Here is a 72089-nt window from a genome sequence, read left to right as displayed (position 1 = left end):
GATTTGTTTGGTTTGTTCAAGGTAGGTGGCCAGCCATACCTCAGAGTATGAGCCTTTTTTAAGGCTAGAAGCTTTTATTCTTGGTGAGGAAGTTAAGCTGCCCTATGTGATCTATTGTTTCCTATCTTTGAGGTAAATCGATCCGTCAGCGGGTCTTAATACTCTCCTTTTGAGAAGAATACTTGAGGGTGTAAAGATCTCACGTCTGAGAAATTTTTAACCCGTCCTTGATGGCGATCAATCTTTTCCTATCTTTGAGGTAGATCGATCCGCCGCTGAGATTATTTTTCTCCTATCTTTGAGGAGAAAGTTTAGAGTGTAATTTTCTCATGTTTGAGATAATTTTAACCCACTTTTGATGGTGACCAATATTTTTCCTGTCTTTGATGAGAGAGTTGAGCTCATTTGAAAGCTCTTGAGGGTCTGTGTTTCTTATCTTTGTGGAAAGGGGACCCTCCCTTGGTGGGGATCAATTGTCCTATCTTTGAGGTAATTGATCCGCCTGTGGAACTTTTCATTCGCCAGCCATTGGGCGTATATCACCTCTTTGATTACATCCGTCTGTTCAGCTTTGCTATTTCTTCTTCTATAGAATTTGGAAAGATATAGAACAAAACTAGGCAAATGAATATAAGAAATATGGCGAGAAAGAATAAATTATAAAATATAGGATACTATAACAGTTTAATGCACATATAAGAATACGTAAAAATACTGATTTTTAGGCCCATGGTTCCGTCTTTTCTGAGCAACTGGAATCGCATCCTCAATGATGTTTAACTTATGAGTTATCACATCTGGGCTTACTCCTGTGAGGATCTCATTCTCCCTTGCAAACACGCTTTCAGACTCAATGAGAACTTTCGTAACATCCTCCTTGATCTTAGGTTTTAATCCTTTGGCGATCCGCACCCACTTTCCATCAGCAATAAGGAACATTTCCATGTCGCCCAAAGCTATAGTGACAAGTTCATCTTCCTCACCTTCGTCATCTTTGAATTGTGGGCAGATCGATAGTGACGCCGAGTAGGTCTCTTGAGCCACCTTTTGGTTTCCGCTAATCATTACTCCTCCTTTGCTGGTGGGAATGTACATTGCCAGACGATGGATGGAAATTAGGGCTGCAACCTCTGAGATGAACGACCGCCCAAGAATGATGTTCAATAGAGAACTCCAGATCACCAATCCATGCTTGATCATCATCCACCAGCTTGCATTCCAAAGTTACCTGGCCCTTGGTCTGGATAGTGTGACCTGTCACTCCCATGATGTCAACAATGGTTGTTTCTATTTGGATCGGATCAACCTTTAGTTTGGCGAATGCACCTCTAGTGATGACATTGCAAGAACTGTTTCTACAAAAGGGACAATTAAGGGATGTTTTATCCAGGGCGGATATTTTTGCTTTTTTCACGAGTGGCTGATACACTGGTCCATCTGTTATGACATTAATGACACTTTTGAATTTCTTTCTGGGCTCTGTCTTCTGCTTGTCGTCTTGTTATTTGTTATTCTGGACGAATCTATCTAGTTTGCTAGCTCCCAGCAAGCTTCAGTGTGGTGGCCATTTCTTCTATGGAACCTGTAGTACGCTTTGGCGTTTCTTCCAACGGTTATATGCTCCCCTCCTTTGGGTTCGGGATATGTAATGTCCCATTTATATTGACTCTTCTCCTTTATATTGTGGCAATTTGGAAGCTTTAAACATTCTGTCCACCTCGTACCTCAAGATCCGTGCTGTGAATGGTGAATTCCTGTTAACTGGATGGCGTATCTTTCTGCATTGTTCTCTTGTTTATCTAGAGCGGCATGCACTCTCCTTTCAATCTCATCATTTGTGTGTTCAATGTTGAATCGTGGTGGTGAAGCTGGCTCTTGATCTTGATCTTGATCATGTTGAAGTTATGCTTGGAACTATGGTTTAACGCGGATGGATGTTGTCACAACCGCCAAAGCCATTTTATCTAGCTTCGAATATCTTGTCTCCGCATCCTTCAACATTTTGCTAACATAATAGATGGAGAACTGTTGACCTTCTTCTTCTTGAATAACCACGGTGCACATAGCTTTATCCATGATAGATTGATACAAATGCAGGTCTCCCCTTCAGATTGGTCTGCTCATCGAGGGCGGTTCTGCTAGGAATTGTTTTATACCTTGAAATGCTTGTTGACAATCTTCCTAGTACGATGATCTGCCCGTTCAACCTCTGGATCTTTCTCACCCTTTGTGGGGCTTTCATTTAGGCGTTCTTTTCACCTTTTTCCTCGCAGGGCTTTTATTTAGGCGCTCTTTTCGCCATTTGCCTCGTAGGGCTTTTAATTTATCTGGATTTGCTCTAACTCCTTTTTGGCTAATGACGTAGTCAAGGAATTTTTCTGAAGTGACTCTGAATATACACTTCTCTGGATTGAGCTTTATTTTTCATGCTAGTGTTTGGCACTGGCTGCAGTATTAGCAACTCCCTTGTACCTGTGGGTTAGTACTGAAAGAACTCCAGAAGTGGGGCATACCCTGTCCATTATTAAAAGAATGTGGTAAGGCATAAAAGCTATATTCACTTACCTTGGGGATCAATGGCTTGATCCATGGAACATACTTTATAGCAAAAGACTGTTTGCATTGGCCTTGTTGGCAAATATCATGTATGATGCAATTCTCTTTATGGAATTTTTAGTTCATCTTGGAATCAACTTAATAATTCCTTCACGTTGGTCCCTGACTCTAGAATGAACTTAGTCAAAGGATAAAAACGAGTAAATATTATATGTCAAACAAATTCATAATAGAATTTTATTCATGCTTGTGTTAATTAATAATACCACATATAACGGTCATAACCATAAAGATTACTACTACACATAAATATCATAATGAATTCTTAATTAATAACCATAATGAGAATGGTTTAAGAACAATGTCCTTTTGTATTTCAATGCGCATTAATATCCAAGATAGCATATTTATTTTAAACATCATAAAAGTTATGACATTCTATATTGGGTAAGATATCTTACATAGTTGCTATTTACTTGCAATCAATATTGTGCGTCCATGCATTAACGACATTCAGAGATCATTAAGGCCTCGTTTGGATGAAATATAATTAAAGTAAGGTAAGTGATGGTTTAATAATGTATAGTTATATATAAAATTACTCTTATAGAATTTCATTTGTATAAATAAAATAAAAGAGAAAGGGTAATTTTGGAAGAAAAAGACATGTACCATGATTCTCCTCCAATTTGGGGTGTATGGAAAATTACTCAAAATTCATCCTCACATACCTTCATCCAAACAATCTCTAAGGAACACTCATGTATAGCCTAAGAACTTTGCATAAAATAATGTTCTCATTTGAAACTGACATTTGTACTCTTTTGTAGTTAGCTCAGGACATGAAAATTTTGTTTATCCAATTTGGTAATTCATCAGCCCATAATGGCCTTAATAGTTAAGGACAATTACAGGATAATCACAAATAGACTCAATATTTTCAAGTCTCTTATGTTGGTAACATAAATTCTAACAATGTCAGATAAACAGTTTTTATATGAATAAACACATCCTTGTAAAAAAAGGGGATGAAATAACTGTTTGACAAAACAATATTAAAAAAATATGAATTTCTGATATTAAAAGTACTATGTAGGAGAAAAGCCATATATAGATGGTGAATTGTACAAGAAAAACCAAATATGATTTTTTGTAATTTCTTCTAATAATTATATGCATGTTCATCTAAGAGACTGATCAGACCTAAATGATCTGTAATTACACGAGCCTTTTTTATGACATTTTAATATTAAATGACAAAATCACCTTGAATGGATAGATTTTTTTTTTGTAAATCCCAAGAGTACGGGTCTTATACATGCATTTTGTACTAATTCAATGATAATATCATATTACACTTGTCATGCATAAAGATATGAGGGCATAGTAAGCATGCAAGATTTAATGAAAGATTTGTGTCTATGACTTCATCTTTCACCGTTAGATTTATCATAATAACATGTAACAATATTCATAGCACTTCATAAGGGTGAGAAATCTCAAATTTCTTTAATTAAAAATGGAGCAAGAAATGGGAGAAAACTTATCTTGTTTATCATAAAATTCCAGATTTAATGTAGAAAACTCTTTCTCACCAATCTATAGAGAACCCTATCTTTGGATTGATTTGTTTGTACTGATTGAGCCAAGGTTTGAGATTGAGATTTCTGTTTTGTTGACTCCATTGTTTTGTTCTTTGTGAAACTCTATACAATCAAGATTTTGTGATCTTCTGTTTGCTAGAGATCCACCTTCATCGCACCAATTGATAACTTGGGAAAAATCCTTGATCGGAGCACTTCCCTATGAGGCGCCGTTGGGATCGACCGGAGACACTCCGATGCCAAAGTCAGTAATATTTCTGAGAATAAACTGTAAGCACAAAAGTAGAGAATCAGTAAGTGTACCTTTGATCCTAGGAAGGTGGGGTATTTATATAGGTTTCTGTAACCTTCAGCATTAATGTGGAAGCAGGTGAAGAGTCGTGCCATTACTCATCTTTGATTGCTATCAATTCTCCATTAATTCCAGCATTTAACATTGAAACCCTCAGAGTTGAGGTATTCGAACAGTCAAGCATTTATTCCCCTTTAATGGCTATTAAAGGCCATTTGATTGTATTTATTTCCATTCATGGATGATAATAAAGGCGCCTTTTGGTATTCTTAGATCCGTCAAGGCGTATGTACGCTCTCCTTGAGAGCTATGGCGGGTCTCCACTACTCGTTCTCATCGGGCGTATCTCGTTATGGTGTATCTCGCCATGGTCCACGTGGTATGGCATAATGCTAGAAACTCCTTCATTTTCTCCATTATTTGCATATTCACCCCTGCATTAATCCTGCAATAATTGTCATTAATTCCATATTAATCATGCATAAATATCTCTTTTAGAAGGAATAATGGTTTGCCATTATTTCTATTAATTTTCCCTTATTCCTTATTCAAGAATAATTTGGGTTGTTATCATCTCTATTTATAGATGTTGAAAAGTCGTGTTTGAAGGGTCATGTCCGCTGCGAAGAGTCGTTTCTATCCACCCGAACAAACGCGCTTCTTGGAATTTCGACATGTGAAATCAGTGCTAGATTGCTGCTGGTCGTACCGAGATTCTGGAATCTCAGTCGCGACCTGGGGAGTAAAAATTTCCTCAGAATGAACTTGTCTCCGACGTCTGAAAGTAGCGTGTCGCGACCGAGATATGGGAATCTCGGCCGTGACACGGGATGCTCCTCCCGATCTTGCTCCGTTCCCGTCTCCTCGTATCCGTGTGCTGATTTTCTCGTACTTTCGGCTCGTAACTTAGGGTTTTTCCTTCGTTTTTGATCCGTTTTCACTCCTATTTGGATTTTACCAAATATTTAGGTACCTTGCATCAAAGAAACATATTCGGACGTAAAAGTACTCTAAATAGATATAAATAGCACGATTTCATGACAAAACTGGTGTGAATATTAATGATATTTTAGGTATATTTTGGGCTTAACGTGACCCTCCAACAGATTCTGTCTGAGTTTTTTTAACTTTGATGCACCCATCAACTGATCCCGTATGTGGAGATTCTACAACAATTGGGATTGAACCGGAATAAGAGCATCTCCAATGGTTTATACTCACAACCACTCAATATACTTGCCACATCATCAATTTAATAAACATCATTTTATTAAACTATCTAACTCCAATGGTTAAACTCTATAACCACTAAATCATAATGGATCCACCAATCACAAAGGATCCACCAATTAATTAAACCAATCATAATGAATCCACCGATTAATTAAACCAATCATATTATTTAATATATATATATATATATATATATAATCAAAAACTCAATAAACATTGAGTGGTTGATAAAAGCTTAATATATTAAACTCACTCCAATGGGAGAGAGTTTATTAAAGGAGTATAATGGGTGGTTCATTATACTCCATTGGAGATGCTCTAAGGGCCACTGGGGTAGTACTACGGCATCAGTTGATTATTTTCGAGTGTATTCATAAAAGGGTACGATATTCGGGGTTGAATACATTTTGGTGGTTTGGTATATATTGTTGTATAAAAGGGTGGCCCGGTCGCACTACGCGTCCCCGCTGAGCGAGGGTTCGGGGAGGGGTCCCACCACAAGGGTGTACTGGGGGCAAGCCTTCCCCTGCCAATTTATTTGGTAAGAGGCCGCTTCTAAGACTCGAACTCGTGACCTCTTGGTCACACGACAACAACGTTTACCGTAAGTTGGCCTCAACGGAGATCTTTGGGGAATTGGTGTAATTGGGGTGCGAAATTGGGAATTTTGTACCGGTAATTTAGAATTTTGCATTTCGGGACACTGAGTATTTAGAACCTGAAAAATTTATTGGGTAAAATGGTCTTGATTTTTATGCATTGAAACAAAAAAAAATGATGAATAATTAGAGAGATGGTTGTCATGAAAATTGTGAAATCATAATGATTTTATAGTAAATTTTAAAACATTACCGTTTGAAAGAGTAATTTTAAAAAAAAGAAAACTTTACTGTTTGTTACTGTTTTTTATATATTATAAAACTGTTTAAAAAACTTTACTGTTTGACACACAAAAAAAAAATTCTTTCTTTTAAAATTTCAAAATAAAAGAAAACATTTTTTTATTAAAAATAAATAACACAAAAGGCCAATACACTATATTCCAAAACATATTCATCTATACAATATTCATTTAGTGACGGACATAATACAGTCTTCTAGCAGGGGAAGGTGTTGATGCGCTGCAGAGGGTACATGTGCCCTTTACAACCTTCCGTGTAGTGCAATTCCTGTTCCATTTTGACAGTATTCTTTTTCAATCTTTGTTAGCAAATATTGTAATTCACCTAATCTGTAACAACAAAAACACTTGCACTGTAGTTGTTGAGTGTTACAATAGTGAAACCCTTGTAACACCCACTATAAATTGCTTTTATCTTGATTCATTTGTAAATTTCAAGAATATTCTTTCCACACATCGCACATAATCAAGTAGTTGATGCATTAGCAACTATGGAGTCAGATCGGAAAAACCTTAGGAATATCGTTTCAAAGTAGTTGGTCCTTCAAAAAAATTCATCGAGGATCCAAGAGGAAAGTTCAGACCATTTTGGGAGGGAGGGGTCTTTCCTTATGAAGATAAGAGTGGTGATACGGACATGGAAACAATAAACCTCAATATCGGTCATTTTTTAAATAAGTAGTTTGAAATTTATTCTGTTAGAAACAAACAATTAAAATTGTTTGACATTGGTACGTGGTAAGTTATGGTAAAAAGAAACGAAAAGATAAATTGATCTTTCTTTTCTAACCAATATTTCTTCATCCCACTCTCTCTAAACAGCGTTTGCAAAAAGTAGGAAAGGAATTGAAAATGAAAAATATAATGAAATACTAGAGTGACGGTGCATGTCTATAGCAGCTATGCATAATGCATGCATGTTTGAAAAGATAAGTTAGGAAATCGAACCACTTTCATTTGTCTTTGTTTGTGAGTAACTATCACTCACTCCATTATATATACCCTTCATTACTATTATTACATTACAATATCATTCATTATGTTCTCCAGTATGCTGCTTTGTTCCATGCATCCCAACAATGCAAGGTATCTTCATTCTTTTTTATATACTCATGCTTTCTTTCATCTATTTAACATTACAATCTCATGCATTTCTTTTACCGGTTTTTATTACAATTACCCCGTCCTTGTAAGGACAATTGATGAGATTATTAGGATTCGAATCCCTCACCGATTGATCCAAGAGGTTCTGATACCATGTCATGGAACCCATTGAACTAAAAATTCAATCTGAAATTCAATCATATATTTTATATTAATCTCTCTGATAATGACCGGATGCTTACAATAAATTTTTGTGTTCTTTATATAGTAACTAGCACTAAAATAGCAACTAATAAATGTGAAATACCTGAAGTCGTTATTGCAAAACCTAGCTCAAAAGATTTTTGGTTTGAATTTGGCAGAGTTTGAAAATGATCAAGTAATGTTTTATTTAATTCTGAAGAACAGATATTAGTAGAATATTATTTAACTAGGTCTGACAGATGAAAAGTTTTGAAGAAATAATGATAGTATCATGGTCTGGGACACTTCTGAGCCGACAATATATATAACATGGTGGAAAATATATTTACATGATTTAATTACAATTAGCAAAAATATCTTATCATTCCAATTTTTGGTTTTATTTTAACATATTGGTTTTATACGTTTTACCTTAAAAATAAGGTTTTACAACAACAACTTGTGGTTTTTACAATTAGCAAAAATATCTTATCATTCCAATTTTTGGTTTTATTTTAACATATTGGTTTTATACGTTTTACCTTAAAAATAAGGTTTTACAACAACAACTTGTGGTTTTTCCACAAAAGATTATTAAGTTCATCCTTTAAACATAAGTTATGCTTACTTTATTTTTAACAAAGTAAAAATTACTTATGTCTCTTATGTTTCTTTATATTTATTATTTTTGTTGTTTTCACTAGATTTAATGAGCAATTAATTAGATGAAATTTAGGATAAAATTAAATGTTTAAACTAAATTACCTTTAGTCCGTCAAGGTTGGACAAAAAAAAATTAATCTCTTGTATGATAAAATTTATTTGTTTTGATATATTGACTATAAAATTAAAAGTGTCCAACGTTAAAAGCATAGACATTTAATTTTTTATAAGTTCAACGTTAATTTCCTAAATTAAAATCTCAAATCAAAACCCCAAAACTTAGATAATAACATTAACACTTTGGGTTAGAGGAAAATTTTGACTTTTTGATTAGGAGGGAAAAATTTTAAATTGGATAATGACTTTTTAATTGAATGAGGGAAAAATAAAATTGGAGTAAAAATAAGAAAGTGCAAGTTTGGATAATGACTTTTTTGAAGGGAAAAAAATAAGGTAGTTGAGTTCAAAACAAGGACCAAGGACCTCTTGACATAGGATAGGTTTCCAATTCCTCTGTTAACCCATTCTACTAAATTATTTTTTGTTTTGCTTTTCACGTTTACATTTATAAAAGTATAAATATTTTTTTCTTGGGGTGCTGCCCAGGGCAGCAGTACCCCTATTCAAGGTGGTGCCGGAGAGCGGGGTCTCTAGCCCCTAAAAGCTTGGGTTGTCTCCGCCCCTGAAGATAAGGATAAACTTGATAAAAGAAGAGTAAAATACATTGAAAGTTCAAAAGATATATAAATTCGATGTTCAATAATTCTTTCATACATAGTGTTTTGATCTAAGAATTCAATTCATTCATATTTCAGCAGTAACATATTGTTTCCGTATATATTCGTTCATGAGTTTTTTGAAATAAATAACATAAACGGAGTCGTTAGACCAACAATTGGTATCTTTACTACATTAGTTAAAACTTATTTGTTCTTGTTCATTCCTATCACAATAAGATGGACTTTACCGAGACTAATACCAACTTGAATTTTACTTATCACGAATAAAAAAAAAAGGATGATTGAGTAACTTTTATGTTGAAAAGTTAAATTTTATTTAAATAATAAACTAATTAATGGCTTTTTTTTTTGGCAAATATGTATTTGTATTATTTGGCAATTAGCTTTTAGTTGATTATCTTTTTGGTCAGCTGATTGTGTAAACTTGTTTGGTAATATTTAGTTGATTGTTAATAACTATTTGTGTAAAATGACAAATAATGATATGGTAAAGCATAATATATGTAGAAAAATTTAATTAAGAAAAGATCCACCCAAAAAGTGTTTGACGAACCTTAAACTAAAAAATCGGATAAACTATTAAAAAAAAATGGAGAATAACTTCAGAATTTGAGAATGTGATTGTTTTCTTTACCAAAATTTCATAAGATGTTAATTAGTTCAATTTCTTTTCCTTTTTTCAGATTATATAGTGGAGGATGGAGAATTATTATTTTTATGAGGATTGAATTTATAATTGTTAATTTTACTAGTTGAAATAGTAACATTAGACCAATTGATGTTCAGTTGATAGTCAAATTTTGGATTAAAATTCCCTTAATTTAAACTTTAATTTGGAAGGACATGTGGTAATCTCAATATTAACAGTTATCTAGAATTTTCTCTCAAAAAAAAATAGGTATCTAGAATTTAATAATTTATTTATTGAATAAGTAAATTTCAAAATTAATTTCAAAAAAAAAAGTAAATTTCAAAATTAATAAAAAAATTTATTGAAAATAATTCTCATAAACTTAATCCATCCAAATCCTAAAATTATAATCTTTCCTTTTGAAAATAAAAAAACTTTAATGAACATTCATTTCTTAATAAATTTCGGTACCAAGACGAGAAAGCTAGTATTTTATTTTCTTGTTGATGCGATAAAGTGTTGACATTGACCATATACCCCGTCTCCACGTGACCATGCATTAGCGAGAGAGACTACAGAGAGGACATTTAATGTTATATTATTATCCCAAACGAATTATAATTGGATGATGGCATTTTCGTAAAATGAATAAAACTTCATATCCTACACGTGTACGATCAATATGGCATTAGGATGTAAAGGCACTCACCAGAATGAATCCAATTAGAAATTCCTCTGCTCTCACTCTCTTCCCCCTCCCCCCGACAGCTAAAACCGGTTCGCCGGAGAACGCAATATCACCCTTGAACCACTAAACACTGATTTTTCAGGAAGAAGAAGAAGAAGCAGGAGGAGGACCTCAGAACTGAATCTAAGACAGAAGGAAACGACCTTGGCTTGTTCTACTCCTTTCCTATAGCCAACGATCCGGTAATTGTGAGGCCATCAAGATTCACTCTCCGATCTGATCACATTCCCAGGTAGCTCAGTTTCTTCAATTATTCAAGCCGATGCATTATTTCCTCATCCTATACGGCGGCGCGTGGCGCTAACTATTTGTTACAACTTGACAGAGAAGGCGTGGTAAAGGCTAAGAAGAAAGGGGAAATGACGAATAAGGTATCGAGTTTTTCAGACCTAATCCAACGAGTAGCGGCTTCATGCTTGCTCCACCCGCTCGCCGCCGGCAGGCAGGATTCCAGGAATGTAGACGAGGACGAAAGTGGAGTGTACGAGTACGAGACTGATGAGCAGGAGCTGGAGGAAGACGAGGAGTATGAGGTGGAGGAAATGAGCATGGGACATAAGAAAGGTTGGGATCAGGAGAAGAAAATCAAAGGCGGAATGGTGGCAATGGAGAGAGTGATGGAGATGGAGATATTAATGAACGATGTGTTCGATTCAGTTTCTCAAATGAAGAGAGCGTATGTAAATTTACAAGAAGCGCATTGCCCGTGGGATCCAGATAGGATGAGGACGGCTGATGTAGCGGTGGTAGGGGAACTGAGGAGGTTAGGGGTTTTGAGAGAGAGATATAGGAGATGTATTAGTCTCGGAGGGTATGGAGGGAAAAAGAGAGTTGTTGGTGGCGGTGGAGTGGCGATGTTAAGGGAGGTGGTGGCGCCGTATGAGGCAGCGGTAGATGAACTGAAGAGAGAAGTGAAGGCGAGGGAAGTGGAAGTGGAAAATCTAAAGGAGAAGATCAAGAGTCTCAGTTCAAGTCTGAGCAACGGAAATGGAAAGAAAGGAAGGTCTCAGTCAAAGAGGAAAGTCAGCTGTAGTCAAGCCGCTCAAGGTATTTCCTTTGATCTATCCAATGATCAGAAAGGTATCTTTTAGAAAATATACAATGTCATATAGTATGTAAATTCATTGGGAATTCATCTAATTTCAAACATTTGAAATTGTTTTGTTTTGTTACAGTTTCAGTATCTCCAGCACCAGACCTTTTTGAAGCAACAATGAACCAGGTGAAGGAGACCTCCAAATCCTTCACAATGCTTCTGCTGTCCTTCATGCGCTCCGCCCATTGGGACATTGGAGCTGCAGTCCGCTCAATTGAAGCGGCGGCAGCAACCACTGAAAGTATCACCACCACCAACATTACTGCTATTGCTTCCACCATTGTGAACCAACATGCCAAGTATGCTCTAGAGTCATATATTCTGCGTAAACTATTCCACGGTTTCGATCACGAGACCTTTTACATGGATGGCAGCCTCTCATCCCTTTTGAACCCTGACCAATTCCGCCACGACTGTTTTGCTCAGTACAAAGACATGAAGTCCATGGACCCAGTTGAGCTTCTTGGAATCCTGCCTAGTTGTCACTTTGGGAAATTTTGCTTCAAGAAATATGTTGGGATTGTTCATCCGAAAATGGAGGAGTCTTTGTTCGGCAACTTGGAGCAACGCCAGCAAGTGTTGGCTGGCAGCCATCCACGGAGTCAGTTTTATGGCGAGTTCTTGAGGCTGGCTAAAGCTATATGGTTGCTTCACTTGCTTGCATTCTCGCTCGAGCCAGCACCGAGTCAGTTCGAGGCAAGCAGGGGAGCGGAGTATCATCCACAATACATGGAGAGTATAGTGAAATTTTCTGGTGGTCGCATTCCGGCTGGTCAGATTGTAGGGTTCCCCGTTAGCCCTGGGTTCAAGCTTGGAAATGGAAACCTTATCAAAGCTAGAGTGTACCTAGTGCCTAGAACTTGAATTGTTCAAGTTTAGCTTCGGTTAATGAATGTAATTTATGTTGTTTAGGAAGTACTTTCTTGTCTCAAGAAAAGTTTTAAGCATCCAAATGTCACTATTCACTAGTTTCTTAGGCTCTGTTCTTTATTACTGAAAAAAACTGAACTGAACTGAATGCTACTGAACTGAATGATACTGAATACTGAACTGAATTTAACTGAATGCTACTGAACTTAACTGAATGATACCGAACTTAACCGAATTTAATCGAACGTAACAATAATGATGATATTAGACTTTAAAATAATTAATGATAATATTGGACATTAATAAACTTATAATAATAATAATAATAATAATAATAATATTTCTACCAAAAAAAATAATATCAATAATAAATAAACATATTATTAAAGATTAAACTAAATTAAATATCAAATAAAATCTAGGCTCGATAAAATCCTATGACATTAAATAAAAATGAGTCTAATTTAAATTAAAAATATAAATTACATACAAACACAAATTTATATATAATTTAAAGCCTATGAAATTAAATACAAATTTTTATATGAATACACACTCTTAACTTTTTATTACAATTAAGTATTAAGGTACAAAAATACCTTTAACGTTTTGGGTCCGGGGTTATTTTACTCCTAACGTCTAAATATGAATTTTCATATGAATACAAAATCTTGACTCAATTTATCAATGTTAAGGGTAAAATTGCTATTGGCTTCTAATATTAGGGATAAAATTGCACTATTTGAGATATTAAGGTAGTTGAGCCAGTTAATTTTTTAGAGCATTGTAATGTAAACGTATTAATATAATATTTATTTACTTTTCGCAAAATTTGCAAATAAGCTGCACCAAATAATTATAATTATAATAAATAATGATAATATATATAATGACAAAGCATAAATTATATATAAATATAATTATAATGAAAATAGATAAATTAATATATAATAAATTATAATAATTATAATAAATTGCTGAAATTATAAATAAATAATGATAATAATAATAAATTATATATAAATAATAATAATATATAATAATTATAATAAATAATGATAAATTATTGAATACTGAAACTGAATACTGAACTGATTACTACTGAACTGATTGTTACTGAAATTAAGTAATAAAGAACATGGCCTTAGTATTATTGGGGAGTGTAGGATACTGATGCCATGTTACGGATACGAATACTGGCTAATTACAGTGTGATTGGAGTTATGATTTTAAATTAAAATAGTTAATATATCAGCGTGTTGTTTTTGTATAGGAAGTCTTTTCTACCCTTTACAGTAATCATTTTTGGATGAGAGAACCTTTTTATTCAAATAAGGCTTAACACATCATTTGCCCTCTGAACTTGTCCAAAAAGATTGATTGGCCCCCTAAACTTTCAAAGTGTTCTGATACCCCCTGAACTTACATAAAATGTTCAGTTAGCCCCCTGAACTTGCGTAAATTGTAATCAATTGATCACTTGGTCATAAAAAAAAAGTAAGTTAAATGCGGAAGATGGATTCCACGAGTCTTAAAAAAAATTAAAACGACCAAAGTCGGAGTATACGATTCTAATATTAGAGAAGACAAGTTGTATAGTTGAGCAAGCAATAACTTCCTTTTTAATCTATTTTTTAATTATGTAATAACATTCTAAGATGCGTGAAATACATCTTCCGCATTTAACTTACTTTTTTACGACCAAGTGATCAATTGATTACATTTTACGCAAGTTCAGGGGGCTATCGGAACACTTTGAAAGTTCAGGGGGCCAATCAAGCTTTTTGGACAAGTTTAGAGGGCAAATGATGTATTAAGCCGTCAAATAATAAAAATATATAATAACACCATGATATGAAGCGTCAAGTGAGTATGAAAATAGAATGAGCGGTACTTGCTTTAATCAATAAAGGCCTCACAAAAGGCTCAACTAATACCGAGTAACATACAAGGATATAGTGTCAGTTTCAGATTAAACAGAGCATCTGAAATACAATTTGCAATGAAGTAGAGTCACTTTCAGATTGATAGAGAAAGGAAACTTGTGAACCCGCTGAAGGATACTTGCCAATAAATCTAGCTTTTGTGTCTATTATATGCAGACAATTCTCATTCTAACCCAAGTGGACAAGAATAGGAACAGGTGAACCTTATTTCCAGCGCAAAAAAACGAACTCTAATAGTGGAAGGTATGGACAAAATACCGATTAAGACCCATCTGCTTGCTTCGTTAAAACTGACTAGTCGTTGTATATTTCCCGAGTGAATATTTTTTTCACCTGCAACAACCAAATAAACAAGAATGTGCCTTGTCATGGCCAGGGGTAAAATGCATAACTTATAGATACTATAGTACTTTCTCCAACACCAGGCATTAAACTCTGTGGAATTGAATGAATACCTAGTACATATGCGAATTTAGACCAACATAATACTATGGTTACTTAAATTAATTGTCAAGTCCTTGATTAACTTTGGATTTGCAGTTAATTGGTCAAAGAAAAGGGTATGGAAACAGTACTTCCTCCAAGACAAGCTAAAACAATCTGGAGAACAATTTTGTGCCTGAAACAGAAGAGAATCTAAGCTGATTATCATGGTGTTATAGCCACTTAAATAATTATACTCAACTAATCACCGGCCCTGGCTCATACAGTATAATTACACTTCAGCCTATCCTTTTCTAAGGTCCAATTACATAAGAAATTAGTTATTTTCAACTGGAAATTAGGTTTTTGGCAATCAGGATGCTTTTCCACCAAGGATTATGCAATAAAACTACATATTCTAAACTTGTCAACAGAAATAAGCAGGACTAGAAGGCTTTCCAGAATTTATATCTAATAGAGAGTAATACCACAAGCAAAATGAAAATATAGCACATCTTACCTGCTCAAGAGTCAGAAACATTATAACGTTCCAAGATCCCAGCCGACCAAAATTTGGAAGGAAGCCCTTATAAAAAGCAAAAAAACCCTGCAATATATAGTAGCAACACCTCACAGTATGTCAAGTTAATATCTTCTGTGGAATATTGTTCTCATATAATAGTAGATACAAGTTCAAGTTTATTGCACTATGCGTAGAAGAAATAACAGTTAACCACACAAACATTAACTTGTCATCAAACAGCATGATATGAACAGCTTGAAATCCAATTCGCAGCATTGTACAGGATCACAAAACAACCCAAGTGAAATATATGGAAGAGCTTAACTACAAACATACCTCACTCTTAAGCGTCTTGATGAAACAATCAAGAGTATTTTTGTATGATGAGTCTCCCATCATTCTAGATTTCACCTGAAACATTACAACATACGATTTAGTATGGACTGGAAGCTCATCATTATTCACCAAAATAGTTGAGTTCAAGCATATGATAAGCATGAGAGAAAGTAATTTTATAGATCATCTCGTATGAGGGAAAACCGACTAAGGTGGTTTGGCCATGTAAGACGAAGAGCGCTTGATGCGCCGGTTAGGAGGACTGAAGAGTGGCAAAGGGATGTAGTGGTGAGGGGTAGGGGAAGACCTAAGCAAACTTGGAGGAGGGTGATCGAGAGTGATATGAGTTTAATGGGGATTGAGGAAAATATGGTAGTGGAAAGGACACAGTGCAAGGAGAGAATTTGTGTCGCTGACACGACTTGATTTCACGGTTTTATATGATGGTTCATGTTAGCCGACCCCAAATCATTTCGGGACTAAGGCTTTGTTGTTGTTGTTGTTGTATTCCAGATGTCAGATAAATGTTAATGGTGATTCATGTGTATTGAATAGAGTTTACTGCTACGATAGTGAAATACCCATCAGGTTCATTATCATTCCAATATTATGAAGTATTATTATTTTCAATAAATTTACAGCAAAGCATATTTAAATAGACTTATAACTAATAATGCTCTCGCAAAAAAGATCATACCATGCTCAAAATGTAGAACTTACAGCTATCTGCATCTATGATATGGCGATGGACAGACAGAATAATTTTTTTAAACTACCAAAAATGTACTATATATATAATTGCAAGTGAACGAAGTATACTTACAACATCAATGGGAGAACCAATACAGACAGCAAAAAGACCTGCACCAAGACCAGCTAGGAGATGAGTAAGAATATTGTCCACAAAGCCAGGAATTTGCAAAATTGTCTGCACAAAAATAAAGATATTAGGGCATCATTGAGCAATGACATTGCCACTAGCTATTTCAACAATATGAGATTAGTAAACTCAACTTAAACTTAAAACTAGAAATTTACCTGTTTCACTTGATCATAGCTAGCTAGTTCAGCAGCATTTATAATAGCATTCCGTGCTATGTTGGGCCCAAGTCCTGTCCACAAGGCCCCTAGTCCTTCCTAAATTAGAAAGAATAGATGACAAATTTGTTAAATTACTAAGAACAGAAAGATATTGCATCCCAGGAAGCTAACCTGTCTCGCTATTGTAAAATAAGCATCCAAAGCTCCAGCATATCGCCCAGGCACTCCAATTGGCAATTTTCCTTCTGCTTGCAGCCGAACTTTAACGAGATCAGTTGGATTAGCAACAGTAATTGCTATAGCTCCTGTTCAGTGTCAAGGTTTTTCGAATGAGCATGACAAAATAAGCATCCACACTCCACTTGATGACACAAGAGATGCAGAAGTAACCATTGTTTAAGCACAAGCTGCAGTGGTCATGTTTTTGTTATATGCTCTCACCTGTTATAAAAGCTGCAAGTATCTTTTGGTATAAAGGAATGTCACCAAAATCACCACCAACCAAAAATACTTTGACCTATCCAACAAGAAATATGTACAAAGATGTCAGAGTCTACCAACAATTAATCACATCCGTGAGTGCACCTTATTGATGACATACAGGTCCATATAACCCAATCCTTAAACCTCCATAAATGAATTGGCGATGCAATCCTGCTGTGATCCCTTTCCAGAGTGCTGCCAAACCTTCTTCCCTAGCAATAGTGCTCACAGTACCCAATAAACCCCTATATTTAGGTATACCATTTCCATCCCCACTAGAAGCTTTTCGTTGAAGCTGAAGCCTAACCTTTGCAGTGTCCAGAGGAATAGTACAGAACTGTAAACCCCAGAAGCACCATGATAAGTAATATTAGTGATCTTTCACTACATTCATCAATATTCCAATCTCTCTAAAATGTGATAAAGTTTAAGATGAGATGGAGAAATATCGAATGAAATCAGAACACATTGAGCACAAGATAATCAATTGCAACTATCCTAGTTATAAAACAAAGTAGTTAATCTCGCTACTCAGAAGCTCAGGGCCATAATGCATCTCATTAAGCACAACCTCGTTCTCAAATTATTCAAATCTACAACTCCACAAATCCACAATTGGAAAAACAAAGGTAATTACAGCCGAAACCCTCAATAACATAAGGTACTGTGTACAAACTTGAAGTGACAAAAACAAGCCTTATCCTCCAATTATTTAACGAAATTAGCCACAATTAACTTCAGATGTACACTAAAATTACTCAATCTGGCAGAGCCACAAGTCAAGCTGAAGCGAATCAACTTCAATGAAGGTCAATGAGTTTGAAAAATATTATGTTCAGGTATCATTCGAGATATCAATATGTGCATTGAACAATTTCAGAGAGCATAGTATGAAATCGTCAAAAATGTAAATGCTGAAAGGAAGCTGCTAACATCACAAAGTAAAGTAGTAAACACAAATCTAGAAGAAAAAAAAGTAATAGAAAGTAAAAACGAGAGAGTGAATACCTCGGCAAAGCAAGCAGCGAAGGCGCTGCAGAGGAAGATTTCAGCAAAGGAAATCTCAGTTTTAGGGTTAAGATCTGCCATAAGGAAATGAAGAAAACAAAAATGCGAAATGTGATAAGTGGAAAGGCAGTAATGAGGTGGTAGAAGAAAAAAGAGAGATTAGATTAGGGTTTTATGGAAGAAAGAAGGATGATACTGTTGGGCATGGAAGCTGAGATTATATGAAATCGTTTGATTGTGGTGATACAGAAGAGTGTTAGGAAGTAGTTGGTTTGGTGGAATTTGTATTCGCGCTTGTTCATTACATGTCTATCTATCTATCGTATTAGAAAACTGTTGATTATAATCATAACCAGAGTGATTTTTCTTTTCTGTTTAAGATTGAATTGAGATATGCAAATCTTCTGTTTAACAGTATATTAAGATTTCATTGTTTAACCTTCCAATTTGTCATTTCATAGTTTATAACAAGTGAGATTATTTGCAAATTTGACTAACACTTTTTTAGTATTTATGCTCTTGTATCAGTTGCCAGACATATCTGTATTTGTATTTTGAGAAATTATATTTGGATGATGAACTAGATTTATCTATATTATATAAGTTTTTTCTGAAAGGAAAATGAAAACTTTCAGAATTTCCAAGCAAAATATTACAAATAAAATTGGGCAATCTAACCCCACGCGTCATGAACAAATTGAGAATCGACAGCTCTTGTTAGAATAGATTGGAAACTATATTTAGGTAAATGAAATTAGTTTAAATTTGGCAAAAAGCATCGTGAGGCTCTTGATCTTTTATCGTTTGGTGCATTAAGCCTTCGATCTTTCGTTTAGACACATTGAGCTTCTGATCTTTCATTGTTTGGTGCATTAAACTCTCGATCTTTCATTTAGACACATCGAGTTCTTGATCTTTCATATATAGGTGTATTAGACCCTTCCGTAAATCAATTCATATATGGATGTATTAAGGGCGTGTTTGGTTCAACGGTTAGCTAATAGATGTTGTTGTTAGCTATTAGTAACTGATTGTTGTTGCTGTTGGTTGGTTGTATTAGTTGTTTAATTATTAGTGTTTGGTAAAATTATACTGAGTTGTTAGTATTTATTTCTAATATAGACATGTTTTAAATTAATCGACGAATAAATTATAAAATAAAAAATGTATTATATAAAATAATAAAAATAATTTATATAAAAAAAATAAAAAAATTATTGAACGCAACAAAATATTGTTTTTCAACAATTTTGTTCTGGAAATAAAAATAATGTTAAAAAGGAAATACATTTTGTGGAAATAAAAATGATAATTTTGTCAATAACAAGTAAGTACAAACAGATGTCCATGAAAAGCTCTAAAAAGAGTTTTTCGTGAAAAGCTCCAAAATGATGCAGTTTCCAGAGAAAATACTAAACGCTGCGGTTATATAAACCTAACCAAACGTTATATTTCTTGTGGTTTGGAGTGAAACGCTAATAATTAAACAACTAATAACAAACAGTCAACAGGAACAACAAACTGCTTACTACAACCGCAAACAACTAACAGTAACAGCAACATCTATTAGCTAACAGTTGAACCAAATAAGCCATTAATATACTCATATATGAATTGATTTACGGAATTGCCTAATGCATCCATATATGAAAGATCAAGGGTTCAATGTGTCTAAATGAAAGATCGAGGGCTTAGGCCCTATTCTTTTTAACTTAATTTCAGCATAAGTAAGTTCAGTTCAGTTCAGTTCAATTAAGTTCAGTTCAACAGTATACAGTTCAGTTCAGTTAAGTTCAGTTAATTTAATTTCAGTAATTATCATTATTTATTATAATTATAATTATAATTATTTATATATAATTTATTATTATTTATATATAATTTATAATTTAGTATTATTTATATATAATTCATCATTATTTATTATAACTATAACTATTTATATATAATTTATTATTATTTATTATAATTTATAATTTAATATTATTTCTATTCATCATTATTTGTTATAATTATAAGTATTTATATATAATTTATAATTTAGTATTATTTATATATAGTTCATCATTATTTATAAATAATGTATTATCTGGGACTTCCTCTAGGCTCTCAGGAGCCCCGAATAAATACCTGATCTAGGGTTTGGGCTTGTGTTAGTAGTCTTCCTTTCTGATGGATTTCTTTGTTTGGAATGTTAGAGGTGCGGCGAGCAAGGCAACCCGCATTCATGTTAATGATCTTATTAAACAGTTTAACCCCTCCTGTTTTGTTCTTCTAGAGACCAAGGTCAGTGGAGCCAAAGCAGACGAGGTGGTTAGAAAGTTTAAGAATTGGAATTGTGTCAGATCGGAGGCTACTGGCCGGGCTGGGGGGATTTGGCTCTTTTGGAAGCCAGGTCTTGTTAATATTGATATTGTTAGTATGGACTGTCAGTTCATTCATAGTAAGGTGTGCTACCCTGGTAATAAACATTTCTTTGTTACCTTTGTTTATGCCGATCCTGTTCTTTCTAATCGTACAAGGTTGTGGGAGATCCTTCATTCTATTAGCTCTAACATGGTGGAGGCTTGGTTGGTGGCCGGGGATTTTAATGATATTGCCCTTTTAAGTGATCAGAGAGGAGGGGGTAATCATTATGTGAACCGGTGCCTTAACCACAAGCGTAGTATGGATCTGTGTGGGCTTTCAGACCTGGGTGCTGCTGGCCACAAATTTACCTGGAAAAGAAATAGCTTGTTTGTGAGGTTGGATAAGGTGTATGCTAATGTTGCGGCTATCTGTAGGTTTCCTGAGGTCAAGGTGCTGAATCTCCCCTTCCGTCACTCTGACCATTGCCCTATCCTCATTAATTTGGTCAAAGGTAACCGGCTGAAAGGTAACAGACCCTTTAGATATCTTGTGGCTTGGGATTCTCATCCCGACTTTAGGAATTTCGTGAAAACCAATTGGCATCCCCACTCTGATGTTCTCCTCGCTGCTGAGGAATTCAGAAGGAAGGTGGTTGTTTGGAATAAAGACATCTTTGGCCATATTATCAGGAGGAAGAATAAACTCTTGAGGAGGATGGAAGGCGTTCAGCGTTGCTTGGAGGCTCGTTTCGACCATAGCTTAAATGGTCACCTTAGAGCTCTCCAGAACGAGTTGGAAGCTGTGCTTAGACAGGAAGAGCTTCTTTGGTTCCAGAAGTCTAGGAAGGCCTGGATTCAAGACGGGGATCGGAATACCAGGTTTTTTCATCTCTCTACGATCATTAGGAGACAGAGGAATAGGATTGATGCTATCAAGGACGCTAGTGGCGAGTGGATTTTTGAGGAGGAAGACATTCGTCGCTCAGCCCTTGATTTCTACAAGGACCTGTTTAGAGAGGAAGCTGTGGACTTGGAGAGTGCCCACTCTGGTATTTCCTTTCCTCGTTTGGGGGAGGAGGCTATTAAAGATGCTTTCCATCCTATTGACCTTAAAGAGATTGATCTGGCCTTCTCTAGCATAGGGTCCACTAAGGCTCCTGGGATTGATGGTATCCCCGCTAGTTTCTATCATAAACACTGGGATACTGTTAAGGAGGGCATATACAGTTTTGTGTTAGGTGTTTTTGGTGGCTCTAACGATATCAGGTCGGTTAATAAAACCCTCATTGTCTTGATTCCTAAGGTTGTTAAGCCTTCCTCCTTCCTCCAGATGAGACCCATTAGTCTTTGTAATGTTTTGTATAAAGCTATTACTAAGATTGTGGCTAATAGAATCCGGAAGATCCTTCCGGATATAATTAGCCAGAACCAAGGGAGCTTTGTTCCTGGTAGACAATTGATGGATAACGTTGTTATTGCCCAGGAGGTTGTCCATTCTATGAAGATTAAGAAAGGTAAGAAAGGGATTGTGGCCCTCAAACTGGATCTGGAGAAAGCCTATGATAGATTGAACTGGAGCTTTCTTCTGGATAGTTTAGCCAAAGCTGGCATCCCGGAGAACTGGAGGATTTTGATTGAGAAGTGTATCTCCTCTCCTGTTTTCCAGGTCATGATCAATGGGGACATGTCGGATGAGTTTTCTCCCTCCAGAGGAATTCGTCAAGGAGATCCTATGAGTCCCTTCCTCTTTGTTATTGCCATGGAAACACTGTCTCACCTGATCCAAGAGGCGGTGTGCAAAGGGACTCTCCACCATGTTTCTATCAACAGACATTGCCCCCCTATTACCCATTTACTCTTTGCTGATGACGTCATGCTTTTCGTTGAGGGTAATGAGGAGCAAATTAAAACAGTTATGGATATCCTTGATTGTTTTTGCGAGGCTTCTGGCCAGAAGGTTAACATCCAAAAGTCCCGTATGCTTTGTTCCAAAAATATGGACAATAGCTTGTGCAGAAGACTGAGTGAGCTCTCTGGCATACCTCTGACGAACTCTTTGGGGAAGTATCTTGGGGTTCCTCTTCACAGTGACAGGGTTTCCAAAGCCTCTTTCAAGGATATTTTGGACAAAACTAATGGTTTGTGTGCTAGCTGGAAAGCTAATTCTCTTTCCCTTGCTGGTCGCCTTACCTTGATCCAGTCAGTTAACTGCGCTGCTCCGAACCACATCATGCAGGCCTGTAAGCTTCCTGAGCCTGTCCTTAGTGACCTAGATAAGATAAATCGGCGTTTCCTATGGGGTGAGTCTGGAGATGGGAGAAAGGTTCACCTGGTCCCATGGAAGGAAGCTTGCCAGCCTAAAAACAGGGGGTCTTGGTATTAGGCAGGCAAAGGACAATAATAAAGTCCTGTTAATGAAACTTCTTTGGAGAATGTGGCAATGCCCCTCCTCTCTTTGGGTCCGTCTCTTGTGCGGGAAGTATCGGAAAGATAGAATCTTTGGTGGCCCGAAGGAGAGGGTTGTTAGCTGTTCCTTCCTCTGGAAAGGGCTCAGTGCCGTGTTTGCTGAATTCTGTACGGGGATTGGCCTGGAGGTGGGTAATGGTAGATCTATTAGCTTCTGGTATGACACCTGGATTGGTGATAAACCGCTGATTGATGTGTGTAATGCCCCTCCGTCGGCTGATCTCCTTTCCTGGAAAATTGCTGATGTGGTGGACTCGGAGGGAGACTGGATCTGGTCAAAGTTCGACTCTTTCTTTAGTCTAGAGACCCTTCTTAACATTAGAGGAATGAAGATTAGCAATCAAGAGGAGGATAAGGATAGACATTGTTGGGCCTTGACGAATAATGGTACTTATTCTTGTAAATCGGCCTATGAAGCTTTTACCTCTAATAGGGCTGATCCTCCCTTGGAGATTTGGAAGTCCATATGGTCCCTCAAGATCCCTTACCGTATCAGGAGCTTCCTTTGGCTGGGTATCAAAGACAGGCTCCTTACGAATGCGGATAGGCACAGAAGGCACTTGACTGAGTCTAGTGCCTGTAGTAGATGCAGAGGCAATGTGGAAACCTTGTGCCATGCCTTGAGGGATTGCCCAAATAGTAAGAAGATCTGGGAAGGGATCCTCCCTCATCACATCCTCCCTTCCTTCATGGCCTTTTCTGAAGGGGACTGGTTCTCTCAATGAGCCAAGGGGAACTTGCTGGCCAACATGGAGCACGGTGCCATCCTCTTTGCTATTACTTGTCACCAAATCTGGAAGTGGAGGAATGAAGAATTATTTGCGGGTAAGGCTGTCCTTATTCCTGATTTACTGTTTTTCTTCTCGAAGAAGCTCTTTGTTATTACTAAAAGCTTTGAAAGAGATTCCCTTGTTCGCCCCTCCCCGGATAAAGAGATCCTGCTAGTTGGCTGGAGTAAGCCTAGAGAAGGGTTTGCTAAGTTGAATACTGATGGCTCCTGCCTTAGCAACGGCAGAATTGCTGCTGGAGGAGTTCTTCGGGATGCTGGTGGCAATTGGATGGCGGGGTTTACCCATAACTTGGGGACAGGCTCCTCCTTTTCTGCGGAGCTCTGGGGTATCTTGTCAGGTATTAAACTCGCCATTCGCATGGGTGTTAAAAAGCTCTCGGTGGAATCTGATAATCTGGAGGCTATTAACAGGATTTCAGATAGCCAGGTTGTTTGTCTGAAGAGCCAGAATCTCATCAAAGCTATTTTGAGGCTTCGTCCTGCCTTTGAGTATCTTAATTTCTCCCATATTTTTAGGGAGCAAAACCGCGTGGCGGATCGCTTAGCAGCTGCTGGGCATGGGAGAATGTTAGGTGTTTCTACCCTATCTGTTCCTCCTTCTTTTCTTTTGCCTTCTCTCCTAGATGATAGGATTGGAGTCAGCCTTCCTAGACTGATCCCGGTGTAGGTTTTTTGTTGGTTTTGTTTTTTCCTTTCCTTTCTTACCAAAAAAAATAAATAAATAATGTATTATTATTTATTATAATTAATATATAATTTATAATTTAATATTATTTATATATAATTCATCATTATTTATTATAATTATAATTATTTATATATAATATATTATTATTTATTATAATTTTTATATAATTCATCATTATTTATTATAATTATAATTACTTATATATCCCTTGATTTCTACAAGGACCTGTTCAGAGAGGAAGCTGTGGACCTAGAGAGTGCCCACTCTGGCATTTCCTTTCCTCGTTTGGGGGAGGATGCTATTAATAATGCTTTCCATCCCATTGAGCTTAAAGAGATTGATTTGGCCTTCTCCAGCATCGGTTCCACTAAGGCTCCTAGTATTGATGGTATCCCCACTAGTTTCTATCATAAACACTGGGACACTGTTAAAGAGGGTATATACAGCTTTGTGTTAGGTGTCTTTGGTGGTTCGAACGATATCAGTTTGGTTAATAAAACCCTCATTGTCTTGATTCCTAAGGTTGCCAAGCCTTCTTCCTTTCTCCAGATGAGACCCATCAGTCTTTGTAATGTCTTGTATAAAGCTATTACTAAGATTGTGGCTAATAGAATCCGGAAGATCCTTCCGGATATTATCAGCCAAAATCAAGGGAGCTTTGTTCCTGGAAGACAATTGATGGATAACGTTGTTATTGTCCAGGAGGTTGTCCATTCTATGAAGATTAAGAAAGGCAAGAAAGGGATCGTGGCTCTCAAGCTGGATCTGGAGAAAGCCTATGATAGGTTGAACTGGAGCTTTCTTCTGGATAGTTTAGCCAAAGCTGGTATCCCGGAGAACTGGAGGAATTTGATTGGAAAGTGTATCTCCTCTCCTATTTTCCAGGTTATGATCAATGGGGATATGTCGGATGAGTTCTCTCCATCCAGGGGTATTCGTCAAGGGGATCCTATGAGCCCCTTCCTTTTTGTTATTGCCATATAAATATTGTCTCACCTGATCCAAGAGGCGGTGAGCAAAGGGACTCTCCACCCTGTTTCCATCAACAGACATTGCCCCCCTGTTACCCATTTACTCTTTGCTGATGATGTCATGCTTTTTGTGGAGGGTAATGAGGAACAAATTAAGGCTGTGATGGATATCCTCGATTGCTTTTGTGAGGCTTCTGGCCAGAAGATTAACATCCATAAATCCCGTATGCTTTGTTCCAAGAATATGGATAATAGCTTGTGTAGAAGACTGAGTGAGATGTCTGGCATTCCCCTGACTCAATCGTTTGGGAAATACCTTGGGGTCCCTCTTCATAGTGACAGGGTGTCCAAAGCCTCTTTTAAAGACATTTTGGACAAATCTAACGGTTTGTGTGCTAGCTGGAAAGCTAATTCTCTTTCCCTTGCAGGTCGTCTTACTTTAATCCAGTCTATCAACTGCGCTGCTCCAAATCACATCATGCAAGCCTGTAAGCTCCCTGAGCCGGTCCTCAACGACCTTGATAAAATTAATCGGCGTTTTCTGTGGGGAGAGTCTGGGGATGGGAGGAAGATTCACCTGGTCCCTTGGAAGGAAGCCTGCCAGCCTAAGAGCAGGGGGGGTCTTGGTATAAGGCAAGCTAAGGACAATAATAAAGTCCTATTAATGAAGCTTCTTTGGAGAATGTGGCAATCCCCCTCCTCCCTTTGGGTTCGTCTTCTGTGCGGCAAGTATAGGAAAGATAGAATCTTTGGTGGCCCGAAGGAGAGGGTTGTCAGCTGTTCCTTCCTCTGGAAAGGGCTTAGTGCTGTTTTTGCTGAGTTCTATACGAGGATTGGCTTGGAGGTGGGTAATGGGAGATCCATTAGTTTCTGGTATGACACCTGGATTGGTGACAAACCGTTGATTGAGGTGTGCATCACCCCTCCGCCGAATGATCTCCTCTCCTGGAGAATTGCTGATGTGGTGGACTCGGAGGGAGACTGGATCTGGTCTAAGTTCGACTCCTTTCTTAGCCTGGAGACCCTCCTTAATATTAGTAATCAGGAGGAGGATAAGGACAGACACTGCTGGGCCTTGACTAATAATGGTTCTTATTCTTGCAAATCGGCCTATGAAGCTTTTACCCCTAATAGGGCTGATCCTCCCTTGGAAATTTGGAAGTCCATTTGGGCCCTCAAAGTCCCCTACCACATTAGGAGTTTCCTATGGCTGGGAGTCAAAGACAGGCTCCTCACGAATGCAGATAGACACAGAAGGCACTTGGCTGTATCTGGTGCCTGTAGCAGATGCAGCGGCCATGTGGAAACCTTGTGCCATGCTTTGAGGGATTGTCCGAATAGTAGAAAGGTTTGGAAAGGGGTCCTTCCTCACCACATCCTTCCTTCCTTTATGGGGTTCTCTGATATTGACTGGTTCTCTGAAGGCGTTAATGGGAATTTGTTGGCCAGTATGGAGCACGGGGCTATTCTCTTCGCTATTATTTGTCACCAAATGTGGACATGGAGGAATGAAGAGTTATTTGCTGAGAAGGCCGTCTTTATTCCTGACCTCCGGTTTTACTTCTCGAAAAAACTCTCTGTTATTACAAAGAGTTTTGAAGGAGAGCCCCTGGTTCACCCCTCCCCGGTTAAAGAGGTCTAGTTAGTTGGTTGGAGGAAGCCCAGGGAAGGGGTTGTCAAGTTGAATACGGATGGCTCCTGCCTTAGTAATGGCAGAATTGCTGCTGGTGGAGTTCTTCGGGATGTTGGTGGCGCCTGGCTGGCTGGGTTTACCCATAACTTAGGTACGGGCTCCTCCTTTACTGCGGAGCTCTGGGGGATCTTGTCTGGCATTAAACTCGCCATTCGCATGGGTGTTAAAAGACTTTCGGTGGAGTCTGACAATTTGGAGGCTATCAACAGGATTTCGGATAGATAGGCTGTTTGTCTTAAGAGTTAGAATCTCATTAAAGCCATCTTGAGGCTTCGTCCTGCCTTCGATTCTCTTACCTTCTCCCATATTTATAGGGAGCAAAACCGCGTGGCGGATCGCTTGGCAGCTATTGGGCATGGGGGGATGTTAGGTGTTTCTACCCTTTCCGTTCCTCCTTCTTTTCTGTTACCTTCTCTTCTTGAGGATAGGATTGGGGTCAGTCTTCCTAGACTGATCCCGGGTTAGGTTTTTGTTTGTTTGTTTTTTTCTTCCCTTCTTACCAAAAAAATAAAATAATTACTTATATATAATTTATAATTTATTGTATATATAATTTATTATTTTTTATTATAATTATAATGTTTTATATATAATATATCATTTATCATTATCAGTGTTCTAAAAGTCGGCCAAGTCGCCGATTAGTCGGCGAAATTCAGAACACTGGCCGATTTTTTATAACTGGGCGGGTTAAGTCGGGGGTCCGATATATTTCCGCCTAGGCGATTCAAGTCGGGGTAAATCAGGGCAAGGCGGGCAAGTCGGGTTAAGCGGGTAGGTCGGGTTAAACGGGTTAGTCGGCTACAAATCGGGTCAAATCATAAAATTATAAAAAGTTTGCTACAAAATAAATAATACAAATAATTAAAGATCACAACAACAACTAAAAAAATAAAACTAATTTACACAGCACTAAATAAAACTAATTTCAATATATTGGAAATTAAAAATCTCAAACTAAACTACCCATAACCCATCTAATGTTGTGCCCTAAATTCATTTTCAGAAATCGCAGCAGCCACCACTCCTCTCTGCTCCTTCTTCTTCATCATCGCACACTACTCTGCTTCTTGTTCTTCATTCATCGATCGCACTCTACTTTTATGGATGTTAGTATTATTTTATTTTGTGCGCTTTTATGGATATCAAGGTTATTTTATTTTTTGGACACTTTATTTTTTATTTTTATAACGATATTAAGTTACGAATATTAAATATTTTGAGGAAGAAAATAAAGAATTATTTGATGAATATGGAGAAGGTAGTAGACACATTTTTTTATGAATATTTATGGATATTTTATTATTTATTTAAAGCAAATATTTATAATATTTATATAATATTTATTAATATTATTTTTAGATGTGATAATTTATATATTAAATGTATTTATATAATATTTATTTAATTATAAATATAAAAAATAGAAAAATACATATCCGATTAATCTCCGATTAATCTTTTGAGGTCTTGTCCGTCCGACTAGCACCTTACGACTTTTACAACACTGATCATTTTATATATATATATAATTTATAATTTATCATTATTTATTATAATTATAATTATTTATATATAAAATATATCATTATATATATAATTTATTATAATTATAATTATTTGGTTAAGTTAAGTTAAATTAAGTTAAGTTAAGTTCAGTAGCATTCAGTTCAGTTCAGTTAATTTAATTTAATTTCAGTTAAAAAGAACAGGGCCTTAATGCACCAAACAATGAAAGGTCAAGGGTTCAATGTGTCTAAATGAAAGATCGATGGCTTAATGCACCAAACAAAGAAAGATCAGGGTCCTCAGGATGCTTTTTGTCTTTAAATTTCATTAGATACATCCTTTAATGAATAGTCATCTATGTTCATGAACAGTTGTGCTCGTTCGTGAACATTCATGTTTGCTCATAACACAAACATATCCATTCGAGTTCTATTTACATAGGATAGAGCTGTCAAAATTGGCAGACTTGAATTCAAAATATTCTCTGAAATTTTTCTACTCTATGTAAGTTTACATTGTTCTTGCTTTCCTGCTCCGATGATAACGAATTTACACACGGTAAAAATTCGCTTACGTAATCTGTTGTATCCTGTGAGACGATTGCCAATAGCGATGAAATATGTCTTAAGAAGACTGTTAATACAAACCTTAAGTTTGTCTAACTCTTTTCTTTAGATTCCAGTTTTATTATTCATACATTTTTCTATATTTATTTTGGTTTTTTGCTTTAATCAACTATAAGCTGCCGTTTGTTTCGTGGAATGGAATAAAATAGAATGACTTTCCAAAGGAATAGAATAGCAAAGAATAAAATATGTATTCTTGAAGAATAACCATTCCTATATTTCGTTGGTGGAATAAGATAAAACTGAATAGATATTTTTTTCCTTCAAAAGACAATATAGCCCTCACATGTAATTTTTTATTTCTTTTAAATTTTAATTATTACCTTCAATTATTCAAATATTTAATATATATTATTTTAAAAATAGAAAAATGTGAAACGTGAAAGATGAAAAAAAAAATACGAAAAATAAAAAAAAACAAAAAACAAAAACATGGTAAAAACACAAAAAATGGAAAAATTATAAAAACACAGAAAAAGGAAAAAGATGTGGAAAACAGTAAAAATACAAAAAAAAACGTGAAATAATTAGGGTTAATTACAAAAAACTACCATGTGGTTTCGCCGATTTGCGATGTGGTACCTGTGGTATTTTTTGTTACAAACAGGTACTCGTGGTTGACACCGTTACCAAAATCGCGGAAACGGCAGAATTTCTGTCAGGGCGATGACGTGGCCGAGGGTATTTGCGCCATTAAGTAAAATTGACGATATAAAAGACCAAAAATCGAAATTAAAATCCCCAAATTCATTAAATCCCTAAATTCATTCGAAACCTAATTCCCGATTCCAGCAAATCCCTAAAATCCTTAAACCTAAATCGTTAATCGCAGCTATAATTCTTCAATTTCGTTCGCAGGAAGAAAAATCGACCCTCGGAAGTTGCAGGAAAACAAGGTAATTTGCCTTCGCCATCGCCATGAGCTCATCGTCTTCTTCGTCTAGCTTAAACACACGAAACACGTACTGGAATGGAGTTCACTGTTTTTGCGGGCATAGAGCTCGGAGAAGAACGGCTTGGTCTTTGATTAACATGTGTCGGAGGTACATAAGTTATTCTAGATACCCCAATGAAGATGCGTGTCATTTTTTCGACTGGATTGATCCACCTGTATGTGCTAGAGGAAGAGACGTTATGAAAGAGATGAAACTGACAATCAACAAGTTCGAGGATGAAATCGAGCAATACCATGGTCGTGAGGTTGAACTGCAAAATGAAATTAGTAAATTAGCAGAGAAGAATAGGGAGTTGGAGGAGCTTAATGCTTGCAAAAATGCAGAAATCGTCTACTTGCAAGGCATGTTAGACCAGTACAAGAACACAAAATACCATTTCTCAAAGGCTTGGGTAGTAGTTGTGATCTTGTGTTTCGTTGCTTTCTTGTGGTTTAGTTTCACAAATGTTAGGGAAAAAGATGAGCTAGCCAAGATTGGCATCATGCCTTGATGTAACTGTTGATTGAATGAATGAAAATGGGTTTTTTTGTGTTCATTGTGTGCTAATTGTCACTTGCTTTTTCGATCATTTTTGGTTTAAATTGCTAATTCAATTGTTGTTTCAATACGATAAACCAGAGATGTAATTGTTGTTTCAATATCGTTTTGAGTTAATTGTCACTCATAAGTTTGTGGTAATTGTGAAGTAGTTTATGTATTAGTTTGTGCCCTGTAATTGACACAGATGTAATGGTAAAACTGAAGAAGATCTGTAAACCACAGATGTAATACAAAAAGTCAATAATATGTGTAAACCATTTTGTCATTCATGGACCTGATAAATACACAAAGATCTTGTCCAAAATACACAAAAATATGTCCAACTCTGCAGGACACAAAAACCTATTACCCATATACATGACACAAAAACATGTCAAAATTTGACAATCACAAAAACATGTCCAAATTTGACATTCACAAAAACATGTCCTAGCCTTCACAATCACAAAAACATGTTCACCATTTACATCAACCTAATACTTGTGAAACATTTACATGACACAAAATACATGTCACTTCTCATTAACTGGTGCCCCCGCACCCAATCTTGTTGCCATTCCTTCTAGGCATGATGTCCTCCTAGAATGTATAAGCCTGCTTGTACCTGCTTGTTCAGAATCATTACTTCTTGGTGGTCTAAAATGATATGTAGGCACTAATGTGGTACCATCTTGAAAATGGTTTGTCCGTCCTCTACCACGACCCCTACTTGTACCACGTCCCCTACCACTGCCTATGTTTGATGTCGGTTGACTTTGAGCAATCCTTGCTCCTGCATCTGAATTCACATGTTGATGTGGGGTTGGTTGACTAGCACTTGCACCCTGTGCCATCCTCTTTCTGCCACTCCTATCTGGACTCAACTGTAACAACCAATGCAGATAAGTCAATACACAATTTGAATTGGGAAGCATAAGAAACCATAATACAACAATTACCTGTGCTCCAGTTCTTCTAGCATTTTCTCTTCGCATCCTTCTCTGCCATGGACTCTCACCAGTTACCCCTGCTTTACAACCTCTAGCATTGTGGCCAATTTGGTTGCATTTACCACACTTAACAACACCTCCAGCCCTAGACACCTTAAATGGATTTCTTGGCTCATTAACCCCTCTAATTCTTCTCTTTCTTGGCCTGTCATGTGGTTTTTGAACTATCCATGGATGGATATCAGGGTAATTGGTCCTATCCCATTCTTCATGTGATGGGACTGGCCTGAATGGATGATTGTACACTGCTATATATGTTGACTTCAAAAAATATTTGTCAACATATTTTTCTGGTTGCTCCCTGTGCATGTAAATGGCAGCAATAGCATGCTGACACGGAATACCAGATAATTCCCATCTTCTACAAGTACACGTACGAAGATTCAGATCAACAGCAACTGTCCTATCAAAAGTGGTCACCTCATACAGTTTATCCCCAGCAGCAGTGCAGAAGCAATTCCTACTTGCAACTTTCAGTTTCTCCAAATGCTCTTGATATTTTGGACAAATGTCCCCTTTATATTTCAGCATTCCACACAATTTGATGTAATGTCTCTTCATATATGCTTTCCTAATAGTTTCCAAACATGAGACTATTGGCAAACACCTAGCTCCTTTGATAAATGAATTGAATGATTCAGCCATGTTGTTTTGAAGGATATCAGACTTGGTCCTTGTGCTGAAATGGCATCTAGCCCACGTTTTTTGGATCATGTCCCATTACCCAGTTATACGCATTCTCATCATAGTCTTTCAGCTTCTTCATGTGATATTCCCACAGCTTAACTGTGCCAGCCCCTGCAACCACCCATAGCATATCTTTGTATTCAAGCCCTTTGAAGCGCAATTTCATGTTTTCATACATATGTTTAAGGCAGAACCTATGCTCCACATTTGGCATAAGCTCTTTGAATGCTTCAAAAAGTCCCTACAAGTATATAGCAGTAATCACAAATCACAAAACCAACTATCACAAACAACAAAAACCAACTATCACAAACAAAAACCAACTATCACAAACAAAAACCAACTATCACAAACAATAACAGTAATAAAAAACCAACTCCTCACACAAACAATGACAGTAATCAAGTGAACTAACCTTTTGCTGATTAGACATAAACACCCACCCAGTTTTTGCCACATTCCCAAAATCATCTTGTAAAGCTTGTAAAAACCATGACCATGATTCCTTGCACTCTCAGTCAACCACATCAATTGCAAGAGGGAACATGTTTTCATTTCCATCCATTGCAATTGCAGATAGTATGTGGCCTCCCATACAACTCTTTAAGTGGCAACCGTCCAAGCAAATCAATGGTCTAAGGCCTGCGAAGTACCCTTGCTTTTGTGCAGTCAGCCTATAGTATATGTACTTGAACACCACAATCTCCCTAGGCATGCTCCTGATACCATTTGAAACTGTATTCTCATTTTAATACCAAGTCCCTGTAATACCCTAAAAGCTGAAAAAAGGACAACAAATCTTTATCCACATCAACCTCTGCCACATCCCCTCCAACATACTCCATGGAATCATCATACGATGACCATTTCCCCCCATAATGAAGTACCAGGGTTATAAATTCAGCCATAACCTAAAACCAATAATACGTACACACATTCAGTAATCGTACTAAGCATACAAAAACATAAATCACAACTTGCATCAACGACATGCAATCAACTAAAAAGGAATGGAAAGAACAAAAAAAGCTGCTCAACAACTAAAAAAATATGATAATTTTATCATCCAACACAGACGAAAACCCTAAATCGAACAATAAAAGCAAGAACGATAAGTTATAGAAGGAAGAATTTACCTTGTCTAGCACGTCAACTCAATCAAGACCCCTCAACTTCCCTACTTGCGATGCAGGAACGAGGTAAGAACCATGCCCTTTAACACGAAATTACGGTGTAAATCCTCTCACTTGATGCTCTACTACTCGCGTATAGTAATTTACTTCAATAATTTGTTGTCATTCATGTTTGTACTAGGGCTGGAGTTCGTAATGTTAGCTGGTTTTGTAGAGAAGATGAAGAGGAGTTAGAATATCAAAGGACAGGTGTTTAATGGGGTTTTTAATTTCGATTTATGCCCTTTTATATTTTCAATTTTTCTTAATGACACAAATACCCTCGGCCACGTCATCGCCCCTGACGGAAATTCTGCTGTTTCCGCGATTTTGGTAACGGTGTCAACCACGAGTACCTGTTTGTAACAAAAAAATACCACAGGTACCACATCGCAAATCGGCGAAACCACATGGTAGTTTTTTGTAATTAACCCAAATAATTATCCATGTTCATATAAGTAAAAACCCGAAAAATAACAAAAACAAAAAATATTTCTCTAATTGCACCACTTTATATAAGTAGAAGTACCACAATCATTATTTCAAAGTAATTCAAAGAGCATGTAATCTAACAAATATAACAAAAACTGTTCCACAGTTGTAATACATCATTGTAGCAATAGTAATAAAAGTCTGTCACATCAAGATGATCTCGCCTAGAAGACAAACTCAGTAAAAAGAGACAGCATGCCATATTTCTATAGCTGCATCAATATTGTAGACTAATTACTAATGATTTCAATAAAATAAATACATAAAAAAATTAACTCTAAAGTCTCAACTAAAAAATTCAAAAACAAAAGAATTGATAATGCACAAAACATGAAATTTCTACTTATAACCAAACATAAAACCATTTAATAACATTTGGCTGACCAAAGCATATTTTTATATGATCCAAAGATGCACATATACTAATTACAACAAGTGTCATGGACAAATAAGAGATTATAAGGCATAAACAGAGTACCTGACATTCAAGTAGTGTTAGCGACAAAATCTTTCACCCATTCAGATCTGAAGTCTATTGGAAGACTAAAGAAAACAAACATTTATGCAGGGTGATTTGGAATCTTCCTCAAAGCATAAGACTTATCTTTCATAGTTAACCCTTCAACCTCATTTAGCACCCCGAACAACTCTTCTGCTTTTTGTTGAATTGTCAACTCAACTCCAATACTTCTACTAATTTCCTTGCCAATTTCTTTCATATCGTTGCCCAACATTTTAGCAACATTCAACATCGATTCAAATGTTGATGACTCTATTGAAGTACTATTTACCTTCATTTTCTTTGATGAAACATCATCAACCATAATACTGCCTCCATTAGTTCGTATAGCATGTTCATGTGTACTTTCAACTTCATACTCATGTGTACTTCCAGCTTCACATTCATATTTGGGGTAAATTTCATTAATGATGTATAACTTTTATTTCATTTCACACTTTGGTGTACAACCTTCATTTTGTCTCACTAATATGTACGACCTTAAAGGTGACCTCCTAATATGGTGTATGTTTACCCATCTTCTTCCTGCTTAGATCTTGTCTCTTCATTAGACCAAAAATAGACTCATGTTTAATAATGACCTGTCAAATCGGTCATACCTGCCATGTCATCTTTTTTCAACTCATTCTTTACAAATTGTGGAACCCACCTTATATTCAATTACCATTATATCATCATCTTCTTCATTTCTTTCTCTCTCTCCCATTTCTTAATTTTTTCTCTCTTTCTAACCTTCTCTATTTCTGGCATTACAAACTGTGCAATCAAATTGAAGAACAAATCTGAATAAGTGTTTTCTTTCATCTGAAATTAATTGAAGCAACAATCACATTGAGTTTTAACACCAGAGAAATCAAGCAGATGATGATTGAAGCCAAGCAAATAAAACTCGAATATAACTGTGAAATAAGAAATTTGAGAAAAGATTAACGTATTGCCTGAAACACAAAAAAAAAAGAAAAAAAAACAAGAACTTAAACTCTTTGCGCGTGAAAGATGAAGAACAGAAGAAATGGAATGTTAATTTGAATATGATTTTTAATTTCTCAATGGAAGAGAAATTTGTGCGTGCTTTCTAATTTATCTATTCAATTCCACGTTGAGAACTGTAAAGCGCAGGCCACCGTCTTCCACATGCGGACTACCTTCGTCACTTATGGCTCTATCCCTGCCATCTCCCCTTCTTAGGCACCCTCCAATCTAGTGGGTGGTTTTTATCTCTACATTAAATATATTTATTTCAGTTTTTGCCTTCTGTATTTTTCTGCAAATGCAATACTGTTACAGGTTACACCATTTCTCGTAATCTTTCTGTGATTTGTTGTCACTTTGTTTGTTTACTGTTGAATTACTGATTTTTTTTGTTTTACAATCTTTGTTTTAATTTTTATTTTTTTAAAATTTCCCCAAAATTTGCTTTGAATTACAGATGTATTATCACGCAATGGATGTATTGATGGTGAAATCTAGCATTGTAAGAAGAAACTTAGAGGTTCAAGCACTACTGGAAAGAGGAATCATTTGATTAGGTGTCAGCGAAGATCTTTACAGTGCTCAACAAAGGTAGTCCACATGTGGAAGACGGTGGCCTGCGCAAAATCATTCGTGAAGAAAAGAAGACAATGGAAGAGGAGAGATAATAGGATAAAAAGGAGAGAGAATAAGATATGGGGTAATCATTTAGGTTATTTTAGTAATTATATATGTGAAGCATTAATTTTTTACTTTTTGACCAGTCAAACGGCTGATGTGGTGTGTTGACTTTCCGTTGACCCATCATTTTTACATATTATACACCATAGTGGGAGGTCACCTATAAGTTCATACATATTAGTTAGACAAATTGAAGGTTGTACACCAAAGTGTGAAATTAGGTAAAGGTTGTACACCATTAATGAAATGTACCCTTCATCTTTGTTACCATCCCCATGGATCTCCTCAAGCACATCTTCAATTCCTTGAGCATCTTTTCCTGTTACTCGATCTTTGCCATAAATCATAATGAATTCTTCGAAGTACCATAAACTTCTTTTTCTAAAAGGTGCAACTTTTTGGTGACTCTGTTAATAAAAAGAGTATTAAACCATCAAATAAAAAACCATCAAGTAGAAAGATGAAAAATCTATAACTAAAGGGAAGCAAGATGAAAAATCTATAACTAAAGGGAAGCCTTGCCACACTTACTTGTATAAAAATCTATAACTAAATAGAAGCTTTTTGATGACTTTGTTAATAAAAAGAGTATTAGACCATTTGTTTGTTGATGAGCAATCGAAGTGAAATGAAGCTTGATATGCAGGTTTTTATAATATGATCGAAATGATTTGCGATCAATTTGCTTACCGTTATCAGTAGGGTCAGTCATACTGTTATAGTCTAAGAGCCCTGAGAAAAAAAATTACATGAAAAGTAGGGCCAGTCATACCGTTATAATCTTTGAGAAGTGGATATTTGAATCCTCTTGGCATATGTTGACTTATAATTTATGGGCTAAGAGGAGTATCCACATCAGTAGCCTCTGGCATTCTTGATTCTAACCCTTCATCCTTCATGGCGTGCTGAAGCTCCTTTATGATGAGATTATAAACTTCTTCCTTTAAGGAACTTCCCACTTCCACCTTCAGATTTGGCTTTTACCTTTGGTTTCTTCGACCCGAAGATCTGGAAACCTCTAGTCTTTTTCTATGTGCTTTGTAATGACAAATCAATCATTCAGTAGAATCATGATGAATGCCTATACGTCGCTTTGGAGATCTTGAACCTTCAGGTTTTGGAATCTGCTTGATAGGGGAAGGTAACCGATATCGCCTCAGTATGAAAGACTGGCATATATTTCCTTTGATCTTCCACGGATCACTTCATGTTGAGATTCCTTCGAGAATCCTCTTTTCCTCGGACAAGTCCATACACTGTGATGTCCCGTAGAAAAAGTTGTTGATCCATGTTCATCTCTATACCTACTAGCCTCCATTGCCTCATCCGACTCATTTTGCATGACTTCCATCTGAGTTTGATGCTCCACTCTGAGAATGTTCATGGATTCCTGGACAGATCTGATGTTATATATCAAATACTTTGCAAGGCCATTTATAAATCAATGTTGTTCATGGTCTAAGGATCCCAAACAAGCATCAATCCTTTGATTTAGAGCTGGAGAAATGTGTAACGGTTCCAATGGATTATTGCTATAATCCACCAGGCCACGATTAGGTGCAATCGATGTACTTGGAATATCTGCAGTTTGTTCGGAAACTGGTTGAACTACAAAACTGTGTAAATGAGCCATTTTCACGAATGCTTTCTGCACCAATTGATGTCTTAAATACTACATACACTTTCTGATATGTCTTCCGATGACCTGAATCAACAACAAACAATCAGGGGGCGTTAGAGTCCGACGTCCCCTAGCTAATGCTTAAGCCAGTAAGATACTTAGAAGTAAGTAATAACTTGAAAGCACTTAATGAGAGATTATGAATAGTGAACGTACATGGAGCTCAGTTTCCAAGGCTATTTATAGATTATCGCATACCTAAAGTGCAATGTACTTTACATGTGTCAGTTTCTGATTGGGTTCGGCCAAGTGCCTTTCCACGTGTAGACCGCTGATTGGCTTCAGACTCCTTTCCTCTTATGTCACTCCGTAATATCTAGCGTGGTCTAGGGAATAGGAGCGTACCTTTGAGGTCTGAAGCTCCCATTGGTCCATATGTGAAACAAGATGACTTCCTATTGAAGTTTTCTAGTTAACCGCCTAAATCAGCTCCTTTAACTAGCATTGATATATGCCTTTGGTTCAGACCCATGGGATTGATTCAATGGGGCCTATGTTCAGGCCTCAATCCATTTATCCTATATCAATTGGTTTTAACCAGAAGCTGAAATCTTTTTTTATTGACCAATTCTTGACAACAGTTTTGAATTCCTTACAATTACTAAACAACCTACCCAATTTAAATGACAGATCATAATAGTCTCGTTGTATGTTCAACTCCCTGAACTTAGGCCTCCGTTCTTCATCTGAATATGATCTAGCGTGCAACTCATCAGATGGTGCATGATTCGTAACTCCATCAGAAACGTCATAAAAAACTACATGTCTCTTCCCTTTGATTTATCTAATTAGCATGGTCTTCCGGTTGATGTGGTTGCAATTCACGTCCATCTCTATCATTCTTCTTCTTTGCTATTTATTGTACCATTTCGTTATAGTTGTCATCCCCGTATGGAATATCATAGTCATCATTCACAAGTCCACCATCATCTTTTTTGACACCAACAGTAATACCCTCACTTTCAGGTCTTCTTGCATTCCCCATTTCGGTCATATACTTGGACTTGGATAGGAACTTGAACTTTAATTAGATTGGAAAAAAAAAAAATGAGGCAGAACATGTCAGAAACAACATAATTATGGATTTTAAAAGCTTAAATTCCTTATACATAAACTTCATAATTATATATTTTAACAAACAAATCATATTCTTTTCCCAAAAGAAAAACAAACAAATCATATTTAAACAATTTATATAATAGTTTAATGCTATATAATAAAGAAACATATTTAAAGAATTTCATTGATTCAAAAGCATGAGTTGACACATTCTATTAATAAACAAAACATATTTAAACAATCACATACCAGTTAAAAGAATTCCACTGTTTTCCATCGTTTCTCTTAAATTAATAAAGGACTTTATTTTCTTTAAATTTGGAAACCGAACTTAATTGGTGGAATGAGATTGTTCAGAGAAGTAATAAAATTACAAATCAGAAGAGGTGCGCGTTTGGAAATGGAATAAGATGCAAAAACTTGAATGATGGAAATCCCGACTGACGGAAAGCAGTTGTTGAAGGCGAGGAATGGAAGAAGATGAAGGGTTTGATTTTTTTGAGAATGTTAGGGCTAGAAAATTTAAGTTACATTAATTGATGAATTTTATTTTAATTGTGGTTAGACAATTGGATAAAGTTAAAGTTAAAACAAATTTAGTTCTTTTTAATAAAAATCACATGACACGTGACAATCACATGGCACATGATGCCGTGTTAGTCATTCATCATTCCGATGTCTGAAATCGTCGAAATGACCTAATTGAAAATAAAATTTAAAGTTGGATAATTTTATTAGGGAAAATTATAAAACTATGTCAAATGGGAGGCCCATTTACATATTTAACCCATTTACTCAACCTATTACATATCTAGACTCATTTTGTGTGACTTTCCCGTAATACCCCTACCCTTCCCACTTCCCCTCACTCTATCGGTTTCTCTCCCCAAGATTGACACATTCACTCTTGAAATGATTCGTTAGGAGAGATTGTGTCAATCTCGGGGTGCACCATGGGACATGTCCATCCTATGGTGCCAATCTTCAAAGTGGACCTAACTTAATCCGGTGCCAATTTTAAAGCGGATGAGTAATTTTCGTTTCAAAATTGGTACCGGATTAGTTATTGTGGCAATCTTGTTGTAAATTTTGATAATATTATGATTTGAATGTTGTTATTGTGGCAATCTTTTTGTAAATTTTGATAATGTTATGATTTGAATGTTAGAATCCGTTGTTGTTTGCCCTTTTTTGTTATATACTACTTCGCGAATTAGCTTCAAAACACATCCAGGCTTCGCATATGCGAACTAAATTCATCAAGCAAACCCAAACATTTACTTCGCAGACTTCGCATAGTATGGAATATGCGAAGTCAGACGGGATGGGGCGAGCCGCGCGTAAATATTGGGGGTATTTTTGGAAAGTCACACAAAATGAGTCTAGATATGTAATAGGTTGAGTAAATGGGTTAAATATGTAAATGGGCCTCCCATTTGACCTAGTTTTGTAATTTTCCCATTTTATTATGATATTAAAATTGAGTGATTATTTTAAGATAATTATGAAAGTTGATTAACCATTTAACCCCCTTTCATACGTATCAAGCAAGCCAATGATTTAAAATTCTCAACGTTATGAAGGACCTTAATTACATGTGTAGGATAATATCATAAAAACGGATGTATACAAGTTTTCCCTCCTAAACTTATCTATCCTGGCGGGAACAAAACCTAATTCTTCCTATATCCCGCCAATCCCAGCTTCCCCCCTTTTTAAACCCATTTCTCACCCCCAAAACCCCCACCATTTCCCTCGCATTTTCAGAACAAATACGAAAACCTAGCCCTAACCCGAGACGAAGAAGAAGAAGAAGAAGAGAAAAGAAGAAAGCAAGATGCTGGAACTACGATTGGTTCAAGGTTCAGTCCTCAAGAAGGTGCTAGAGTCTATTAAGGACCTGGTTACTGATGCCAATTTCGACTGCTCATCCACTGGATTCTCTCTCCAGGCCATGGATTCCAGCCATGTTGCTCTAGTGGCTCTCCTTCTCAGATCCGAGGGTTTTGAACACTATCGCTGCGACCGTAACATCTCAATGGGCATGAATCTCAATAACGTCTCCAAGATGTTGAAGTGCTCCGGTAATGATGACATTATCACCATCAAAGCGGACGATGGAAGCGACACCGTCACTTTCATGTTTGAAAGTCCAAGTATGTTTTTTCTTTAAACATTTCCTCTTTTGCTGGAATATTGTGGGGCGTGTAGGGCGTGCTAGAAATATTATTGCCAATTTGTGGTGTTTTGAATATAATGGAGTATTGGTCAAACAGTTATACCTAGTTAGTCACACTGAGTTGTAAATTGGTACTTAGCCTAGTATAAATAGCTTCTACAGAACCACACTTTTGAGTTGAGATAATTGAATCTTGTTGATTCTTCCATTCCCATTTCAGTTACTTCTTTCAGTTAATTGCAAATTGTTTAAGGGGAATTTTTTTAGTTGAAGCTTTTCTTCTTTAATTCAATGATTATGTATAAATGGCTTAAGAAACTGTTTCTTGCTGAAAATATGGCAGTAAGAGCGCATAATTGTTTGATTGTGTTATTGATTTCTAGGGAATTCAATTTGATAAAAATTGATTTGGATAATATGTATTAAATTGAGTTGATTTCTATAGTTATTTCAATTAGTAATATCAACGATAGCTATTAGTGTAAATAGCTTCTACAGAACCACACTTTTGAGTTGAGATAATTGAATCTTGTTGATTTTTCCTTCCCATTTCTGTTATTTCTTTCTGTTAATTGCAAATTGTTCAAGGGGTATTATGTATTCACTGTTTTTTAGTTGAAGCATTTCTTCTTTAATTCAATGATTATTCATAAATGACTGATTAAACTGTTTCTTGCTGAAATATGGGAGTAAGAGCGTATAATTGTTCAATCCTGGTATAACTGATATTGGTTTTGTTTTCTTGCTATCAATCTTTATCACAGCACAAGATAAAATATCTGATTTTGAGATGAAGCTAATGGACATTGATAGTGAGCATCTGGGAATTCCTGAGGCAGAGTATCATGCTATTGTGCGGATGCCATCAGCCGAGTTTGCAAAAATTTGCAGGGATCTTGCAACTATTGGCGATACAGGTATTTCAAGATTCATTTATTATCAAGAACCATGGTTCTGTACATTTGGGCATATCTGTTTCACATTCTGATACGTGGTTGTTATGTATATTTGTAGTTGTGATCTCTGTGACAAAGGAAGGAGTCAAATTCTCCACAAGAGGTGATATTGGGGCTGCAAATATTGTGGTCAGGCAGAATACCACAGTAGACAAGGTATTCTCATGTGATATATTATTTTTTAACATATACCTCTAGAGCTAGCCAAACTGAGAAATAGTGTTATTGATAGTGCATCTTTTGGGAATGTATGTTCTATTTTAAGTCTTTGGCTGATATGCACTATTTAAATTTACAGCCAGAAGAAGCAACAGTTGTAGAGATGAATGAGCCTGTATCATTGACATTTGCACTGAGGTACATGAACTCTTTCACCAAGGCAACTCCATTGTCAAGCACAGTTACAATCAGCTTATCTTCAGAGCTGCCTGTTGTGGTTGAGTACAAGATTGCTGAGATGGGTTATGTCAGATTCTACTTGGCTCCAAAGATTGAAGAGGAGGAAGATGAGACTAAACCTCAAGTTTGAATGTAACCTTCAATTGGAGATCATATCGTTTTCTGTGCCATTAGTATGAAAAGATGAGTATAGTATAGGATGTTTCTTATTTTCAGCTATGCTCGTGTAGTCAACTAAGCATCCAGTACTTTGTAGAATTCTTGAAGTTTCTTTCTTCAGTGCTATTAGAACTTACCTTTATATGTGCACTTCTATGGATAAATTCTTATTTTTGCTGTGGTTCTTGTTTATACTCTCTCACTATTGAAGCTCAGTTGTCAAGTTGGCCTTCTAAGCTGTGAGCCAAGAAGGCATTGACCAGGTTCGTATTTCTGGTTTATCATTGGGGCCCTAGAGCTTGAAAAATTCCATTATGATTACCAATGAGAAGTGACAATCTTATGTTTTTTTTTTTTCATTGGTAAGGTTTGTTGCAGCAGATACATTAGAATTTCTGAATTTCTTATGTTTATTTGATAATTTAAACATCTAGTGCTAAAGCATAGATGTCATATTTTCAGCTCCTTACGTTATCGAATTTTCTGCAGTTAGCTTTATTATCATACCTGGTCGACAAAACTCCTATTTGCAGTTGAATTAAGCGCCTGCATTGCAAAATTTATGTAATCTCCCCATGATTATTAGGCCTTGATTGAGAGCTTAATAACTTCAACTAATTTCTGTTAGTATATAATTATTTTCGCATATTCTATGCTCTGCCTAGTGTTCCCCACGTCTGTCGTTCGTTCTCATGTTGTGACATAGGTTCATTATGATATATAATGTATACAGGTTCGCCTATTTTCTTTGGCAAGACTGTATAATAAATTAATAAAAGTTAATTAGGAAAATACTTATCAACTACTATCATTTAAGCTATTATCCCCAATTCAATTCATCAGAAAATCGCAGTTCGATAGTCAGCACTCTTCCAATTCTGTAGCACAGCGCAATGATTATACGTCCAAAAAAAAATTGTAATCCCCAAGTGAAAATGCATAAAACGGCAACATAACAGCCCGTTACCAATTTCCAAAAATTAAATAAAAAAGGCCCAAAAATAACAGAAACTCTTTCTCCGAACTTACCTGCTCCAAATCTTCCAACTTATTATTATCGACATCGTATTTGATCTCCCAACAACACCATAAAAATCTCATAACATGAAGTGAAAATTATCGTTATTCTCATTCTAGGTTTCTTCTTCAACCTGTGTTGCCCATGTAAATGAGGAAATAAGACCCATCTCTCTCTCCTTCAGATCCAAAAAAGGGTATAAAATGAGTCGATTGTTCACGATCGGGTTAATAGCATCATGGTACTCCTCAAATATTGGAGTAATTATATTGAACAAGTATTTGCTTAGCAACTATGGGTTCAAGTACCCAATATTTCTGACCTTTTGTCATATGTTGTCTTGTTCAATGCTGAGTTACATTTCTATTTCATGGCTAAAGATTGTGCCTTTGCAGACAATAAGGACAAGAACGCAGTTCTTGAAGATTTCTGCACTTGGAATTATCTTTTGTTTATCTGTTGTTACTGGAAATATTTCTCTTAAGTACCTTCCGGTGTCGTTCAATCAGGCTATTGGGGCTACTACTCCTTTTTTTACTGCTGTTTTTGCTTATTTCATGACATTGAAGAAGGAGAGCTGGGTCACTTATGTCACTCTTATTCCAGTTGTTGCTGGTGTTATCATTGCCAGTGGGGTAACTACTTTCTTTCTCTTCCTCACATTTCTTTGCTTCAGCTCTTCTTGTTTACTGTTTTTTTTTTTTTTTTAGCTGCGGAATTAAAGGGTAGCTGCTGTAGAAACCCCTACTAGTAATTGGAATTTGGTACAAAATAATTTTCAAGTACCCTGTTAGGGACTGATGGATAGAAAGAGGGGTGTTCCGGTAAAAAAGTAGTGGAGTTAAACCTGTCAATTTTGGACCTTTAAAACCCTTATTTAAGATGCGCCCATCCGAGGTTCTGGTTTCGCCAATGGTTTTATGTTTACTCTGATTAGCCATTGCTTTCCAATCCTAACCAAACACTTTTACTCTACTGGGTGTGATGTAAAAAAAAAAAAGAGAGCCAAAAAAGATAACCAAATGAACATTTATATGTTATTGGAGCAATGATGTTACAATCTTTATGTTATTGAGTGGCTGTTCTTTAGAATTTAGGATAAAAGGTGAATTTTTCTTAAAATGAAGTTTGAATATCAACTTACTTTTTTTTAGTGAAGTTAGCTTGTGAGCATCAAAGTTGTTGAAATCATTAATATATTGGATACTTACACTAAAAAAGAATAGAATATACATATCGGATTTTCTTCTTATCGGATTTTCTTCTTTCTTTGTGATTTCTTATGGCACTGCACATTTGAAGTTGGGGAATAATTTTCATAGATCTTTACATTGATTGCTGATTTCATATATTCCTTATTGAATGAGTGAAGGGAGAACCAAGTTTTCATCTCTTTGGATTTATAATGTGCTTTGGAGCTACAGCAGCACGTGCTCTCAAGACCGTCGTTCAAGGGATTTTGCTATCTTCTGAAGGGTAATAATATATATCTACATTCTAAATTCCATATCAGAATCTCAAGGAATGTTACAACATTTTTTTCTTTTGATGATTTACCAGGGAAAGACTTCACTCAATGAACTTATTAATGTATATGGCACCAGTAGCTGTTATATTTCTTATTCCTGCTACAATTTTTATGGAAAGTGAAGTTCTTGCGATCACAGTTTCCCTTGCTAGAGATGATCCCCGATTCATAGTGTATCTCGTCTTTAATTCTTCTCTAGCTTATTTTGTCAATTTGGCCAATTTCTTGGTCACTAAACACACCAGTGCCTTAACGCTCCAGGTACCTTTCAATTTCAAAAATTTCCATCACTTATTTGTCTAGCAGCATGAGAAATGTTACGTTAACGCATAGTCTGAAGAGATTTATGTGCTTAAATGCGAGTTTGAGAAGCCTTTTATGCAATTTTACCGAAAAGAAAAACATGATTCGTTGTGTAAGTTGGATATTGTTTAGTTTTAATACATTATCTCCTAAGGAATGAATCTGAAATCGAAATTTATCTTCAATAATTTAGGAAAACTCTTGCAAATGAAATTGACTTAGTGTAAATTAATGTCACTTTTGTGCTGAGAAAAGCAAACTGAAGTTTTTCCTCTATAGGGATAAAAAAGTGATGGCGAATATTTGATTGCAGGTACTGGGAAATGCGAAAGGGGCAGTTGCGGTGGTAATTTCAATTTTGATATTCAGGAATCCTGTTTCGGTGACAGGGATGTTCGGATACTCAATAACTGTAACCGGGGTGATCCTCTATAATGAAGCCAAGAAAAGGTATAAATGAAGTAATGTACATGATTAACCAATTTTTGGGTTTGAAGCAGCGAGCATTTTTTGAGCAGGGTTAATTAACAGCAGTGATTCGCTATTCTAAAAAACCATCAAATAAAGGCAGCAAAACTTTGTTTCTTTTACATTTTCAATTGTAGAGTTGACAGAGAATTTTGTTCATGTATTACTTTTCTAATTAAGATGTTCAATTTCTGATTTTGTGTATGGATGAGAACATTTTTTATTTGATTTATTTGGGGGAAAGCAATAGTAAAAAGAGAAAGAATTGTCTGTCAATAACATTATAATCATTCAACTATAGCAACTAAAGCCACACAAGACTTTCAGTACAAACAATTTGACACTTCTCTCTTGAAAATCATAGGAGACCAATTCTTCCTCATCTTCAAAATTAAGGAGAATCTTATTTGTGCTGTTTGAATATCCCAGAAACAAAATCTGGTAAGATATAAGGGATCTTGAATAGACTAAAATTGTTCCCAAATCCAACCTTCTTCCTCATATATAAATCAGCCTGAGGCACATTAACATCAACACAGGATTTAGAAAGGCATCTGAAACGCAGCACATACTTAACAGGCAAACCTTAAAAAATTTCAGTGATTAGTAATTCACAGGGTAAATGTGCCATCGCTGCTCACTTTCACTTTGTTTCTGTCCTACAGCATTAGCCTTTGTTTGGGAGGAGGTTAATGGAAGTAAATGAGAGTAATGGAAGGTTAAGTATTAAGTTAACTTTGTTTGTGAGTTATTTTTTTGAGAGTAAAAGGAGGTTAATGGGGTTAAATGTTTACTTCGTAAAGTTTTTTAAAATTTCTTGTCTCTGCATATTAAATTTAACCTCCCTTCCCCTCCATATTTAAACTCTCAAACGAGGTTAAACATTTAACCTCATTTACATCCTATAAACTCCCAAACAAGGTTAATTTTTAACTTTCATTTCCATCACGTCCCTTCCCTTCCCATTACCTCCTTTAACTCTCACCTCCATTAACCTCTCTAAAGGTTTAAATAGAAGCTGCAAAACTTAAAAAAAGAGGTTGAATCCAACAAAAGAGAATTAGGAGTAGGACTCCCTCTCCATTTATAAAAGAGAAGGTGCGAGTTACCTTTATAAACTGTTTTATTCCGATTTGGAATAAAACACAAACACTTACCTTATAAACAAAGGAATCCCAAGTAGAGTGAAAGTTTTGGGAACTGAAAGATAAATCCTCTTTGGGATGATCCAATTATTTGCAGTTGTTCAAAGAGATAATTCACTTCCAATTATGTAAAATCGGCAGACTTAGTTTATCAGTTCAAAGCAGGTTTTTTTTTCCTCCGAAAATTTGTCTACTCACTGATTTAAATGTATGTTGTTTTCCCATGTACATTTTGTTGTTCCCCCAAAAAAAGTCTCTGAAAATAAAAGGGTAAATTACAAAAATGGGTCAAATGGAATGGAAGACCCATTTACATATTTAACTTATTTATTTAACCTACTACATATCTAGACTGATTTTGTGTTATTTTTCCATAATACCCCTAACCTTCCCACTTTCTCCCTACGTGAACGTTCTCTCCCATCTTCTCCTTGGGTGCGCGAAACGGTTGTTGGCTCCTCCATTAATGATTCCAAAATTTTTGATCTTCCTATTTTCCTTTGAATTGCACGAAATTTTGCATCATTTCTTCAAATCAAAATGTATTTCTCTTTTTCCTCTTTTCATCTCTTGATTCTACAACTTCATAATCCTAGAAAACGAAGCCATGGTTCTTCATCTTCTTGTTCCTGCTCGTTACTTGGTTTCTTTCTTCTTGTTACCATCAAAGAAATGGTTATTCTACGTTATTTCCATCGTTTTTCTCAATTTATCATATTATTATTGTCGCTTTTAAGGGTGAAAGGCACGAAAAATGTAAATATCTGCGGTTTCTTCTGCGTTTTTCCATGAAATCACTTCGCGTAGCCGATGATTTCGTGACGATCTGCGAAGAGAAAGAGCCTAAAACGTGTGGATCTACTTCGCGAATCGATTAATTCGCGAAGTCTGCGAGTAGAAAAGTTCATGATTTCACTCGCAGACTTCGCGAAAGCATCGATATGCGACATAGATCGTCACGTTTCAGACCTCGCATACTTTGTGAAAACATCGATTCGCGAAGTAAAATCATCTTTTTCCCTGCACATTTACATTCGCATGCTTCGCTAATCCTCATTTCGCGAAGCCAAAATCGTCTTTTTCCCTGCCTAACACGATTAATTTTTCCTGAAGGTGGTTGATTACATAACATCCCTTTCTGGAAGGCGGCGTATTGGGCTGCAGGGAGATGACTTTCATTCCTGTATAGGGAGAAATTTCCCTCAAGATCGACACATTCACTTTGAAATGATTGGTTAGGAGAGATTGTGTCAATCTTGGTGTGCACCATGGGACACGTCCATCCCAAAAGGTCTGGACTTCCTGTAGAACGAGAAATTTTCGTCCAGATTCGTCACGTTGACTTTGAAATGATTTGTTAGGAGTTTATTGTGGCATTTTTGTTGTAAATTTTGATAATATTATGATTTTAATGTTGTTATTATTGTGACAATCTTGTTGTAAATTTTGATAATGTTATGATTTTAATGTTAGAATCTGTTGTTGTTTGGCATTTTTTTTTTTGTTATATATCACTTCGCGAATTAGTTTCAAAACACATCCAGGTTTCGTATATGCTAATTAAATTCATCAAGTAAACCAAACATTAGTTTCGCAGGCTTCGCATATGCTAATTAAATTCATCAAGTAAACATTAGGTTAAACTTAAATATGTAAACGGACCTCCTATTTAACCTAGTTTTGTAATTTACCCAAAATAAAACAATACCGGTAAAGTATTTTGAGGACACTTGATTATAAAAAGTATTTTTTTTAGGAAGGTAGTATTATTTTTCTAGAAAAGAAATTTTTTTTTATTATTAGTATGAAATTTGCAGAGGGCGAGCCTTGGCGCAACGGTAAAACGTTGTTGTCGTGTGACCAGAGGTCACGGGTTCGAGTCTTAGGAGCGGCCTCTTGCCAATTAAATTGGTAAGGGAAGGCTTGCCCCCAATACACCCTTGTGGTGGGACCCCTCCCCGGACCCTTGCTCAGCGGGGACGCGTAATGCGACCGGGCCGCCCTTTTTTTTTTATTATTAGTATGAAATTTGCAATTTTGACACAAATGATTACAACTTGGGCTCACCAGCTTTGTTTTATAGACTCGCCACCTGCAATATTTATTTTATTTAATTCTCACACTTCACAGATTATATATATGAGTACTAATTTTAGCCGTGAGGCTAGCGTCGGAGTTAGATTTATGAAGTTGGAAAAAATTTTATGAAGTCTAGTCCGATAACCGGCATCGGAGTTAGATTTATGAAGTTAGAGAAAATTTTACGAAGTCTAGTTCGATAGGACTGGACAATTTCTTTTTTTTTTCCTCCGTCATCCTGAATTTTTGTTGCTTTTGTGTATTGAATGTTAAAAAATTAAAAGTGTCTGTGGTAAAAAAGAGTAGATGTATTTAATATTTTATAAATCCACCATTAATTTTTTAAAAATTATACAACTATAATATTTTATGAATTTCTTATAATTTTTATAAAATAAAATTTAATTTAAAAATCAAGTTTTGTTTTAGTGACGATCTTTTACAATAAAACATGCCCCTTAACCAACTCAATCATCTTAAAATATTGAAATTACACTATAAAAATACCAACCTAAACTGAAATCAAAAAGAACTATTAAGTATCGAAGATACTACTCAATGGTGGAGCCGACGGCCGAAGCTCTCAAACCTTGGACTGGCTCTGCCGCTGCACGCAACTTGTCTCTCAATTAATGTTGCATCCCAGTGTCTACATATTACATTCCTCAATTTTCTGCATACTTTGTTTTACTCTCTCTTGACTCTCACTCATCACACCATATCTATTTATATTTAGGTTGACTCAATTCTAACTATAAAAGAAGTTCGTGAATTTAGTAAAAAAGTTGTCTCCTAGAATTTTCAAGAAAGTCAGTGGTGATAATCACTTTCTAATACTCCCTTTCAACATTTTTAATATTTCATTCTTATCATTCCAAGTTGCTTTATGAACGTTCATTGATTTGCGAAAAGTTACTCGCTCAACATTCTCTTCTTTACAACTTTGCAATATTTGTGCATCTATTGTTCGACATATCAAATCAATGTATAGTGACATCACATAGTCTATTAAGCATCATACATTATTGTGATCTACAATAGAAACTTTGTTTGGACCGTCTTTTGCTTGCATGGATATCGTAAATCATATAAGGCTGATCAATACCTGCACAAGTGTAGATTCTCTCTTTTAACTTCTCCAACTTGATTTTTTTTTAAACCTGGAACAACTTCGATTCATCACTCACGTATGTCATGGTACTTGTAACACTTTTCCATTGACCATTCCAAGAGACAAAACAAATAACAATATATGTGGACATATTCTACTGAAAATAGCAAAATACATTGTCAAATTACTATAAGAATTATATGAGAAACATAAAAAATGTAGTTCTAAACTGAGTGAAACTGAATGAAATTTAGTGAAATTGGCTGAAAATCAGTTTCACCTTTAGTATATATGTTTACATTTAATGAGATGTGATTCACATGTTATGACCTGTATCGCATTTGTATCAATGCGATGCGAAATACTTTCGCATTTTTAACGGATATATTCGCATTTCATCAGATGCGAATACATGCCCTCATTCGCAATCTAGTCACATTTTACACTAAATGGGAGTGAAAAAAGAGTGTTGTCAATTTCCAATGAAGTTTTGCATTTCGCAATTTGCGAACATCGAACCTCAGAGAAGCATATATAAATGTGTAAAAAACATTGCATATAACTTTTCTAACTCCACAATTGATTATTATGTGTTTAAAATAAAAAACAACTTACATTATGTTTGGAAATGAAGATTGAAGGTGATTTGGAGATAAATTATACAGTTTGAAAGTAACTTGGAGATGTAATGGAAGTGAATCTTCGAAATTGTTTGTTATATATATATTAAAGGTATTTTTAGAAAATATATAATGGAAGAGCGTAGTTTGGTAGCATGTCTCTAAATGGATCTAAATATGTAAATTGTCTTCCTTTCTTTGGATCAGATTTGTAAATTTCCCAATTTAGAAGACAAAAGCAGAATTCAGAGCTCAACCGGAGGACCGTTGACTCCTCCAAGGTAATGTGCTTTCTCCGTCACTCCTTATTGTCTTCATATCTCTTTCCTTTCCAATTTTCATTAAGTGGGTGGCGATGACACAAATCCCCCGAGAGATAATCACTGAAATTCTGCTATGTTTGCCGGTCATGTCTATCTTGCGTTTCTGATGCGCTTATAAATCTGTATACACCATCATTGATGGCCTTGATTTCATCAATTCGTATCTCACTAGATCTTCTCAAACATTGATTCACCGCAAGCTAATTTTCCAGGATACATTGCCGACGATCGGCCCAAACAACAGGTTTTATGTTTGTGATATGAATAACGATCTGGAAGAAGAGATTCAACTCGAAAAATCATTAACAATGTCATCATTATGGAAGCATATGTATGGCATCTGCAACGGTTTACTTCTCTTGTATGGAGGTTCACGACAAGTTGCTCTATGGAATCCATCGACCCGGAATTACAGGTTTCTTCCCGATTTTCCCTTCAAAGTCCCCCGTAATAATTGTCAATTTTATCGACGGATAATTGGTTTGGGTATGAGTTATGATGAATCTAATAATGACTACAAAGCTGTGTTTATTGTATATAAAAGGGGCCGAATTAAATTAGAAAATCAAGTTTGGATTTTTGAGTTGAGATCAAATAATTGGAGAAGGATTCAGGATTTCCCTTACCTGGGATATAAAATTGAAAAGTATCCAGGTATTCCTGGACTTGGATACTTTGCAGATGGTAGTCTGCACTGGAGATGTGAAAACAATTGGGAACAAGAGATGGTAGCATTTGATATTAGAGAAGAGACGTTCTTGTTAGTGCCTCAACCTCTTTGCTCAATCCGTGTAGTTCTCACCGATTTGAATGTTTTAGAAGGGTGTCTTTACATCAGCTTTTCATCTTCTTCAATGCCTCCTCAGGCGGATTTATTTATAAGGAGGAAGGATGGAGTTGATGAGTTTAGTTGGACACAATTGTACTCTATTAAGGAACCTATATTTGCTAATACATATTGTTTTACAAGGGTGAAAGTTTTGGGATATTCAAAGAACAGAGGTAAGATTCTGCTTAATTTTGGTATTGAGGATATGGTTTTATATGATATTCAAGATGGAAGTTTTGGGAAAGTTGAAATAGACAAAGATCCTAATTGGTATGACCCAATTCTTTGTGTTGAAAGTCTGTTGTGAAATTATAATAGATATGTTTCCAGAACTACTGATACGTGCAGTAGTTAATAGTAGAGTGGCATGACGCGAGAGAGAGCAAGAGAGAGCGAAGGAGGCGAGAGAGGCGGCAGGGTGAGGGATAGGTCTAGGGATAGGGAAAGGGCGGCGATCTGCGGCGGTTTGGCGCGGATTGGGAAGGGAAGGCCAGATCTGGCCGGGGGAGTTGGAGGCAAGGCTGGATTGGGGGCGGAAGGGGATAAAGAGGTGGGTAATAAGGGAGTGGCGGGGATTGGGTTGTGCGAGAGAGGCGGATCGGCTTCAGGAGATGAGGGGGAGGCGAGGCAGGGTGATAGGGTGGTTGGTGGCTTGGGTGGCCATGGTGGGGTGGACAGTCGGGCGGCGCTAGGGCAGAATCAGGTATTTGGTGTGGGCGGCGCCCTTGCTGTGCGCAACATGGGGGAGTGGGGCGCTAGGGCAGAATTGACGGTGGACCTAGGAGTTAGGCAGGGGGGTGTGTGTTTTGGCCAGGGGTTGGGCAGCCTAAGGACGGGGGCTTCGGAGATGGTTTCGGAGGTTGTTGCAGATGGAAAAGTTCTTGCCGATGTGGCTGAGGTGGCTTTCAAGGCCCCCATTGATTCAAATATGGTTTCTAGGTCTAAGGAAAATATGGTAATTAAGAAAAATGGTGATCAACGTTTGGGAAATATTTCTTGGAGAGATACAGTGATGGGAGTTGTCGAGGAGGAGCCAGTTTTAAATGAAAACCTGATGGATGATGATTTGGAGGAGGTCTTTTCTGACTCAGATGTAGAAGATGGGGAGCAGGAGGATCCCTTATGTCTTGTAATTAGGCTTTCTTCGGCTGATAAACGTAACCTCCGGGACAAATGGAAGTTGTCTCTAATAGTGACGGTGCTTAGAAAAAGAATTAGTTTTAACTATTTTGCCCAAAGAATCCAGGCACAGTGGGCTAAAAAAAGGGAAAGTCAGTATCACTGACTTAGAGAATGATTATTATGTAATTAATTTTACCCAGGCTGAAGACTATAATGCCGTGGTGAATGGGGGCCCTTATATTATCTCTAATCATGTTCTAGCCTTAAGGCCTTGGGTCCCTAATTTTAATCCGCATGATTGTTCAGTGAATAGAATTCTGACTTGGGTAAGATTCCCAGGTCTTCCAATTGAATACAATAATGAAAGTTTTCTTAAAAAGATTGGTGGGCTCGTTGGTAAAGTTCACCATGTGGACAAAACTACTATTGGGGCAGTTAGAGGCAAGTTTGCAAGGGTTTGTATCGATATTGACCTGGCTAAACCCCTTTTGTCTAAATTATGTTTACATAATACAATTTATTTTATTGAGTATGAAGGAATCCATAACATCTATTATGAGTGTGGTATGTTTGGGCATATGTATGAGGGTTGTCCTAAAAGGAAGAAGGTGGTGGAAGAGGTAGTTGAAGTTGTTAAGACTAGAGAAGAGGAATTCCGAGGGGATGGGAGGAATTTTGGCCCTTGGATGGTTGCTAAGAGGACAGGGAGAAGAAGGACACGAGCGTCTATTGTCCAGAACCGTCCTCCTGACATTGTTAAGGATACTGTTCTGGTTCCAAATGGTCCTGGAAACAAGGAGAGGCCACTTCCTAAGGAGAAAGAAGTTACCAGTAAGGTTGAGGTCATCAGCTCAGGTTCTAGATTTGGGGCTCTTATCATTGAGGATGATCATGACTCTGATTCTTCTAACGAGGATCTTGAGTCGAGCATGCCAGGATTAGAGTCTATGGAGCCGGTAGTGAAGAATGTAGAGTCAAATAACCCTCTCTCCGAATCCAAAAAAGAGGTCCAGGCGTGCTCCCAAGCCCAGGCCTTACACATTAAAGTGAAAAACAAAGAGGTTAGTATCCCTAAATCTGGTGTTGAGCCTAGAAATGAAATGGCTATGGGGTTAATAAGATAAATATGAAGAAACCTAAGGGTAATCATAAGAATAAACAAAGCTCCTTGGAGCTGTTGGATAAAAAGGAACCTGCAGGTACCTCTTCTAGGCTCATAGGAGCCCCTAATAAATACCTAATCTAGGGTTCGGGGCCTGGGGTCAGTAGTCTTCCGTCTTATGGATTTGTTTGTTTGGAATGTTAGAGGAGCGGCTAGCAAGGCTACCTGCGTCCATGTTAAAGATTTAATTAAACAGTTTAATCCTTCTTGTTTTGCTTTACTGGAAACTAAAATCAGTGGAGTTGAAGCTGATGAGGTGGTTAGAGTGTTTAAGAATTGGGAGTGTGTTAGATCGGAGGCTACTGGACGGGCTGGTGGGATTTGGCTTTTCTGGAAGCCTAATCTGGTTCAGTTTGATATTGTCAAGATAGATAAACAGTTTATTCATAGTAAAGTTACCGTCTCTGGTAATAAACCTCTCTTTATCACTATTATTTAGGGTGATCTTATTCTGGCCAACCGCAAACGTCTTTGGGAGGCTCTGTTTTCTTTCAGTACGCATAAGGTGGAGGCCTGGTTTGTTGCCGGCGATTTTAATGATATTGCAGTTATGAGTGATCAAAGAGGGGGATGAAATCACTACATCAATAGGTGTCTTAATCATAAGAAGGATATGGATTTGTGTGGCCTCTCTGACCTTGGTGCTGCTGGCCATAAGTTTACTTGGAAGCGTAATAGTACCTTTGTTCGTCTGGATAAAGTCTATGCTAACATTGTGGCTCAGAGCAGTTTTTCGGACGCGACCGTGTTTAATCTCCCTTTCCGTCATTCGGATCATTGCCCTATCCTGGTCAAGTTGGTGAGAGCTCCTCGTCCGAGAGGGGAGAGACCCTTTAAATATCTGGTGGCATGGGAATCTCACCCGGATTTTAAAAACTTTATGCACGATAATTGGAAACCTCATTCAAATGTCTTACAGGATGCAGAAGGTTTTAGAAGTAAAGTGGTTAGCTGGAACAAGAACGTTTTTGGCCATATCTTAAGAAGGAAGCAAAAAATTCTGAGAAGGATGGAAGGTATTCAACGTTGCTTGGAAATCAGCTTTGATCATAGTCTGAGTTATCTCCTGAGATCCCTCCATAATGAGTTGGAAGCGGTCCTAAAGCAAGAGGAGTTACTTTGGTTTTAAAAATCGAGGAAAACCTGGATTAAGGAAGGAGATCGTAATACAAGGTACTTCCATCTTTCTACGGTTATCAGAAGGCAGAGGAATCGGATTGATGCTATTAAGGATCCGAATGGTAACTGGGTTTATGAGGATGAGGAGATCCGTCTTTTGGCCCTCAATTTCTATAAAGAGTTATTCAAAGACGACCCGGTGGACTTAGCTTGTGCTCTAACTGTTTCTTCGTTTCCGACGATTGGTGAGGATAAGGTTATTGAAGCTTTTCACCCTATTGATCTGAAAGAGATTGGCCAGGCAGTGTTTAGCATTGGTGCCTCTAAAGCTCCTGGGGTTGATGGGCTTCCGGCTGGCTTTTATCATAAGCATTGGGAGACTGTTAAGGAGGGGGTTTACAGTTTTATTAAATGGGTTTTTGAAGGCGCTGAGGATATTAGGCAGGTGAATAAAACTCTTCTGGTCCTGATCCCGAAAGTGGAGAAGCCGTCCTCTTTCTTACAGATGAGACCTATTAGTCTTTGTAATGTGATTTATAAAGTGGTCACCAAAATCGTGGCTAATAGACTTCGGTGTATTCTCCCTGAGATTATCAGCCAGAATCAAGGAAGCTTTGTCCCATGGAGACAGATGATGGACAATATTGTTGTCGCACAGGAGATGGTTCATTCAATGAAGGTCAAGAAGGGGAAGCGAGGTATTGTGGCTCTTAAGTTGGATCTCGAAAAAGCTTATGATTGGATTAACTGGGGTTTTCTTCTGGATAGCTTGGAGAAAGCTGGGATTCCAGATAGGTGGAGGAAGTTAATTGAGGCTTGCATTTCTTCTCCTGTTTTTCAAGTTTTGATTAATGGGGATATGTCTGAGGAATTTTCTCCTTCCAAGGGCATCCGTCAAGGGGATCCTATAAGCCTGTTCTTATTTGTTATTGCCATGGAGAGACTTACTCATCTTATCCAAGATGCTGTCAGCTCTGGGAGGCTTCACCTAGTTTCCATTAATAAATTCTGCCATTCGATCACTCATTTGTTCTTTGATGATGATGTGATGATCTTTATGGAGGGAAGTGAGGATCAAATTGGTGTGATAATGGATATCCTTACTAACTTTTGCGCTGCTTCTGGTAAAAAACTTAACATTCAGAAGTCTAAGATGTTGTGTTCTAAAAACATGGACCTAAGGGTCTGTAAGAATTTGAGTGAGATTTCTGGAATCCCTCTTACCAAGGCTTTTGGTAACTACCTTGGAGTTCCTCTCCATAGTGATAGGGTTTCAAAGGCTTCTTTTAAAGAAATCTTTGATAAAACTAATAAGAAGTGTGCAAATTGGAAAGCTAACTCCCTTTCTCCGGCAAGCCAGCTTTCTTTAATCCAGTTAGTGAACTGTGCGGCTCCAAATCATTTAATGCAAGCCTGTAAGCTGCCAGAACCTGTTCTTAATGACCTTGATAAAATCAATCGTTGTTTCCTATGGGGGAACTCGGAAGAAGGAAATAAAATTCATCTGGTTCCTTGGAAGGATGTCTGCCAACCTAAAGATAGGGGAGGTTTAGGAATTAGACAAGCCAGAGATAATAACAAAGTTCTATTGATGAAGCTTCTGTGGAGAATGTGGCAGTCCCCATCTGCTCTTTGGGTTCGATTGTTATGTGGTAAGTATAGAAAAGATAAGGTCTTTGGGGGGCCGAAAGATAGAGTTCCTTGTTGTTCCTTCCTATAGAAAGGGGTTAATGCAGTTTTTTCCGAGTTCTGCTCTAGGATTGGTTGGTCGGTGGGTAATGGCAGATCTATTAGCTTTTGGAACGACACCTGGCTGGGGGGGGGGGGAAGTCTTTATTAGAGGAGTGTATTTCTCCTCCGCCGATGGAGATCTGTCACTGGAGTATTGCCGATGTGGTGGACTCAAATGGAGATTGGATTTGGTCTAATTTTGAGGCATACCTTAATCTGGAGTCGCTCCTGAAGATTAGGGGAGTTAAAGTGAGCAGTGAGGAGGATGATAGGGATAGTCATTGTTGGTCCCTTAGAAATAACAGGGCCTTTTCTTGTAAATCTGCATTTGAGGCTTTCTATATTAACTCTGATTATCCTCCTTCAGCTGCTTGGAAGAGCATTTGGGCCTTGAAGGTTCCCTATCGCATTAGGAGTTTCATGTGGCTTGGGGCTAAAGATAGGTTGCTCACAAACGTGGAAAGGAAAAGACGCCATTTAGTGGAGGCTGATACTTGCAGTAGATGCAAAGGTCAGGCTGAAACTATCTGCCATACTCTTAGAGACTGTGAGAATAGCAATAAGGTGTGGAGGGAAGTTCTTCCGGGCTTTCTACTGCCTAAATTCTTGGCCTATCCTGGTCAGGATTGGTTCACTGATGGTGTTAAAGGTTGGTTATTACCTGAGCTTGAGCATGGTGTTATTCTCTTTGCTGTTGTTTGTCACCAGCTGTGGCAGTGGAGGAATGCGGATATCTTTGGAGAGGGAGCAGTTATCTTTCCTAATTTACGGGCCTATTTCTCTAAAAAAATTAATACTATTATTGAAAGTTTTAAAGAGGAGGGTTTACCTTTTTCTTGCCAGAGGAAGGTGGTTCAGCTTTTGGGTTGGAGCAAACCCGGGGAAGGGACTGTGAAGTTAAATACTGATGGTTCCTGTCTTGCGGACGGTAGGATCGCGGCCGATGGAGTCTTGAGAGACGCTGGAGGTGCTTGGGTGTCTGGCTTCGCTCAGAACCTAGGAGTAGGCTCTTCCTTCACTGCTGAGCTTTGGAGAATATTCTCAGGGCTTAGACTCGCTAAGAACCTGGGTTTAAAAAGGTTGTTTGTGGAATCGGACAACCTTGAGGCAGTTAGAACTATTTCTGAAAATAAGACCATTTGTTTAGGTAACCAAAATTTGCTAAAAGGGATCAAAAGGTTATGTTCCTCCTTTGATTCCATCAGTTTTGGGCATGTCTTCAGAGAGCAAAACATGGTTGCTGACCGCCTTGCTGCTGAGGGCCAGGAGAGGATGCTTGGTGTCTCTACCGTCTCGGCTCCTCCGGACTTCCTTTATTCGTTGCTTTCTGCTGATCAAGTTTGGGTTAGCTTTCCCAGGCTAATTCCGGGTTAAAGTTTTTTTCTGTTTTTTTATTTTTTTCTTTCCTTTGCCTACGAAAAAAATAATAGATATGTTTCCTTTTGTAGATTCAAGTACTTGCTTGTCTTAGTAAAAGCAGCATGTAAGTTAATTAAATAGCACAGAAAAATCTTTGATTTGAGTTGAGTGACAACTCTGAACAACTTGTAATATACTTACTAGATTTGCCTAAGAAGATAGAGAAAGAAATTTTCAATCTAATTCATATTTTTCTCTGGTTGCTATTACTCTATTCAGTTGTTTAACTTACCTTTTCTCAGTTTCTGTGATTTTGATTTTCACTGTTCTCTTTCTTACGTATAAGGTTATTCAGACCCAGTCCTAAGGGCATTGCCACTAAGACTAAGACCTTATAATTTATAGGCTATTTGAGACCCAATCTTAAAGGCATTGCCTCATATTTATATTTATATTTATAAGGTGCAATTCGTGAAGATAATTGTAGGAATATATTAGAGAGGGAGTTGGTGTGAATAGGACTCAAAGGCAATTAGCTAAAAGCTGCTAGAACAGATTCAATTCATTTTGTTACGTATATATGTTTAACCATCTGCCCAAATCTGCACAATTTAGATAAGTTTCTGCTTGATTTTGGTTTGGATAAATTGGTTTAGAATTATGCTCTTCTTAAATAGCAGCATTTTAATCAAATTTCATCCAAATTTAAAATCATATTCTCAAGTATTGCTTCAGTTGCCTCAAAAGTTCATGTTACCAAAACGAAAAATCTAAGTAACATATTCATCGCATCCATCTTATTAAAACGAATTGTTTTTTCTTTTTACAAGGGAAGGGCTATGCCTCAAAGCAAATATTAAACACACGGACATACCTCTCGAAAAGATTGTGCCACTCATGTCAGCAAAAACAACATCATGAAGGTCGCACCACACTCGTGATGAACCAAGGAAAGAGTTCCTACGAAATTCGTCATCCAATCAACTGTCCTACTACCCTCACAGAAGGAATGGAGCACCCTGACATCCCAGTTTTGTCGAAGGATAGCCTGACAACCCTCAATAACCCAATAATACCGCTACATCCAACAATCAAGATCGTGAACAAGACAAACTACCACTAATGAATCAAGCTCAACTATAACCTTCTAATACTTCCAAGCTCAGACCGCAATAGAGCCCCACCATTCTGCAAGCATAGCCATACAAAGCCCAAGATTATACGCAACCCACTTAACCAACGACCTTTATTGTCTTGGACAATGTCATCTGCAGTCGCAAAACCAGGATGGCCCTTACTAACTCCATCATAATTGACCTTCACCCACCCCTCTTCTGGCAGTTTCCAACTAACTGAAATTTCAACTTTACACAGCCCCAACCCTAGCCGAAGCCTTAAACAAATCATTAGGTTGCCGCGCAAGAAACTCCAGCTTTTGAAGCCCATTGGCCACTTCCCCTTTAAACATTTTCCCATTCCGCCATCTCCAAATCCACCAGCATGTTGTGGTAAACAGCACCGGTCAACTGACATCGCCCCATTTAGTGTGGGTTGTAAAATTCATTCAGAGCCAGTCATTAAGACCACCCTCGTAGAAGCGAGCACGCCACTGAAGCGGCACAAACCAATTCCAAGTATCACAGGCCAGGCAGCAATCGCGAGGCAAATGCAGCATAGTCTCCAACAACGTACATGAAGCACAAGTATTAGAGTTACAGAGATGCCTCTTGAAACGGTTGGCGTTAGACAATCTTATCATGAGCAACTAGCCATAGGAAATAACGAATACGCTCCGACACACAGAGCTTCCACACACAATCCCAGTCAAACTCCACGTTGTTATTCGAAACCATATACCCCGAGTCAGCTAGCAAACCGTAATCAGACCTCACTGTAAATTTTCCTGACGATGCAGCAGTCCAGAACCACCCATCCTCGCTGCTCTCTCCATCTAGAATAATGTGAGACGCAAGCTTAAAAATCCAGAAATATGGGAGGCGAGAACTTAAGGCACTCCAGTTCCAACCACCCGAATCAGTCCAGTAATCAGCCACGACCCACAACCTCTCACTATCCGGGATTGGGGTCAAAGCAACATCAAGTAGAGCAATGTCATCAACCCACCTAACTACAATTACAAAACCTCATTTAATGTCATCAATTTATGTTGACTGTTTTTAAAGATAAAAACAAGAATTGAATTCACAAATGCTATTTCGTATGTCTTTCAATCAACTTCAAGTTGCTTCTACTTGTACTAACTACTAACACAAGAAATGCTTTTCTGATTGTCTTTGAACACCTATTCTCAGGAACTTACCGACACAAGAGTTTCAATACAAAGAATCGGATGATCCCAAAGAGGATTATTTTTCAGTTCAACTTTCCCAAAACTTTTCTTTTCAAGATCATATGAAACCAGTTCCTCCATACTAAAATCAAGCAAAATGTTATCTCTGCTCTTTGAATATCCCAAAACTTTCACACTTTGAAATCGAAATGTGTTGAGAAATACGAGTTCCTTAATAGAGTACAATTGTGTCCAACTAAACTCACCAACTCCATCCTTCCTTCTAATATATAAATCAGCCTGAGTATAACAGAAGAAGCTGATGCAAACACAATCTTCTAAAACATGCAAATCAGTTATTACTCTGTGGCTGCTTGGGATTGAGCAGACAGGCAGAGGTATTAAGGAGAAGCTCTCACTTGTAAGATCAAAAGCTAAAATATCTTTCTGTGAATTTTTATCGAAAAATTTAAGAGGTAACCAGTAGAGAGCACCATCTGCAAACATTCCAATTAAAGGTTGGGAGATATAGCTACAAAATTTATAATATTGAGCGTAATTGACATCCTGAATCCTTCTCCAAGTATTTGATCTCACTCCAAACTTCCAAACTTCAAATCCACATTGTGTATATACCATAACCACAGCCTTGTAGCCATCAATACAGTCATAACCCAAACCCGACACAAGTATGCGGTCAAATACAACACTTCTGAAAGGGAAATCCGGAAGCTTACTGTACTGCCGGGTGGATGGATTCCACAGAGCAAGCTTGAATAAAGCTCGACACAAGAGAAGTAAACCGTTGCAGTAGCCATACACTTCGTCTCTTGAGGATGGTAATGGTTTCAATTGAATCTCTTCTTCCACACCGTCATTCATATCGCAAACATGAAATCTGCTCGATCTGTCCTGGAAAATCAGCTTGCGGTGATTCATAGTTTGAGAAGATGTAGTGAGATGCGAATTTACAAAATCAAGGCCATCAATCATTGCGCATAGAGATTTCGAAACACATCTGAAACGCAGAATAGACTTCACCGGAGAAATTAGCAGAATTTCAGTGATTAATTCTTGGGGGATTTCTGCCATCGCCGCTCACACTTGGATTTGTTCTTTTACAAAGAAATTTATAATACTCCCATTTAGTAAGGTAAGTGTCTTGTTTTATTCCAAATCCAAATCGGAATATAACACTTAGCTTACTAAATCTTTAAATGTGTTATTCCAAATTGGAGAATATATATAAAGTAATAATTTAAACATTTAGAAAGCTAAGTATTTTAGTGTAGATGTAATTATTCTCAGATTTTATTGGTAAAAGGTATCTTGAGTCTTGATTATTTTAACTTTACTAGATTGATCTTTAATTTAAGGGATAATTACTAATCTAATCCAATCAAGGATCCCAATTTACATATTTAACCCACATTACTTCCATTTTACCAAATTAGACATTTAAACCCATTTTGGACAAAATTACCCTTATTTTAGTTTGAAGGTTCATCTCCTACCTCACGCTGCTTCCACTTCGACTTCCTCACCTGAACTTTCCCATTCAACTTCATTGTGGTTCATCTTCTTCAGTTTCAGTTCGTTTCAACTGCATTTTACGTTTTATTTTCATCACTATATATAATCCGGTCCGTTCTTCTCTGCATTTTCATTTTATTTTCATCTCCTACCTCGGGCCTGTTTTCATCTGCCGTGCGCGACGAGGATGGCGAGAAAACGGAAGGCGGTGGCGGCGGCAAACGAAGAGGAAGGACGGACGAAACATAAGGTAAGCATGCATCATCTTCTTCTTTGTTGTTTCCACCATTAATGAAGCTTGAATGCGCTCGAATGCGACGTTAATGGCTACCGTGGAAATATTGTCGCATTCGTCTGTGAATGCGCTCAAATGCGATCATTTTAATCGTATATAAACCTGTCGCATTTGTTACCTAAATGCGCTCAAATGCGACCACCTATTACCTTAAATCTTGTCGCATTTGAGCGCATTCATAGACGAATGCGACAAGATTGTAAGTAAAACAAGGAATTATACATAGAATATGTCATATTTGTTAGTGAATTTAATATGTGTATGTTTAAAATTGTTACAGCATCATCCCAAGGAAGCCAAAAAGGGCAAACATAGTTCCATTTTCAAATATCCCAAGGCGTCTGATTCAGATGCTCAAATAACAGTGAGGTTTAATATGGATTCTGGGGTCATGATAAAGAAGTACTTGAGTGAAAAACAGTTAGAAATCTATAGGAAAACATGTTTTGGTCAATATTTGGATATGAAGATTGTTAGTTTCTCTTCTGCAATAGTTCATCATGTCCTATCGCGGGAGATTAAACATAGAGAAAGTAAACACAGGGAGATGTGGTTCAGGGTGAGGGGAGTTGATATGAGGTTTGGAGATTGGGAGTTTGGCCTGATAAGTGGTTTAAGGTTTGGGGTAAACACGGGAGAATTCATGGAAAGGATGAATGAATTAGAGATGCCGCAAAGGTTGCGAAAGAAGTACTTCAAGCAATATAAGACAATAATGACAATTAACTTCTTCAAAGTTTTGAAAAGTATAGAATGGAAGAAGAAGGATGCGACTGACAGATTTGACCAAGATGATGTGATGATTGCCATGCTGTACTTTGTGCATGGCAATGTACTGGACAATGCTAACGATAGGCATGCAAGGGATTGGATTTTGGATCTTGCAGATTATCCAAAACTGTTTAATGAGTTTCTATAGGGTACGTTGGCTTGGGAGGAGACATATAAGACATTGGACTGGGCCATTAGGAAAAGAATGAAGCTAGTCAAGGCAAATGCAGCGGGAGATAGGGGACGTGTTCCATATCAACTTATTGGATTTGCACACGTATTTCAGGTATGGTTTTTATTTTTATATATGGTATTGATTTGGCGTATGATTTTTGTGTATATATATGTTTGGTGTATGAATGCGCCCGAATGCAATCACCAAAGTTACATCTGTGTCGCATTTACTGTTGAATGCGCTCAAATGCGACAAGGTCAGCAATATAACCTTGCCGCATTTGAGCGCATTCAAGTAGAATGCGACAAGGTTGGGTTGCTAACCTTGTCACATTCGAGCGCATTCAAGTATAATGTGACAAGGTTATAGTGCTTATCAAGGGATACCTCTTCTCTACAGAGTTGGATTCTTGAGTTGTGGAAGGTGACTCATGCATATTACAGCAGGAGAAGTGGCAACCCACTTCCACGTTTGCTGAGATGGTCCTAAAGAATAATCCCCTCAAACCAAACAGTTAGAGAAACGTTTACTACAAGTGCATAGAGATTTCTATGTTTTCCATTTATTTTGTATTTGTTTACCAATACATTGCTATTTTTTTCCAATGTAAAGTTGCTGATCCTCCAGACGCGCGTCTTGTGGTCGAGGATGAAGAGAAAAAGTTCAATTGGTACACGTATTTGGTGGACCATGTTGAAGGACGGGAAGATAATATAGATGTAATATTTGCCCAAGTAGGGAAAGGTAAGGAGAAGGTGGAAGATGATGAGGAGGGAGGTGATGAGGAGGAGGAAGGTGATGAGGAGGGTGATGATGAGGAGGGAGGTGATGAGGAGGGACATGCTGAAGAGGGAGGTGATGATGAAGAGGGTGGTGAGGGAGCTGAAGATGATGAGGAAGGGGATGATGAAGTTGATAGATATATCATTGCATCACAAACACAAACGACCGAGATAGATCAACTTCAGAAAGTCCTGATGGATGTGCTTGATAGGCATCATAGGTGGTGCAAAGGAGAATTTAGCAAGGTCGGTAGTAGGTTGGGCAGCCTAGAGGAACGAGTATCATTGATTGAGGGGGATATAAAAGACTTAAAGGCGACTAGTCGACCCAATACTAATCAGATCGATGAAGACAATACGAATGAGGTTGAGAAGGTTCGGGAGAATGAGGAGGCTGAGACCAGTATTGTTCGGGAGGAGGTAGACATGGTTCAAGAGGAGCCAAGTAAAGATGGAAAGGAGCAAGAGGCAGCTATTATGGTTCAAGAGGAGCCAAGTAAAGATGGAAACGTTCAGAAGGAGGTAGATATGGTTCAAGAGGATTTGACCAAGGGCGATGAGGTTAATATGGGTGGAAATCGAGAGGAGGTTCAGAGTGTTATTATCGTATTAGACGATTCTGTGCCCGAGGAAGTTGTCCATCTTGATGATTCTGTTCCTGAGGAAGTTGTCCATTTTGCTGTAATGCGCTCAAATGCGACAAGTTTGATTCAACAATGAATTTTTTGAACCGCATTTGAGCGCATTCAACACTCCAATGCGACAAGGTTTGTAAACAACATTGTCGCATTTGACTGGAATGCGCTCTAATGCGACAAGTTTGATTCAATGCGTTATTTTCTGAACCACATTTGAGCGCATTCAACACTCAAATGCGATATGGTTTGTAAACAACATTGTCGCATTTGACTGGAATGCGCTCCAATGCGACAAGTTTGATTCAATGCGTTATTTTCTGAACCGCATTTGAGCGCATTCAACACTCAAATGCTACATGGTTTGTAAACAACATTGTCGCATTGGAGCGCATTCAACACTCAAGTTCGACAAAGACAACCCATCAATGCTTCATTAGAATCATAGAATATAAGGTACACTGTAAAGTTGGTTGCCCCTTAGAATCATAAAGTCTTAAAACAAGCACTATGTTAAGGTACACTGTAAAGTTGGTTGCCCCTTAGAATCATAAATGCTTCGAGGTAGTAGTGTTAGAACAACTTGCTGAACTTGAGATTACACTAGGAAGCCGTGTGGTGTTGCTGAACTTGAGATTACACTAGGAAGCCGTGTGGTGTTTGGAAGCATGGAGGGACAATTCAAACGATTATGACCGATGCTCCCGCATCTGCTACACCTTGTGCGAATTACATCTTCACCCACGGATGGCCTTCTTTTCTGACCTTTTGGACGACCAGCAAACCGCCCCTCTTTCTTAGGAGGAAGCACCTTCATAGGATTCTTGTTCACTTTCCATTCCGATTGGTGACCAAGTGGATATATCGACTCACCCCATGCCAACTTAAGTGACTCATTGGTGTAGTAACAATGCACCCACCTATAGGCGTTATCCATCCTTGCTTTGGAAGCAACTTTCCATACGTGTTCATATGGAAATTGGGCTAGTTGCCATTTCCTGCAAGTACATGTTCCTGCATTTAAATCAACAAGTCCCCCCTTTACCCGATCACCGATTTGAAAGGTGTGATTATCCACAGGGAAATACGAACAACGTATTGCTGCCCCTACACGCTTTATCATCTTTTTTTTCGGCAACTTGGCCAAATACCCCACACGTTCTTCTGCAGAAACATATTAATCTCATAAATAGTTATGTATTATAAATAAAATAAAAGACACGTTTATAACCTGCTTCTGTACGCCTCTCGTAAAACCATTTCTGTAGTGTCATGCGTATGAACTCAACCAACATTGTGATTGGTAGACGTCTAGCCTCCACCATTAACGCGTTGAATGATTCTGCAACATTCGTGGTGATAATGTTATACTGACGACCACAGAAGAATGCACGTGACCATTTCTCTTTTCCAGCTTGCAGTAAATGGTCGGCAGCACCAGAATGTAGTGAACGAAGTGTCGCAAAGTTTTCCTCAAAATCAGATACCCGATAGGATTTTGCACATTTCCAAAACGCGTCATCTATCTTACGAATTCCATGAAATTTGGCCTTCACATTTTGTTGCAGATGACGAGCGCATGCCCCATGTACAGCATTAGGAAAAACCAAATTAACTGCATGTATAATGCTCTGATTTCGATCTGATATAATGGCCAGATCTTCAACATCGTGCAGACACTCTTTCAATTTATTCATAAACCAAAGCCACGATTCATTACTTTCTTTCGGGCCAACTCCAAATGCAATAGGAAAGATCATTTTGTTCCCATCAATGGCAACTGCAATGTATAATATGTCAGGATATTTACCTTTTAGAAAAGTTCCATCAACGGCTAAGACAGGTCGAATATGTTGTTTAAAATCTCTCAATGAAGCACCCATAGCCATAAAGAAAAATCTAAATTGATCATCATCATCTGTCTCTATATGTGTCACGGTTCCCGGGTTTGTACTCTTCAACATCTCACAGTAGTCCGGTAACAACATGAACGATTCCTCCGGCGAACCACTCTGAGCTTCCAATGCCTAGTGTCTTGCTCTCCAAGCTTGCATATAAGAGAGAGTAACGGAAAAATCTTGTTCAAAATCGAAAACAATATCCTTTGGTCGATGCACCCGATTTTCCAAATCAAACCTATTTCGGAGTAGTATCCCTGCAATACGTTTCCCCGCTTGCCTATGGTGCGGACATATCTGATCTCTCCCACAAGTGTGCATGTCCATACCATCCATTCTTGAAAGCCTGAACAAATTGGAACCTAGAATGACGATCCCTCTAGCCCTCCATTTACATTTGTCCACATCCTTACATTTCACCTCAAACAAAGACTTGTTTGATTTGTAAACCTTCCATTCAAACGAATTTTCAATTGCATATTTTCCAAGTGAATCTTGCAATTTAACTTTGTTTGAAAATATATCATTGACCCTCAAAGTAGTCCCTCCGTTTGATTGCTTAGGTGCAATCATATTCACAGGCGCATCATATTGCTTTGGACACCATCGAAATGGATCAGTCATCCTTTTCATTCTATCTAACAATCCTCATATGGGATACGTTGGACGCATTCAGATTGCTTAGTTGTTTCACGAACACTTTTAACAGGAATTTCATTCTGATTGATATCTTCATTTTTCACATTGTCACCATTATCGTAACAATAATCATTATCATAATGCTCATCATAATGATCATGATTATGATTATTCAGATAATCATCATTATTGTAGTTCTGATAATCGATACCATTTCCACCATCGTTATCATCCTTACCATGTATAGGAGCATCCAGTTCGATGGTGGGATCATTACTTACTACTTCCGTTGGTTTGCTTTGGCCAACATGTCCATCCTTGTTAGGTCGCAATGCTGAAGCTTGTATTGTTCGCATGTTTAGAGTAACATATAATGGAATCAAATCGGTCGGATTCATTCGGCAATACTCTATGAATCCCATGATATCTTCATTGTCATCAATATGTGCTATCCCACCACGCAGTTTATTTGGACCATATGTCGCCTGTATGGACATTTGGAGATCATACGAGGTTGAATCAACGCGAAGTGCACCATAAACTTTCTCTTTCAATTTTTGCAAGTCAATCTCTGTTGGCAAAACCAACAACTTCGCTTTACCACCCACGTATGTCATCACAGTTCCCTCTGTGGTCCATAGTCCGTTCCAAGATAAAAAAAACATGTACACCTCTCTTTGGTTGACATACTTCTACATTTAGTAAAATGGACACGTGATCAAAACATAATAAAGCCAATTCATATGTAAATGCGACTCAAATGCGACATGCTACACCAAAATGCGACTCAAATGCGACAAGCTATACCAAAATGCGACCGCTAAATGCGACATGCTACATCAAAATGCAACCGCAAATGCGACATGGCTCTGAATGCGACTAGCTATATGTGAGTCCTTGTCGCATTTGATTCTCTGTGTCGCATTTGAGCACCAGAATGCGACACATCGGGCGATAATGGCGGAATCGAAAAATGTCAAGATTCAAGCAAATGCATTCGAATACCAACTGTATATTTCTAGTAATGTGTATGAAAAATAAAGAAATGATACTTACATGAACTTGAATGGGGTATGGATGTGCTTAGATCTTAGGTTGAGTTGATGAATTTTGCTGTGAGAATGTGAAAGTAAATGAAAGGGAAAGAGGAGATGGGTTGTTATATAAGAATAAGGGTAGTTTTGTCTAAAATGGGTGAAAGTGTCTAATTTGATAACTTGAAGGCAAGGTGTGTTATATATGTAAATTGAGGTCCTTGATTGATTTAGATTAGTAATTATCCCTTAATTTAAATACATTAAGCCTTGTTTTTTTTTTTTATCATATTACCTTAATGATGACCCAAAAAAAAAAAACAAATCAACTTTGGGCATTAAACTCAATTATTAGAACACTGTATATGTTTCAAATTTACTTTTGTAACAGTTTGAAAAAAATATATATCTAAGTATAATGTAAGTATAGAAAAATTATAAACCTTATAACTAATTTTTTTTTAATAAACCGAACTCTTTATTAGCTAGAATCAGCAAGAAGAATCGAAACCAAAAATGAGGGAGTGTCAAACCACTCACTACGAACAGACGAAGAACTAACTGCTCTAGCAAGACTATGAGCCGCAAAGTTCGCTGAACGTTTTACAAACGAGACGGTAACATTACCTATCTCATGAATTAAATCTAAACATTCACTAACAATATCAGACATATAGGAACAATTTTGAGACTTGTGATTAATGTCTTGTACTACCACCAAACAGTCAGATCGAATATCAATATTCTTAAATCTGCTTCCCTTCAACCAGGACAATGCCTCCTTAATCGCCATTGCTTCTGCCACAGCAGGCTCAAAATACCCTTCAAGTTTTCCATGACTAGCATAGACGCAATCCCCCTGATTATTACGAATAAGGAAGCCGAACGAACAAAAATTCCCCTCACTGAACACCCAGCATCCACGTTACAGGCAAAATTCCCAACTTCTGGTCTGATCCATTTGTTTACGCTACCATCGGTGGGCTTAATCTCAACATGTCGCAATTCCAATGCAGTCTGCCATTCCGAGTAATCCTTAGCAACAGCTCTAACCACTTCAATTGAAGAATCACGACGGTGGTTCCAAACTTGACGGTTTCTATTTTTCCAAATATGCCAAAGATTATAAAAAATCTTACATGTTAGTCGCTGGTCTACAATTGATAACACGCTTTCAATCCACTCAACCGTATCAAGAACTGCATTCATCCTATCATCCCCAAAAAATAAATCCCAAACTTGTCTGACCTCATGACAATGAATAAGTGCATGAATCTCATCCTCATTACGTTCATCACAGAGCGGACAAATTGGGGATAAATCGCTATGCCGAGCTTGTAAATTACACATGACAGGTAAGCAACCAGATAGAATTCTCCATACCAGATTCAACCAAAATCGGAATAATAAAAGACCTCAGAATGGTTTTTGCCATTTTGATTTGGTGATGGGGATGCATTATTAATCTCTGACAATCGAGACTTAATTGAAATAAATGCGTCCAAGCACAAAATTACTAAGAACTGAATTGAAATGCAGTGGATTTGATACTGAAGTTGAAGACAGTTATTTACAAGTTGAATTAAGAAGACAGCTATGAAGAACTAAAAATGAAATATTTGGAAAACAGAACACAAGAAAACTGATATTTGAGAATTTTTACAGCCAAGTTTGTGTTGTTGATCTCTTCACAGAAAAAAATTGGAAGAAAGCTCTTGAACACGATATTCAACTCCTCTTCCACTTAATGTTCTCGTTCCTCCATAACTCCCATGGAACCCACTAATTCCACTTTTCCATTATGAATAATAATTCATGGAAATAAAACAAAATAAGAAAAATGAAATCAAAATAATAATGTTTCGTTTGACCCTATTCAACTAAAAATAAAATATGGTTGGTGTAAACAATTACCATTTATTTTTGTAAACAAAATCACTTGGGACATTTTTTATTTGAATAAGGGTCTTTTACATTAACATTCAAGACAGCGAAGGAAACAATATGGAATTCCAGTCACCAAAACATTAAAAATCAACTGAAATTCCTCCTCCATGTTTCATCTGTCAATAAAGCACACAAATGACAATGCAACACAAAGCAAAGGTAGCCATCTCTGAGTATTAATATTCTTATAGAGTTTGCTTTCCTGATGCAGGGTCTTTCTAGTCTACCAGATGTTTAAACGTAATACATTACCTGCCACGAAAGGAAAAAAGATAACATGAGCCTGTCAATTCTGGTGTAAAATAGCAAAGGGGAAACATTTTTAGACACAGGTGGATAGCAAATGTCAACGAGTGTCAACTACACAATAGCTATTTACATTGTACCAGAACACAATAACCATGCATCTCATTCTCATATGCCATCATAAGCACTATGCATACTAACATAGACTAGCATATGTTACCATATATGAACTGTGAGATAAACCGAAAACCAAGTTGGTGTCGTTAACATAGTTTATACAACTCCTGCATGTGAGATGCTAGATAAAAATGCTGAATAACAAGTATGAGATCTATATTTCCAGATAATGATGGCAGAAAACATCAATTAAAGATGCAACTTTCTAATTTATAAACCTTTTGGCCTTGAATGCTATAGATTTAGATGTACATAACTTATTATCCTCAGGCAAACTCATTCTGTATGCAGATTTTTCAAAAGAATGTACAATGCATAGGGAATCTGACAAAACCTTAAGAGGTTGAAGGATTTGTCGCAGCTGCACCATTTGAACCAGTAGCCTCAACAGCAGATGGGGGCACATAAATTCGTGCCTTTTTCAAAATTTCAGCAACAACCCAGTTCTTTCTTTTGCTCAATGGCCTAGAAGGATCCAATCTAACCTGAAATCAAATTTTCACAAAATAAATAAATCACTATATAAAAGATCATTATCAATCTCCAAGACAAAGTTGTTACTGCAGTCAATCATGTTGTTTTTATGTTCAGTAGCCAATATTACTGTGGACAGTAGAAATGAAAAAAATAAGGAATCAGTCGAAATAGGCATGCTTCCTATTGTTAATCCACAACCAAATGAAGCATACTAAATTCTAATATGAGTAGCCTTTAATTAAATCAATAATTGGAGGACTGCATCAATAAAGCACATCAGTTATGTATTATGATTATTCATAGTAAGTAACTAAAACGGCACCCACAGGGCAAGCCAGTGAAATGAAAGCCTCAACTAT

The 72089-nt window shown here is 37.1% G+C and overlaps 5 protein-coding genes across 9 annotated transcripts in view; 3 read left to right on the top strand and 2 right to left on the bottom strand.

The window, feature by feature from the left end:
- The first annotated feature begins 7616 nt into the window (after nt 1-7616).
- Nucleotides 7617-12722, top strand: LOC136232889 (protein GRAVITROPIC IN THE LIGHT 1). 2 transcript variants are annotated; one of them, XM_066022352.1, is made up of 4 exons: nt 7617-7672; nt 10738-10887; nt 10981-11702; nt 11831-12722. In XM_066022352.1, the coding sequence occupies exons 1-4, from the start codon at nt 7626-7628 to the stop codon at nt 12613-12615; spliced, it is 1704 nt and encodes a 567-aa protein (XP_065878424.1). In that variant the 5' UTR covers nt 7617-7625; the 3' UTR covers nt 12616-12722. The 2 variants fall into 2 exon arrangements, with proteins under 2 accessions (XP_065878424.1, XP_065878423.1); XM_066022351.1 differs by having other exon boundaries at nt 10981-11735.
- A 1754-nt stretch (nt 12723-14476) lies between these two features.
- LOC136234071 (mitochondrial uncoupling protein 2) lies at nt 14477-18825 on the bottom strand. The gene is made up of 9 exons (XM_066023834.1): nt 18382-18825; nt 17492-17710; nt 17332-17407; nt 17062-17195; nt 16888-16986; nt 16673-16777; nt 15850-15924; nt 15511-15597; nt 14477-14900 (listed from the first exon to the last, which is right to left on the bottom strand). The coding sequence occupies exons 1-9, from the start codon at nt 18460-18462 to the stop codon at nt 14862-14864; spliced, it is 915 nt and encodes a 304-aa protein (XP_065879906.1). The 5' UTR covers nt 18463-18825; the 3' UTR covers nt 14477-14861.
- Nucleotides 18826-40918: 22093 nt separating this feature from the next.
- On the top strand, nt 40919-43104 carry LOC136231933 (proliferating cell nuclear antigen). Its single transcript, XM_066020960.1, has 4 exons — nt 40919-41377; nt 42165-42317; nt 42415-42512; nt 42655-43104. Exons 1-4 carry the CDS (start codon nt 41059-41061, stop codon nt 42883-42885), a joined length of 801 nt encoding a protein of 266 aa, XP_065877032.1. The 5' UTR covers nt 40919-41058; the 3' UTR covers nt 42886-43104.
- A 677-nt stretch (nt 43105-43781) lies between these two features.
- Nucleotides 43782-46435, top strand: LOC136233146 (probable sugar phosphate/phosphate translocator At3g11320). The gene is made up of 4 exons (XM_066022736.1): nt 43782-44567; nt 45305-45408; nt 45493-45721; nt 46077-46435. Exons 1-4 carry the CDS (start codon nt 44136-44138, stop codon nt 46221-46223), a joined length of 912 nt encoding a protein of 303 aa, XP_065878808.1. The 5' UTR covers nt 43782-44135; the 3' UTR covers nt 46224-46435.
- Nucleotides 46436-70780: 24345 nt separating this feature from the next.
- Nucleotides 70781-72089, bottom strand: part of LOC136234153 (uncharacterized) — a 2962-nt gene continuing 1653 nt past the window's right edge. For all 4 annotated transcript variants that reach the window (XM_066023933.1, XM_066023932.1, XM_066023934.1 and 1 more), the window contains exons 3-4: nt 71588-71738; nt 70781-71082 (exon numbers count right to left, since the gene is read on the bottom strand). In XM_066023933.1, the coding sequence (XP_065880005.1) occupies nt 71589-71738 (150 nt within the window). In that variant the 3' untranslated portion in view covers nt 70781-71082; nt 71588. The remainder of the gene's footprint in view (nt 71083-71587; nt 71739-72089) is intronic.

The sequence above is a fragment of the Euphorbia lathyris genome, chromosome 6 (assembly GCF_963576675.1).
Source record: "Euphorbia lathyris chromosome 6, ddEupLath1.1, whole genome shotgun sequence".
Lineage (NCBI taxonomy): Eukaryota > Viridiplantae > Streptophyta > Magnoliopsida > Malpighiales > Euphorbiaceae > Euphorbia > Euphorbia lathyris.
This window is presented reverse-complemented; position numbering and strand designations above follow the sequence as displayed.

Excerpts from the sequence above, each read along its gene's own strand:
- LOC136232889 (XM_066022351.1), top strand. The coding sequence starts at position 7,626 with ATGTTCTCCAGTATGCTGCTTTGTTCCATGCATCCCAACAATGCAAG. Across the intron at positions 10,888-10,980 it reads CGATCTGATCACATTCCCAG|AGAAGGCGTGGTAAAGGCTA; the intron begins GTAGCTCAGTTT and ends ACAACTTGACAG. Across the intron at positions 11,736-11,830 it reads TCTATCCAATGATCAGAAAG|TTTCAGTATCTCCAGCACCA; the intron begins GTATCTTTTAGA and ends GTTTTGTTACAG.
- LOC136234071 (XM_066023834.1), bottom strand. The coding sequence starts at position 18,462 with ATGGCAGATCTTAACCCTAAAACTGAGATTTCCTTTGCTGAAATCTTC. Across the intron at positions 16,987-17,061 it reads ATTTTACAATAGCGAGACAG|GAAGGACTAGGGGCCTTGTG; the intron begins GTTAGCTTCCTG and ends TTTCTAATTTAG. Across the intron at positions 14,901-15,510 it reads TGTTTCTGACTCTTGAGCAG|GTGAAAAAAATATTCACTCG; the intron begins GTAAGATGTGCT and ends TGGTTGTTGCAG.
- LOC136231933 (XM_066020960.1), top strand. The coding sequence starts at position 41,059 with ATGCTGGAACTACGATTGGTTCAAGGTTCAGTCCTCAAGAAGGTGCTA. Across the intron at positions 41,378-42,164 it reads TTTCATGTTTGAAAGTCCAA|CACAAGATAAAATATCTGAT; the intron begins GTATGTTTTTTC and ends TCTTTATCACAG. Across the intron at positions 42,318-42,414 it reads TGCAACTATTGGCGATACAG|TTGTGATCTCTGTGACAAAG; the intron begins GTATTTCAAGAT and ends GTATATTTGTAG.
- LOC136233146 (XM_066022736.1), top strand. The coding sequence starts at position 44,136 with ATGAGTCGATTGTTCACGATCGGGTTAATAGCATCATGGTACTCCTCA. Across the intron at positions 44,568-45,304 it reads GTGTTATCATTGCCAGTGGG|GGAGAACCAAGTTTTCATCT; the intron begins GTAACTACTTTC and ends GAATGAGTGAAG. Across the intron at positions 45,409-45,492 it reads ATTTTGCTATCTTCTGAAGG|GGAAAGACTTCACTCAATGA; the intron begins GTAATAATATAT and ends ATGATTTACCAG.